The following is a 72,089-nucleotide window of genomic DNA, read 5'->3' as shown; positions in this document are numbered from 1 at the left end:
TACACCTTTTTCCACTTGCGACTCAATTTTACAATGCTGAGCTGTAGTTCATGATTTTCAAGTATGCAGAAATCCTATGCTTAACTGCAAGATGATAGTTAGAACATCAAAATCGAAAATGACAGTTGATACATACACTGTCAGCGTCGCGCTGCGTTCACCTGGGCGGCGCCGGATTTCAGCCGGCGTGTGGCGACTGGCCGGTGGCCGGTAGCCGCTGCAGCCCGAGGAAACGCTCGAGAGTAAGCTGTTATGATCGCGACGCAGCCACGAGCTGTCGTTCGGAATTGTTTCTGGAATACTTGCTGGTGGGCAGGATGTTAAGCGAATTATCTTCCATGTTCAATCATACTCATAACTTTAGACCGACATGTGGTTAAAAAAAAAAATACACCGGACGCGAACATGCGACCTCATCTTTAGGATTCTCGACGATTACCACTAGACCACGGGCCCACCCAGTCCGAGAACCACTCGGAAGTAGACAACACTTCCTCCTTCCGCATCTTACAGTGTTGCCAGGTAGCGCAGATAGCCAAACTTAAGAGTTATCAGGGGCGGTCAGTTTTATTGGCCATCTTAAGTAAACGACTCGGCCTTCATCTCTGTGGCGGTCGGGCGGCGGCGAGGTTTTATGTATAAGACTGTACCTGGATTCTTAGCTGGTTGTAAATTTACCACCTTATTTATCGTATGTCGAAATAGGTGTTAAATTGGTCATCAACACAGATCCCCGTAACAGCCTTAGGTGATGTACGGTGTTGCAAAGGATGAGCAGCACACGCTGCAAAATTAATATGTTTTAACGTCTGGTAAACAAACTTATTGTCATAGTGTCAGATGTAAAGGTACTGACATCAAAACTATCATGAAAACCCTCAACAACGGAAAAATGTTTTGCTAGTATTTGTCTTCATTTATTCCAGTCACTATCAAGTTTCTGTTACCCTATCTACTAAAAATTTATAAAGAGAGAACATTGCAGAAACCGTATCTATATTATTGCATATTTTGGGAAATTTCATTTTCAATTTTAATTAATTTTAGTGTTTTAGGGATGGGATCGAAAGGAAGTCTTCGAACTAAAGAATAATTTTTTTTAAAAAAGCACATGAAACATAGACGTTTGACAGTAATGTCATTGTCAAGGTTAATGATCTTGCCAATCAGCTGAATAGTAACTAAGCAGACACGGTTTCCGGTGTTGCAGCACTGCTCTGAAATCTTGCTCTTCGGAATTTATACACCGAACTGTTTGTTATTCAAGCTACTTTCCTATAAAAAAAAGAACTTTCTGTAGTTCAGTGGTGCCGTGACATAGAATCGATTTTCTAGTAAGCCTTTTTATGTAGACCTGGGTAGTTATAAATTGTCTTGGAAAAATAATCCAAGTCTAACTAAACGCGTACGAGATCAGAAAACGACGCCTATATAAGTTATTGCTTCTGTGACTAATTTATGAAAGCAACGATCTGTATTGGTACAATGTCCAATTTACTCAATAATGTGAACATTTCTTGTCCAACTCAAGTATTCAGTCTCGACTAATAGACCGGCATGTTGGGTAACCAATTACTTCAGGTCTAGCAGTAAACGACCGAGATTCATTTTGTGCTGGATCTGAAACAGTCCATATTACCTTATCCATGTGGTCATAGTGTCCCTTATTGCTGCTGAAGGTATTTGCAATCCGCTAGATGTGACATGAAATTCCTTATGTACGAATCACATGTCAGTGTCTCTTGCAGCGAACATTTTCTTGCGTAGATGGCAAACCAAAATCGTTGAAGCAATGAATTAAAAGTGTAAGTAATATTTGTGGCTTGTGCATGGATGTACTTAGTGAGATGCAGTGCCGATGCTGAATCAGTGGCATTATGATGGAGCACTAGAATACAATTAATTACATTGTCATTATGTTCATGTTTCAACGAGGTATTGCTGTTGTTGTGACTGTTCATCAGTTTGGTTCAAAATGGCTCTGAACACTATGCGACTCAACTTCTGAGGTCATCAGTCGCATAGAACTTAGAACTAATTAAACCTAACTAACCTAAGGACATCACACACATCCATTCCTGAGGCAGGGTTCGAACCTGCGACCATAGCGGTCGCTCGGCTCCAGACTGTAGCGTCTAGAACCGCACGGCCACTCCGGCCGGCCATCAATTTGGGATACAGAACATATGTACTTTGCTAGGAGGTAATACGGAACTGTAAGTGTGTGAAAAATATTTTTCGAGTCACGTTAACACCACATACGTCGTTTGGGCAAAACGTGATGATCATCCGTTTAATAGCTTGATTGTCCACCACTGGAACGAAATACATCTCTGATCCTGCGTACCAAGCAGGCAGGCAGGTATTTAGAATCACGTGGCATTAGATGTCTACTTATGGGCCATGAAGTTGCGTAGATAAGGGCTCGCTGGTTGCGTGCGCATTAATGCCACCTGATAGCGACCCCGATAGATTCCACAGGATGCACATCAGGCATATTTGGTCGCCGAGACGTGAACGTGAGTTGTAGATGGTTCGCAGCTGTCAGTTTGTCTTCAATTACTGCCACAGGTCCAAAGAAAGTGCAGGATAATGTCTCCATTAGCATAATACTGCTACCATCAGACTGCGTCCGAGGCACGCTGCACGTTTCGAGGAGGCGTTCACCTCGACGGCGGCGTTTGTGGAGACGACCAGCGACCCAATGCAGCAAAAATGTAATTAAACAGAAGAGCGGACACGTTTCCACTGAGCGACGGTCGAATCGCGATGGACCCGTGCCCCGTAATTAACCAAGGCGTTGGGTCAACAATGGACACGAAGGGATGGTCTGCTACGGAGATCGCTGCTCAACAGTGTACGATGAATGGTGTGCTGCGAAACACTTGTGCGTGCATCAGCGTTGTGCTGTCTAGGCAGAGATGCCACAAATCGCTATTTATCCAACTTCACAGAGTACACAAGCCTCAGAACCCCCCCCCCCCGTGCTTCTGGCATAATCACTGTCTTGTAATGTGTAATTTTGGACCCCCATGAAAGGTATTTCTTGTTGTATGTATTTTTTGTTAGTTGGAAGGCAAATTCAAGTTTATTTTTTCTGGATTCCATTGCTTTGCTTTCCCCAGCATTCCACCTAATCCATTCTCCGAGATATTTGAATTCTTTTACTATTTCAATCTTCTGTTCTAGAACTTTGAGGTATTTACATGAGTGCTTGATGCTTTTCAATATCTTAGGTTTTTCAAAGGAGATGTGATGACCAATTTTTAGCTGCTTGTTTCTTTAGTTCAAGGATTTGCTCCCGTGCTTCTTCCATTGTTTCAGCAAACAGGGCCATATCATATGCAAAAGCAATGCAATTTACTTTAAGGTTCTTCTTTTTGCAACCCAGTCTTATACCACTCTTAATATTTGTGTTCCATTCTCTGACTACTTTCTCAAGCGCACAATTGAACAGCAACGGCGAGAGCCCATCGCCCTGTCGCACTTCCGTTTTTATTTCAAAGGGTTCCGATAGTTCGCCCATAAATTTAACTTTCGAAAATGTATGTGTAAGGGTCGCTTTTATAATACTAGTTGTTTTCTTATCCAAACCCATTTCTTCCAGGACTGACAACAGAGATTCTCTATCAATCGAATCATATGCTTTTTTGAAATCAATTGAGGAGATTACGTATGTCTTTGCCCTTGATTTTTGGCATGCCATAAAGTTTTTGAGGTTTAATATTTGTTCCGAACATGATCTGCCCTTTCTAATACCTCCCTGGTATTCCCCGATTTGCGGATCCAATAGATTTTGTTTGTGCTTGTGAATGTAAGACTTGAGATTCTTTCTGATTGTGAATCAAAGCCAACTATTGAGTTCAAGATTTGTTTTTTGATTATAAAGTCTGTCCCAAGATGTGGTACATTTTTCATTACTCTCGGTCCCACTTTCCCTTTGTATCTCCTAAAACCTTCAGAATAGAACGTATCTGTATCCATGTATCGTGTTTCTTGTATGGCTGTTATGAGTACGTTGTGGTTCTTTAGCGTATCTTTTAGATGTTTTAGTTTTCCGGTTTTCAACAATGAGTTTTTATTGAAAGTTACTAGGTACGTTGAAATTTGGATTAGATTCCAAGACACTCCGACTTGTCTGTGTGCAAAGATGAAGACTCCCCAGAATCCGCTGCTTATGTACTGGCGTTCGGTGGATCTTCCACCTGGGGTAAAATAGTTTATATCACACACTTCCATGATTGATGAAAGTTATTTTGGGTGTGGCCCAAAGGCCACAAAATATACAACCAAGATTGTGAGTCCTGGAGGTAGTTCTTCCGCTTTCTCCGCCGTTGGGAATCTGAACTTCCGCCTTTGAGACCGTTGACCAGGTTTCACCTAGTAACCCTAGGCAGGAACCCTTACAGGGTGCTATCATCCGGAGCCAGATGGACCCAGATTTTGAACGAGGTGTTACTCCTCCCCATCCTCCTTCCTCATCACTTTCAAAATGAGGCCCCGGACTTGGGACAGGCAGTGGTGGAGTTTCAGTTTCATTTAATATAATTGGTTTCACTGAATCTACAAACACATTTAAAGCCAATCAATGGAACAGATTTTTGAAATACAATAACTAAGTTGAATGTAGTGACATTTAGGGTTATACATCATATATTTATAGTAATATTTTGGATGATGTGATATATTCCACTCTGCCATAGTGTTACAATGAAATATAATATTCCAAAATAAGAAAGCATGTGACTCAAAGTAGCTGCAATTCTTATAACAACCGCAATGTTTCATCGAATTGTACAGAGCAGTGTTATACCTAAAATGAAACCAGCAGTGTGGTGGACGAAGTACGCAACAAAACAAATATCTTCCACATAAAGAATGCACAAATAAATTCAGAGACCATTCATAGGCTTATTTTTAGTAACCCAAAAGACTACTTAGTAGTCAACTGCAGTGACGATGTTGTCAACGAGTGTATTAGATTCTGTTCAAGGTCCCATGTGCGAGAAAATGACTAAAATTATAAATACGGATTCATACTCAGGCTTTCGTAAGAGTGTGACTATATATTAGGACTTCTATTGTTCATACAAGAAATTTCAGAAAAGCTACAAAATAAAGGAAATCGTGAAAAATAATTGTTCTGGCAGAAATTTAGATATTACAGCGTCACATTCGAGGTACTGTATGCAAATCAAGACATGTTGTAGCTTGAATCAGAGACATTGCTATTTCCATCATATATACATTTTCGCGAACTGCTGAAAATATTTACCACCACTTTTAGATGTATATGTACTCTATTATTATACAGTAATACAATTTCGCCAGACAGGGAGTCATTTAACACTGCAGAGTTGATAATGCGAAATACTTATTTTGAGGATTTGTTTGCATATATGCAGCCATCCTCTATCAGTTTTCCTTTCATTACTATAGGCCTCAAAGGCTTCATCATGACATTTCACATATTTTTTCAAATTGAGTATAATAATAATCTTTACACGATATAAGGGTAAAACAACTACCATAACATCCCATTCCCTAAACTTACTGCATAATGTAATGGTGCTGTATTCGTTTAGTGTGCGTACAGAATGATATCTTTCCATGAACATAAATGGACCCCCACACACACACACACACACACACACACACACACGAGCGCGAGGGCGAACGCGCGCATGCACACACACACACACACACACACACACACACACACACACAGACACTTCATTTTTTTTCAGGTAGGTTTGAAATAAGGAAACTGGACCAACCTGATTGTGTTTTCCCGATGTCCCAAAACACCTCCTGCTTTCTTCATTCCTAGTTTCCAACTAATGTCTTCTTATTAAACTGTGTACATACTAGATTAACCTACGTTCAGTGTGAAAGATTCCAGGTTAGTGAGATACAGTACGTAATGTTATTGACATACAACATTATTGTACAAATTCCAAACCACTACTACAAATGTAAGTAGACTGTTTAGGTTTTTATATTGGTAACGCCACGTAGCGCTCTGTATGAAAATCGCTGGCTGTGCTGGGTGCAGTCTGTGGCTGGTTTGCATTGTTCTTGGCTATTGTAGTGTTGGGCAGTTGGCTGTTAACAGCTCGTAGTGTTGCACAGTTGGAGGTGAGCCGCTAGCAGAGGTCGATGTGGGGGGAGAGATGGCGGAATTTTGAGAGCGGATGATCTGGACGGAGACAGTAAATTTGTAATACTGGATGTCATGAACAGCTATATATATAATTACTTTTGAGCACTATTATGGTAAATACATTGTTTGTTCTCTATCAAAATCTTTCATTTGCCATCTATGCCTATCAGTAGTTAGTGCCTTCGGTAGTTTGAATCTTTTATTTAGCTGGCAGAAGTGGCACTCGCTGTATTGCATTAGTTCGAGTAAAGAAGATTTTTGGGCGGTAAGTAATTTGTGAAACGTATAGATTAATTTAGTCAGGGTCATTCTCTTGTAGGGATTATTGAAAGTCAGATTGCGTTGTGCTCAAAAAATATTGTATGTCAGTTGAAGCACAGTCATTTATAATTTTTCTAAGGGTGCGTTTCATATGGCGACCCTGCCAGGATACCTCACAGGAATATTATGATCTTTTCTTGTAGTTTTTGTAATTAGTGTAGCTATTCTTTATTGCTAGCGCATAATTCTAGAGAGAATCTTCTTTGTAGTTGTTGTTTTTCATTGTTGTACAGTAAAACAGTTGAGGCATGAATGCGGATTTGCACCAAGGATTTTGCAGCTGTGCTTGGAATGAACTAGATATTATTTTCAGTGCTATGCTAATGTTTTTTCTTATTTTGCTACCCAAATTGTGCTTTTTTGTGTCATCGTGTGAAATATTGTGACAATAATGGCGTGTAAAAACGTAATACTACTCTCCAAAGTAAACTAAGAAATGACAGTGAAGATGAAAGCAGTGTGTTAGCGCCACCGTGTAATGAATTAACTAACGTTCAAAGTAGTAATTTGGTAATTGTGCATAGGGAAATGGAGCAGGCTGAAAATAGTAGTGTAGACAGCGAAACAATTGGTGAACAGGGAAGCATTAGCGATCGATCGGTCGGCAACAGTTCGGCTCAGGAATCCAAAATGATAGGACTTAATTTTGCAAATACTGTAGATTCCGGTTTTGCGTCCTCGCCGTTTTCTGAAATAAGTCAAAACACATTTTCTGCTTTTCAAAATGCGAATATTGCCATTTCAAAAGCACTGCCGAATAGCACTGAGGAACACATTTCAGACATCAGTGCAATGTTATTACAGATAATGCAACAAATAGGACAAAGGCTACAAAAGTTATACACCACGCTTGAACAAGCACATGAAGATTTAACTACTAAGTTACATAAAATCGAATCGAAACGTAAAAAAATCTGTAATGAGTTAAAAACACAAATTTGTGAGAATTTTCAACCTATTTTTTCGCGGCATGAAAATACATTACAGAATCACGAAGCAGCCGTAAAAAGCTGCAAACTATTGTTCATGAAAATCATGAGACCTTGCAAGCTAAAATTGACTCAGTTGCGTCTGCCGATTCGGTTACGCAACTTGCAGAAACTCAGGAAAAAGTAAATGACACATTAGATACGATTTCAACACAAATGGACACTCTGAAACTTGGTTCAGAAAAACACACAGAGGAAATAATTTCACTATCCGATGAAGTAGCCGAACTTTTAGATCAGTTCACTATCTTATCTGCAAAGGTGGATAATAATCTGAATGACAGAAGACCTGTAGCCTTCACTGACACAGAAGAGTCTGAACAAATTATGAAATTCAAACAAAATCAGACTCAAATTAATACGCAACACAAAAGAGAAATCCGGGAAGTACAAAATCAGTTGGCACAAGTAATACAAGAATTACATATTTCAGAGGACTCTCGCGCTCCAACACGGGAAGAGGGACTTAGAAATACGGAAAAGCCACAAAATAATAACACAGGGCATTTCGGAAATCATGAGAGGAATTGGCAAGGTGCACCGAATTTTGACATGGAACCGCCGACACGACGTAACTATGACTGATACGTGACACTCCGACACGATGATTTTGACTATAAGCTGTTTATTACTACACGTAAATTCAAAACATTTAAGAATTCATCCACAAGCGTGGCTTCATCAACTCTCTCATTGTTTTCCTCCCAACTGGGCATTAGAGCACAGATTAGAGTTTATGTGTGGCTACTTGGAGAATGAACCAGCTGTAAGAATGTGATCGGTCATTCACAATTGCCACAGTGAAGGAGAATTTTATCATGCCTTCCTCTCAACATATTGGTCTCAAGCCACACAAAACCGAGTAAAACATAGCATCATAATGATGAAAGATTTCGAACAATCTGAATTTTCCAGTCTTGTGAAATATTTTGAAGACATGTTGCACAAGAATCAATAACTGTCAAACCCTTACAGCCCATCAGAACTCATCCGAATTTGCTTAATCAAATTGCCTGAACATTTACGACATACTATTTTGGCAGGATGTCTAAAGACGACATTGAAGATTTTCAGGGACTGTTACAAGAATTGGAAATTGACACTGACAATCGCGGAACGGGAAAACAGGACCACAACAATTACAGGTCACATCCGTCAAAATTCCACGATGACAGAAACAATAACTGGACATGACAAGTCTATTCTCACAATACAAATCGTGACCAAAACAGACACCACGCGTATGACAACCGTCGGCACAGTAGTAATAATTACAGGGAAAGATCACCTCTCCGCGGTAACGACTACCACAGAGACAATCAGAGAAACAGACAATATGGGAACCAAAATAATTACAATCAAGGGAGACAGAATAACTACAGACGCAATGGTCCAGCTCGCAGTTACGATTCAGGGAGAAATTCTCCACCACGTGACCACAAGAAAGAAACTATGGAATCTACCGACATGACGATGGGCGATATGGTCGTAACGACAGACATGAATTGCAGCAGAACTGGAAGGATTCAAACGGGGCAGGGCCCTGTCGACAAGGCGAATTTGTAGAAGTAAGGTGTCGAAATCCCAATAACGACGCGCGCCAACGAAGAGACAATAGGCAATGACTCATACCGCAGGCAGCCACAAAACGTACTTACGAAACTGACGACGCAGCTGCCGTAACTAGTAATTACGTAAAAATGGAAGACATTATGGACATCGTACTCCAGGAACACGACGTTAAAGATAACAACATGGCATATCCTGTGATTTACATTACAGCAAATGACGTAAAATTTACGGCAGTACTTGACTCTGGCAGTCCCATTTCAGTAATTAATGAAACAGCTTTTAGCAAATGCAACAAATCGGACGATTACCCAACACTACCTTTACGAAAGATTAAATTACAAGGTGTATTTTTTGGAAAAAGCGTAGATGTACGCGAACAAACCAACTTAGAATTCTTTTTTCAAAGCCACAGCTTATCTGTGAACTTTCGTATTGTTCCATTATTCTCGACGGAAAATATATTGGGAGTAGACTTTTTGCATGAATACAAAGCAAACTTAAATTTTCACGATGCTGAAATAAATTTAAAGAAAGAAGATGAATCAATAGCTTCGAAATTTGAAGATGCGCGCTCAAACCATGACGAGGAAATTAAGCGGATTTACCTTCTTTTAGTCCACAGTTCGGAATTTTCTGCTGAACTAGACACTAACAATCACTCTGCACGTACTGACAGGGATGATATCGACGGCATATTTGATACTAATGAGTTAATTCAGAATAAAATTCAAACAATTGAGAATTGTAATGACACTGATAGGCAGGACATTTTTGAGATTTTACAAGCACATTCCACAGTTTTTACTCACAAAACAGGAACAATCAAAGGATTTCTATGCCAATTTCGTGTTCGTGAGCATACAAAATATTGTGTTAGATCATACGTAATTCCAGCACATTATAGGCACCGTGTTAGAACAGAAATACAATCTATGCTTGACGTGGGCATTATGGAGCCTGCAGTAAGCTCATATAGCAATCCATTACATGATGTTGAGAAGAAAAATGGATCGATCAGGCTTGTCGTAGATTCGAGACAAATCAATACTATCATCATTCCTGAAACAGACAGGCCGCAAACGGTGGAAGAACTTCTTCAAAATTTTAATAGTGTAAAAGAGTTCTATTGATCTTAAATCCAGCTTTTATCAGATCGAACTTAATCCAGAATGTAGAAAATACACAGCTTTTCTTTGTTTTGGTGTTTGTTATCAATTTCGGAAACTTCCTTCTCGTTTGAAAATTTCTTCGTCAGCATTCGTTCGCGGGCTAAATTCAATATTACCTGATTTCTTAAAACGTCACTTCACCTTATGTGTGGATGATATTCTAATAGCAGAAGCCTCATGGGAACAACATAATCGCATCCTCAACACTTTGTTACGTATTTTTGCAGAATCTGGAATTACAGTTAACTTGGAAAAGTCTGAATTCGGTAGGTCAAAGGTGAGGATTTTGGGACATATTATTTCTTCTGGAGGCATTCAGCCGGATCCTGAAAAGTTAGAAGCAATCCGAGACATTCCAGTTCCACTCACAAAAAAAAGTCCCCAATTTTCTAGGTCTCGTAAATTTTTACCATCGTTTTCTGAATATGTAAATTCTAGTTACACCAAAACTTTGTTCTCTCACTGGAAAAAATACTATTTGGAACTGGGACGAACAAGCACCGTTGGAATTAGATTCTTTGAAAGAATCACTACTTAATGCGCCAATACTAGCTCACCCACATCTGTCGCAAGATTTCTGCCTTAACACGGATTCTTCTAAGGTCGGTCTTGGTGCCCATTTATTTTAAGAAGCCATAGAAAATGACACTACAGTTCAGGAAACCATTGCTTTGGCAGCCGAGTGCTTACAAAATCTGAAAAAAATTAATTCATTACTGAATTAGAAGCTTTACCTATCGTTTGGGCAATTAACAAATTCCGTTTCTTTCTTTCTGGCAAACACTTAAAAGTATACAGTGAGCATCCTGCATTACCATTTCTTATGTCTTCAAAATTAAATCATGACAGGTTAAAACGTTGGCCACGGTTTCTGCAAGAATTCCACTTCACAATAGTCTACATTCCCGGCAAGGAGAACATTGTTGCGGACGCACTGTCAGACGCACCGGCTGGGCTTGAGAAAAATAAGACAGAAGGCAACCTCGCGAAAAATATCATTATTCTTTACATTCAGAAAGTCGCCTTTGAAAACTTCATCACCACATCTTTAAGGGGCATTGCTTATGAACAAGATAAAGATCCGATTTGGAAAGACATCAAAAGTAAATGGCATGAAAAGGTTCACACTCCGATTCGGCATTATTATCTGGTTAGAAACACTCTTGAAACGCTGTACTGTTGATGACAAGCTATGGGTACTTTGCATTCGCGAAGATTTTGTTAATAAGCTCATTTTGTACATTCATTTCGGCTATGCACATTCTGGTCCACGAAAATACACTCCTGGAAATTGAAATAAGAACACCGTGAATTCATTGTCCCAGGAAGGAGAAACTTTATTGACACATTCCTGGGGTCAGATACATCACATGATCACACTGACAGAACCACAGGCATGCACAATGTCGGCACTAGTACAGTGTATATCCACCTTTCGCTGCAATGCAGGCTGCTATTCTCCCATGGAGACGATCGTAGAGATGCTGGATGTAGTCCTGTGAAACGGCTTGCCATGCGATTTCCACCTGGCGCCTCAGTTGGACCAGCGTTCGTGCTGGACGTGCAGACCGCGTGAGACGACGCTTCATCCAGTCCCAAACATGCTCAATGGGGGACAGATCCGGAGATCTTGCTGGCCAGGGTAGTTGACTTACACCTTCTAGAGCACGTTGGGTGGCACGGGATACATGCGGACGTGCATTGTCCTGTTGGAACAGCAAGTTCCCTTGCCGGTCTAGGAATGGTAGAACGATGGGTTCGATGACGGTTTGGATGTACCGAGCACTATTCAGTGTCCCCTCGACGATCACCAGAGGTGTACGGCCAGTGTAGGAGATCGCTCCCCACACCATGATGCCGGGTGTTGTCCCTGTGTGCCTCGGTCGTATGCAGTCCTGATTGTGGCGCTCACCTGCACGGCGCCAAACACGCATACGACCATCATTGGCACCAAGGCAGAAGCGACTCTCATCGATGAAGACGACACGTCTCCAATCGTCCCTCCATTCACGCCTGTCGCGACACCACTGTAGGCAGGCTGCACGATGTTGGGGTGTGAGCGGAAGACGGCTTAACGGTGTGCGGGACCGTAGCCCATCTTCATGGAAACAGTTGCGAATGGTCCTCGCCGATACCCCAGGAGCAACAGTGTCCCTAATTTGATGGGAAGTGGCGGTGCGGTCCCCTACGGCACTGCGTTGGATCCTACGGTCTTGGCGTGCATCCGTGCGTCGCTACGGTTCGGTCCCAGGTCGACGGGCACGTGCACCTTCCGCCGACCACTGGCGACAACATCGATGTACTGGGGAGACCTCACGCCCCACGTGTTGAGCAATTCGGCGGTACGTTCACCCGGCCTCCCGCATTCCCACTATACACCCTCGCTCAAAGTCCGTCAACTGCACATACGGTTCACGTCCACGCTGTCGCGGCATGCTACCAGTGTTAAAGACTGCGATGGAGCTCCGTATGCCACGGCAAACTGGCTGACACTGACGGCGGCGGTGCACAAATGCTGCGCAGCTAGCGCCACTCGACGGCCAACACCGCGGTTTCTGGTGTGCCGGCTGTGCCATGCGTGTGATCATTACTTGTACAGACCTCTCGCAGTGTCCAGAGCAAGTATGGTGGGTCTGACACACCGGTGTCAATGTGTTCTTTTTTCCATTTCCAGTAGTGTATTATCATGTTCTTTGAACGACTTGTTATTTTAACAATATGGAAAAGAGAATTAGAAGAGTCTTGTCTATTTGTAAACTTGGTCAAAAGGCGAAACGATCAACTATCTCACATCGTGCTCCGTTGTTTCCTATCATTCCTTCTAAATTAAAAGAATTTGCTGCTGTTGATCTCTTGGGATTCCTTGTCAGAACATCGAATGGATTTTCTTAGGTTCTAGTCGCTGTTGAACTTCAACATTTGTTTCCTTCAATCCGTTACGAAAAGCCACTGGACGGTCTGTATCCAACGCCTTTGCAAAAATTTCTTACGTGAAGTTGAACAAGTTAGTAAAGTCATTTCAGATAACAGACCGCAGTTCAGATCTGGTGTTTGGTCACACATGCTTCGGAACCATAAAATCAAACCTGCTTTAATTTCGTTGTACTCACCACATTGTAACCCGACTGAACGGATTATGAAAGAAATCAATACGCTTTGCCGACTTTATTGTCACAGAAAGCATCAGCATTGGGACAGAAATTTGCACTTATTTCAAAACGTGCTGAATCAAATGCCTCATGACTGCACTGCTTTACCACCTATTCTTGTACTGAAGAATGAAGAACTTCCGAACAGAGTCAGAGAGCTTGTACCTTTTCTGAATACAAGTAAACTTCGACACAAAGACATAATTGATTTGATATTAAAAATTCAAATTGTGCAGCAGACAGAAGTAGAAAACTACAAGGTAAAGCAAATGCAAAGAAATTATGTATTGGTCAGAAAGTTTTCAGTAAAGGTCATTCATTGTGACATAAAAAGAAACATTTGAGTCACAAATTCTTTCTGATTTACAATGGGCCTTACAGAATCCGACGTATACCACATGACAATTGCGGTGAAGTTGAAACTCTACCTACTAGGAAGAGTAAAGATTTACGCCACATTTCACATGTAAAATCGTTTATTGAAAGATATCTGATTTTAAACTTTGTCTTTGCCATTAAACTTTTCACTTCACGTTACTAGTACTCTTTGTTACACATAGAAACTGTTAACATGCAACTATTTTTAAAATAAACTATCCAGTCTAGAACGTAAGGAAAATATTTAGGCAGTAATTACGAATGCATTGTTATAATGAACAGACGACACAGTGTTATTGTGTGTGTACATCTTGCTTGTTAGTTGCACGATTACGTAACGACTATAAGGCTTAAATACTTAGAACATATACAGGTACTGCTACTGAAATTTTAATACAACTTTTTCGTTTACTTGAAAATATATTCTTTATTTGAAGTATTTTCTATGGGATTAAAGATGACTTAGCATTTGGTTTCTTCGACAGCTACACGATTATTTCACGACGCTACTAATGCGTGACACAATTTACATTGTTGCTTTTGCAGTGTATCTGTTTTTCTGAATTCTTCTGGAAAGTAAAACATGTTTTAGTAGTAACTTTTGTGGTATAGTTACAATGTGACAGCCTTTTTTTTTGTACCACAACAATACGTTACAGTATTCTGCTTTCTTGATCACGGTAATGTGCGTAATAACTACGATATCTATACGCATAGCATTTCACTTTTGTTTATCACGAGGTAAGTACATTGACTTCTGCAGAACTTAGCTTTCGGAGTACGATAACTACGACACTTCCACAGAATTATCTTATAGCAAGACGCGCATTTAGCGCTAAAGGACACGTATTTGAGTGATTAATTTTGTACTTAAAACATTAATTTTTAAAGATTTTTGAATTACAATGATAGAAAGGTTTTCCGTGATACGTTTCATTCCATTGCTGTAATCTGTTACACCTGAGCATATAATTACATTAATCCTTACTTTGTGTACCATGTGTGTGACAAGCATAAAGAGCTCTAGCTAATATGGTATTTGCTTATACAACTTTACACATCGGAACCATATTTCTCCAACACAGAATTACACAGCTACCTGATTATTTAACAGAGAAACAAACATTTTCTGGACTGTGTCAGTGAAAGATGTTTACGCAATTACACAGTTGGATAACTTCACACTTATGAAACTGTATTTTGTATGTACTTTTTGAACTCTTCATAGTTTTTTAGAACCATTGTGATACTATGAGAGCTTTAAATTATGCATTTGGTATGAAATCATGATTTTTTAAGTACGTTTGAGGTAGATGACACAATTGAAATGAGCAGACAAAATTTTTTAGGGCCTGAAATTATTGCTGAAAGCTACGACGTTTTCGAGTTTGGCTAATGTTTTATGATGTTATTATTACGATGACAATGTGGATTATGGTGTTGAGGTATGTTTATGATCCAAAAGCTGATGCTTTATGAGGAATTTGATTATGCTATGTATTTATTACGATGAAATATTGAAGTGTCGATTAATATGTATATAGTTAATAAGGTAAGGAATAATGAGTAGTGGTTAGGCACTCTGATTTGAGAAAAAAGTGTTGAAAACCAAGAATCTTACTTTAAGATTTATGAAATGTGCGTAAATGCGTGAATGTATCACAATGCTGCCAACAATTTTTTGGACACTATTAAATTTATAGTATTTTGTTTCTACACATTTCTACTGTAATTTCCCGATTTGTGAAACTTTATTTGTATCAAACTGTCACAGTAGCGGAAACTTCTTTTGTAAATTTCGGTAAGAAACCTGACCTCGATGTAATGCGTCGTTGACGCCCAGCTGTGCATCGCCTGGAGAAAAAAGCCATTTGGTGGAGAAAAAAAGAGGCCGTTACCCTGGATATTAACAGTTCTTTGTAGAAAACATCGGAGATACGTCACGCTCAAACTTGAAAACATGAAATGCATACAGGAAACAGGAAATGCATACAGAATTTTCTTTTCAAGCAGTTGGTAATTTCTTTCGTAGAATAAGTTGTGGTGCAGCACTTTAATTACATAGACATTAAGATGTGAATATACATTTCCCTTATCTGCAGTGTTATCATTAGTGTAATATTTTTTCTGCTTTAGCTTTGTCATCTTTAGATATGTAGCATTTGCTGCTGCTGTTTGCCAGGCATAGTATTACTCTGTTGAGCTAGTTTTACTACGGATTTATTTTCCTTGTTTCTTTCACATTGCCTCATATTAGTTGTAATATTGCAATTGCTTTGCTAATTTATATATACTGCCGCTTGCTTTGCCAATTTTCATTTTTTTGTCATTGGTGTTTATGTTAATTTGTTATGTGCTGCTGCATAGCCTCGTCCCTTGGTGTATATATCTGAGCTCAGTAGATTTTAGTTAGCTTAAGAGGGAGTGGACTAAATAAGAAACTAACTATGATGAATTGAAAGAAATGCATTGAGAAGCTACAAGAAAATGGTTTGGCCAAAAAATTGTGTACAGTGGAGAAAAACTATTTTTGAAAGAGGGTTTGAACAGAATACAGAATGCATGCTTGGCTAGGATTTTTGTTTTGTGGAAACAAATGTTGAAATAAGAGGAAATATCTTCAGAATGAAGTTTTGGGTTGGACTGTAGTACCAAATATCACACTGAAAACAAACCATGCACTGTACTTTTGTATGCTAAGTGAATTTGTGTTTATCCTGTCTTTATGTTTTTAGCTAAAGAGATTTACGTTGTCGAATTTTTCTAACAATATGTTGTTTACTTTGTAAAGATGTTTAGATATTATTTATTCTGTTTTGTTTTAATGCCCATGTGTGAATTTGATGTTTCAAAAGTTATTCTCATCTTTTATGTATGTACTTATGCCTTAATTCTTGTAACACTGATGTACTTATTTTTTTCTATTCCATTGTAAAGCCTGTTTTACTACAAATGTTATCTGTATTGTTATGTTCTTTAATGACGTATTTTGTAACTGTGTTATTGTATTCTTATATTATAAAATTGTAATTGACACCAGTTCATCAAATTAAGTAACTTGTAAGTTACATTTCAGTGGACATTTCATTGGTCATACTATATGGACAATGTGTGAGAAGTAGGGATGTTAGTGTTTGCACGTGTGTTGATAATTCAGCAACAGACTGGTTAACAGCATTGCTGGTTCTAACGATAATTCCAAAAACTTTGAAAGTGCACAAGTGGTGGTTTATGGACTTGCAGTATAGTACAAGACTCTTCGATGGTGATTATGCACCTGCACAGTCGCAACAGATGGCTGCTTGCCGTCTCTACAATGACTTAAGTGGGTCTTCTTCGTTGATGATCCACCAATACCATAATTTCTGCAAGGACTGCAGTGGGTCTGCTTCTCTCGTGGCCCACCAATACCATACTCTTTACCAAGACTATAGTGGGTCTGCTCTGTCATGACCTACCTATCAATATTCTTCAAAACTTTGAATGACTCTGCTGTGGGTTTGCTCTGTTGTGGTCTATTACTATTTACTATTTTTTTCTAATTTATCGACTTCAGTGGGTGCACCAGACTGAAAATTGTTGCTCAAGTCGGCACCAATGACATCCTCAGTTTGTACAGATGGTTGGCGGAGTTGGTGAAGGCGGAAAGCCTCTCTCACGGGGTGGAATCTGTGCTAACCATTTGTAGTATCGTTCCCAGAACCGATCGCGGTCTCTGGTTCGATCGCGGTCTCTGGTTTGGAGCCGAGTGGAAGGCTTAAACCAGAGGCTCAGACGATTCTGCGGAGATCTCGACCTCCGCTATCGGGTGCAGAAATCTAGGGTCCCCCTGAATACGCCAGGCGTGCACTACACGCAGGAAGCGGCTACAAGGGTAGCGGCGTACGTGTGGAGTGCTCATGTAGCTTTTTAAGTTAGAGAATTCCCTCCTTAGGCCCGACAAGACGCCTCCTGAGACGAGGCAAGGTAGGAGTAGGCAAAATGCAACAGTGAATAACAAAATATCTTAACAGTATACTGCTTTAGCATCTGTAGAAAGGTCCCAGCACTGCTCTCATTAATAAACGGTCACAATGCCTACATAGTACTAGGGACAGAAAGTTGGCTGAAACCTGATGTAAACTGTAATGAAATTCTAAACTCAGATTGGAATATATACCGCAGAGACAGGCTGGACAGTGAAGGGGGAGGCGTGTTTATAGCGATAAGAAGTGCCATAGTATCGAAGGAAATTGATGGAGATCCGAAATGTGAAACAATTTGGGTGAAGGTCACGGTGAAAGCAAGCTCAGGCATGGTAATTGGATGTCTTTATAGGTCCCCTGGCTCAGCTGGCGTTGTGGCTGAGCACCTAGAGGACAATTTGGAAAACACTTCGAGTAGATTTGGCCACCATGTTAGAGTTCTTCGTGGAGATTCTAATTTGCCGGATATAGACAGGGAGACTCAGATTTTCAAAACGGGTGGCAGGGACATAGAAACCAGTGAAATTTTTATATGTGCTTTATCTGAAAACTGCTTTGAGCAGTTAAACAGAGAACCGACTCATGGCGATAACATATTAGACCTTCTGGTGACAAACAGACCCGAACTATTTGAATCAGTTAATGCAGAACAGGGAATCAGCGATCATAAAGCGGTTACTGCATCGATGATTTCAGCCCTAAACAGTAATATTAAAAAAGGTAGGAAGACTTTTATGTTTAGCCAAAGTAACAAAAAGCAGATTTCAGAGTACTTCACGGCACAGTACAAACGTTTTTTCTCAAGTACAGATAGTGTTGAGGATCAGTGGACAAAGTTCAATATGCATTAGATGAGTATGTGCCAAGCAAGATCGTAAGAGATGGAAAAGAGCCACCGCGGTACAACAACCGAGCCAGAAAACTGCTGCGGAAGCAAAGGAAACTTCACAGCAAATCTAAACATAGTCAAAGCCTTGCAGACAAACAAAAATTACGTGAAGCGAAAAGTAGTGTGAGGAGGGCTATGAGAGAGGCGTTTAATGAATTCGAAAGTAAAGTTCTATGTACTGACTTGGCAGAAAATCATAAGAAATTTTGGTCTGAGGTGAAAACGGTAGGTGGATCAAAACAAAATATACAGGCACTCTGTGACCAAAATGGTACTGAAATAGACGATGAGAGACTAAAGGCCGAAATACTAAATGTCTTTTTCCAAAGCTGTTTCATAAAGGAAGACTGCACTGTAGTTCCTTCTCTACATTGTCGCACAGATGACAAAATGGTAGATATCGAAATAGACGACAGAGGGATAGAGAAACAATTAAAATCGCTCAAAAGAGAAAAGGCAGCTGGACCTGATGGGATACCAGTTCGATTTTATGCAGAGTACGCGAAGGAAGCTGCCCCCCTTCTTGCAGCGGTGTACCGTAGTTCTCTAGAAGAGCGTATCGTTACAAAGGATTGGAAAAGGGCAAAGTTCATCCCCGTTTTCATGAAGGGACGTCGAACAGATGTGCAGAACTATAGACCTATATCTCTAACGTCTATCAGTTGTAGAATTCTGGAACACGTATTGTGTTCGAGTATAATAACTTTTCTGGAGACTAGAAATCTACTCTTTAGGAATCAGCATGGGTTTCGAAAAAGACGATCGTTTGAAACCCAGCTCACAATATTCGTCCACGAGTCTCAGAGGGCCATAGACACGGGTTCCCAGGTAGATGCAGTGTTTCTTGACTTCCGCAAGTAGTTCTATACAGTCCCCAACAGTCGTTAAATGAACGAAGTAAGAGCATATGGACTATCAGACCAATTGTGTGACTGGACAGAAGAGTTTCTAGATAACAGAACGCAGCATGTCATTCTCAATGGAGAGAAGTCTTCCGAAGTAAGAGTGATTTCAGGTGTGCCGCAGGGGAGTGTCGTAGGACCGTTGATATTGACAATGTACATAAATGACCTTGTAGACAACATCGAAAGTTCACTGAGGCTTTTTGCTGATGATGCTCTGGTATATCGAGAGGTTGTAACAATGGAAACTTCTACTGAAATTCAGGAGGATCTCCAGTGAATTGACGCATGAGGCAGGGAATGGTATTTGAATCTCAATGTAGACAAGTGTACTGTGCTGCGAATACATAGAAAGAAAGATCTCTTATCATTTAGCTACAATATAGGAGGTCAGCAGCTGGAAGCAGTTAATTCCACAAATTATCTGGGAGTACGCATTATGAGTGATTTAAAACGGAATGATCATATAAAGTTGATCGTCGGTAAAGCAGATGCCAGACTGAGATTCATTGGAAGAATCCTAAGGAAAGGCAATCCGAAAACAAAGGAAGTAGGTTACAGTACGCTTGTTCGCCGACTGCTTGAATACTGCTTAACAGTGTGGGATCCGTACCAGATAGGGTTGTTAGAAGAGATAGAGAAGATCCATCGGAGAGCAGCGCGCTTCGTTACAGGATCGTTTAGTAATCGCGAAAGCGTTGCGGAGATGATAGATAAACTCCAGTGGAAGACTCTGCAGGAGAGACACTCAGTAGCTCGGTACGGGCTTTTGTTGAAGTTTCGAGAACATACCTTCACCGAGGAGTCAAGCAGTGTATTGCCCCCTTCTACGTATATCTCGCGAAGAGACCATGAGGATAAAATCTGAGAGATTAGAGCCCACACAGAGGTATACTGACAATACTTCTTTCCACGAACAATACTGGAATAGAAGGGAGAACCGATAGAGGTACTCAAGGTACCCTCCGCCACACACCCTCAGGTGGCTTGCGGAGTATGGAAGTAGATGTAGACTATTGAACTGAACTGGTATGGTTGTTAATGGCTCGATAGTATTGTCATAGCATAGATCTCTAAGTTAAAATGGGTAGTAATAGCTTTACCACGATCGATCAATACCTGATTTATTCTGTGAACATTCTCCTTATCTCTCTCTACGAAAATACTGTTTATGTGTTCCATAAATTTCTTTTCACGCTCCTGGTCCCTGAGATCGCTTTGCTTTTCACGCTCTTGCTCCCTTCGCTCCTGTTCCTGTCTTTCTATAACCCTTTATTGCTGCTGCTTGATAGTGAACCTTGCAAAGAGTGATGATAGCATACCCTGCAGTGACACACCATTAGGATAGCTAACTGCTGCCCCTTGCCCAGTACAAATATTATCATTTCTTTTTATCTGTTTGACTGCAGGAATGTCTGTCTGCTTTGACAACTCCCCAGTTGCACTTTCGCTTGGAACATCAGTTAATGGATTGCCATCATCAACTATTAGATTTTCTAGTAATTGCACAGAAGTGTGCCTAGATTGATCTACTTGAGAATCTCATGCCATTTCTGCATTAGCCTGCTCATTCGGTTCTTTCTTCTTCTTTGGCCTAACCATTTTATGACTAATGTTGCACAATATTTAGAGATATCACTGACATTGACAAGACTGACACAAAACAATCTTATATCTAACACGTATACATAGATAACAAACAGTAACTAAAATGGTTCGAATGTGTGCACAAAATTTTACCAAAAAACTATACTTGAAAATAATTTACTCGAAGCGGTAATACAAAACTACTACTATTTATTGCTGCAGTTTCTGTTGCGCATCCTTACTCTCTTCGCAACATGGTGTGTTACTACTCTGACCGCCTCGGCCGCCATGGTGGAGGAACAGCTGTGTTCCTCAACAAGGCTCTTGTCCATACCCAAGAGACTCTCCAGCCAATGGAACACATAGAGGCCACACGCTTTGGTGCCGTTACCTTTGCAGCAGCCCAAAGAAGCCACTGCTGGAAGCAGACCTCCGCACATTGTCGTCCTTCGACAGGCTCATCATTGGGGCGGATCTCAATGCCAAGCACCCTGCTTGTCATTCTCGCATGTCTAACTCCAAAGGCAGGTTCCTCCTTGACCTGGAGGATACTTTAGTGCTATCAGCCTATGTCCCCCATGAACCTACCCATATCCCAGTCTGTACCAACTGCCAGGAAGACGTTCTGGATGTGGCCATCTTGAAAAACATTACCTCTCAGTTTTCACTGGAAGTTCTCCGTGAACTGGCCTCTGACCATGAGCCAGTACTCTTGCACCTCACCAATGCTGCCCTTTCGTTTTATGTTCGTTCCACTGCGACCTTCATCAGTTGGGACAAGTTGGCCAGGGTGCTTTATAACACCACCCGACACGACCTCGATTTGACAACACCGGCCAATATAGTCGATGCTGTGGTTTACCTTTCCGCCAAAATACAGAAAGCAGTGAAACTCTCCACCTCCACTGCACCTCGGAATTTAACACCCCTGGACGACTTGCCCTCTCTGTACGAGAGCTGAAGGTGCAAAAGAACCGCTACCGCCGGCTGTGGAAGCAGTTTCGTGACTCTCAGGACAAACGCGAATTCTCCCACCGTCTCGCCGACTGGAGGTCTGAACAATGGGTGGACCCGATACACGATGTCCGCTTCCCTTTTTTTTTTTTTTTTTTTTTTTTTTTGGTCATCAGTCTAGTGAGGAATTCCTTTCCTGTGCTAACTCCTTCATCTCAGAGTAGCACTTGCAACCTACGTCCTCAATTATTTGCTTGACGTATTCCAATCTCTGTCTTCCTCTACAGTTTTTGCCCTCCACAGCTCCCTCTAGTACCGTGGAAGTCATTCCCTCATGTCTTAGCAGATATCCTATCATCATGTCCCTTCTCCTTACCAGTGTTTTCCACATATTCCTTTCCTCTCCGATTCTGCGTAGAACCTCCTCATTCCTTACATTATCAGTCCACCTAATTTTCAACATTCGTCTATAGTACCACATCTGAAATGCTTCGATTCTCTTCTGTTCCGGTTTTCCCACAGTCCATGTTTCACTACCATTCAATGCTTTACTCCAGACGTACATCCTCAGAAATTTCTTCCTCTAATTAAGGCCGGTATTTCATATTAGTAGACTTCTCTTGACCAGAAATTCCTTTTTTGCCATAGCAAGTCTGCATTTGATGTCCTCCTTGCTCCGTCCGTCATTGTTTATTTTAATGCTTAGGTAGCAGAATTCCTTAACTTCACTGGCTTCGTGACCATCAATCCTGATGTTAAGTTTCTCGCTGTTCTCATTTCTACTACTTCTCATTACCTTCGTCTTTCTCCGATTTACTCTTAAACCATACTGTGTACTCATCAGACTGCACATTCCGTTCAGCAGATCATTTAATTCTTCTTCACTTTCACTCAGAATAGCAATGTCATCAGCGAATCGTATCATTGATATCCTTTCACCTTGTATTTTAATTCCACTCCTGAACCTTTCTTTAATTTCCATCATTGCTTCCTCGATGTACAGATTGAAGAGTAGGGGCGAAAGGCTACAGCCTTGTCTTACTCCCTTCTTAATACGAGCACTTTGTTCTTTATCGTCCACTCCTATTATTCCCTCTTGCTTGTTGTACATATTGTATACGCCCCCGTCTCTCCCTATAGCTTAGCACAACATTTTTCAGAATCTTGAACAGCTTGCACCATTTTATATTGTCGAACGCTTTTTACTGGTCGACGAATCCTATTAACGTGTCTTGATTTTTCTTTAGCCTTGCTTCCATTATTAGCCGTATCGTCAGAATTGCCTCTCTCGTGCCTTTACTTTTCCTAAAGCCAAACTGATCGTCACCTAGCGCATTATCAATTTTCTTTTCCATTCTTCTGTATATTATTTTTGTAAGCAGCTTCGATGCATGAGCTGTTAAGCTCATTGTGTGATAATTCTCGCACTTGTCAGCTCTGGCCGTCTATGGAATTGTGGGAATGATGCTTTTCCGAAAGTCAGATGGTATGCCGCCAGACTCATATATTCTACCCACCAACGTGAATAGTCGTTTTGTTGAAACTTCCCTTAATGATTTTAGAAATTCTAATGGAATGTTATCTATCCCTTCTGCCTTATTTGACCATAAGTCCTCCGAAGCTCTTTTAAACTCCGATTCTAATACTGGATCCCAAATCACTTCTAAATCGACTCCTGTTTCTTCTTCTATCACATCAGACTAATCTTCACCCTCATAGTGGCTTTCAATATATTCTTTCCACCTATCTGCTCTCTCCTCTGCAATTAACAGTGAAATTCCCGTTGCACTCTTCATGTTACCACCGTTGCTTTTAATGTCACGAAAAGTTGTTTTGACTTTCTTGTATGCTGAGTCCCTCCTTCCGACAATCATATCTTTTTCGATGTCTTCACATTTTTCCTACAGCCATTTCGTCTTAGCTTCCCTGCACTTCCTATTTATTTCATTCCTCAGCGACTTGTATTTCTGTATTCCTGATTTTCCCGGAACATGTTTCTACTTCCTCCTTTCATCAATCAACTGAATTATTTCTTCTTTTACCCATGGTTTCTTCACAGCTACCTTCTTTGTACCTATGTTTTCCTTCCCAACTTCTGTGATGGCCCTTTTTAGAGATGTCCATTCCTCTTCAACTGTACTGCCTACTGCGCTATTCCTTATTGCTATATCTATAGAGTTAGAGAACTTCAAACGTATCTCGTCGTTCCTTAGAACTTCCGTATCCCACTTCTTTGCGTATTGATTCTTCCTGACTAATGTCTTGAACTTCAGCCTACTCTTCATCACTACTATATTGTGATCTGAGTCTATATCTGCTCCTGGGTACGCCTTACCATCCAGTATCTGATTTCCGAATCTCTGACTGACCATGATTTAATTGAAATCTTCCCCTATCTCCCGACCTCTTCCAAGTATACCTACTCCTCTCGTGATTCTTGAACAGGGTATTCACTATTACTAGCTGAAACTTGTTACAGAACTCAATTAGTCTTTCTCCTCTTTCATTCCTTGTCCCAAGCCCATATTCTCCTGTAACCTTTTCTTCTACTCCTTCCCCTACAACTGCATTCCAGTCGCCCATGATTATTAGATTTTCGTCCCCCTTTACATACTGCATTACCCTTTCAATATCCTCATACACTTTCTCTATCTGTTCATCTTCAGCTTGCGACGTCGGCATGTATACCTGAACTCTCGTTGTCGGTGTTGGTCTGCAGTCGATTCTGATTAGAACAACCCGGTCACTGAACTGTTCACAGTAACACACCCTCTGCCCTACCTTCCTATTCATAACGAAACCTACACCTGTCATACCGTTTTCTGCTGCTGTTGATATTACCCGTTAGTCACCTGACCAGAAATCCTTGTCTTCCTTCCAGTTCACTTCACTGACCCCTACTATTCTAGATTGAGCCTTTGCATTTCCCTTTTCAGATTTTCTAGTTTCCCTACCACCTTCAAGCTTCTGACATTCCACGCTCCGACTCGCAGAACGTTATCCTTTCGTTGTTATTCAATCTTTTTCTCATGGTAACCTCCCCCTTGGCAGTCCCCTCCTGGAGAAACGAATGGGGGACTGTTCCGGAATCTTTTGCCAGTGGAGAGATCATCATGACCTTCAACTACAGGCCACATGTCCTGTGGATACACGTTACGTGTCTTTAATGCAGTGGTTTCCATTGCCTTCTGCATCCTCATGTCGTTGATCATTGCTGATTCTTCCGCCTTTAGGGGCAATTTCCCACCCCTAGGACAAGAGAGTGCCCGGAACCTCTATCCGCTCCTCTTCCCTCTTTGACAAGGCCGTTGGCAGAATGAGGCTGACTTCTTATGCCGGAAGTCTTTGGCCGCCAATGCTGATAATTCATCAAAATTTATGTAGTGGCGGAGATCGAACCCGGGACCGAAGAGGGTTTGATTATGAATCAAAGACGCTACCCCTAGAACACGGTCCCTACCCCACGAAAAATCTGACTGGGCTGTCATTCGCACACTGTGGCGTTCTATGCTAGCGACTGCCCACCCTATTCGCACTGCAGCGGCTTGTGGATTGTGGGAACGCTGGCAGATGTATTCGCGGCCCAAAACCACCCTCTGGTCCAGGACTTTCTCCAAACGAACTACAGGAAGAACACGAAGTCCTGACAGCTGTTGCTGCTTTCCGCAACCTCCCACACCAGTCTGCTCCACCTCTTACGTCCATGGCAGAAATTCAACGCATCGTTCGACGGAGACATGGCCGGTCGGCCCCAGGTTTGGACGGAATTTTAAATGAACATCTTTGTCACCTTCCCCGCACACCACTCGTCTTGTTCACCAAGATTTTAAACTGATGTCTCACGTCTGGTCTTTTCCCCCCTCAGTGGAAACAAGGTAAGCTGATTGCCATCCCCAAGAGGTTCAAGGACCCCACCAACAACAGGCCCATCAGCCTTCTAAATACTATGGCGAAGGTCCTTGAATCTGTGATCCTTCACCGACTTTCCCAACCGCTTGCGGCAGCTGGGACGATCCGTCCTGAAGAGTTTGGATTCACCTCGCACCTCTCTGCCGAACTTCAGGTCCTACGGATCACTGAACACATCTGCAAATGCATCAGCATCGCCAAGTCGACATCTGACATTTTCCTGGACTTGCAAAACGCCTACGACAAGATCTGGCAAGACAACCTCGTACACGAGATGCTGACGCAGACCCCTACAACGGATATTTATGTCAAGATCGTCGTAGGACATTCCTAGTGGCTCAACGGGGAATGCATTCTGGCATTCGCCAATTGGCGGCAGGCAATCCACAAGGATCGGTGCTATATCCCATCCTTTTTAATATATCTGCAAAAGATATGCCGGTCATTCCTGAGTGCCACCTTGCACAATACGCTGACGACACAGCACTATACACCACTGGCCGCATTACTGACGCCGTCGTCGCCCGCCTCCAGCGACAGGTGGACGCCACGATCACATGGTGCCGGACAAACAAAATAGCTCTCAATGCCGCCAAAACTATGGCAGTCTACTTCACGAAACGGCGTCCAGTCCTCCACCGCAATATTTCGATAGCAGGCGTGCAGGTGCCCTGGTCCCCGACAACCACCTATCTCGGGATCCAGATTGACCACAAGTTGCTCTTCCACTGTCATACGGAGTATGCAAACAAGGGGGCAAAAGCTTTGTACCCACACTTCTGCAGTAGGGAATTTAACCTGCGTATCAAGCTCCATATTTACCGGACAGTTATCCAGCCTGCCCTCACGTATGGATCTGCTGCATGGGCCACGATTAGTGGTACCAGGATGCGGACGTTGCAGCGCCTGCAGAACAAGGTGCTCAGGTGGAGCCTTTACGCCCCGCCACTCACGAGAATTGACTCTATCCATGAGGAAGCGGATATCGTTCCCCTAAAGACGACCATACGCAACAACGCGCGGCAGGTCTATGAGAAAGTGGATGTCTTGCGGGACACTGTCCATGGGTTACGCCACGTTGGGACCACACTTCCACGCCCCTGGCATCGACATCCGGTTCCCCTAACAATCCTACAGGAATCGGATTCCGACCATGGCTAACGATAGGCCTGGTACGCCCACCACGGACGCATCCTTTGGCGGGATTAGCCCCCATTCTACGTCCAATACTTTCCCACCCTATCTGCCCACGTTAGGCTACATTTTTCTGCATGACTGATGTAGTACTGTCACCGTCAGAGGGTGCCGTCAGAGGGTAGTACGGGACTACAAGTCGCACCGCCACACCTCCAAAGTGAATTACAATGACGCAGTCACTGCCCTGTGATAAATCTACTACCTCACCAACACAGTTATACCGCAATAGACGGGTGATGCTGTATTGTAACGTATCACAAGAAAAAAAAATCTTATCGTTAAACGGGCACACGTAACGAGTGTCAACCGCATGCGGGTGTGTGTGCTTGATCGCCGTGCACAAGGATATCTGTCACTACCTTTGTCAGCCGTCGATGGATAGCACAGCTTAATCAGTGTAGGAAGTCTCTGGCTCCATAGTTGACAAACTCTCGCGCAGCAAGCTCAGTGTTGAAATAAAGAACAAGACAATCTTTAATATTCTGTCATGGTACACTGTACCTGTAAAAAATCGCAATAGTCAATAATTAAATAAATAAATGTGCATTGGTGGTCCCACGTTGGGCGCCAGTGTGGTGGAACAAGTTTATACTATTTCTTGACTATAATTACTTATAAACGATCTTTCAGGTAGATAAAAAGATATAGAACCAGTTATCTATTGGCAGTGTAACAGTTCGTTTGATCTCAAAAATGATTATCCCGGCTAATATTTGTCACTCCACTAAAGAAATCACCACTTGACGTTACGTAGAAATGTTGTCTGTAATGTCGTGTGAGTGGGACTAAATTGCATATCATTTATCAGATTTTACATAACTGTTACTTAAGATGGAAGCACCTTTCTCTAGCAAAAGGAACATTTAGTCACAAAATACTGCCCGCGCACAACACTGGCGTATATCTCCTATAAAAATATTTCATGTAAATCGTCCGAAATAATTAGACTTCATACATCAGCAAATAAAAATAGATATTACGCAACGTGCAGTGAGCACTATTTTTAAAGATTCAATCTCAGTTGATTTCTATGTTTTAAAGTAGACTCGGGACAACTGGTGCACATTTATATCTAACAACATTTATGTCTGTTAAAATTATCGAATCAAAACTGGCGCGGAGATAATATTGCTAAGACGGCGGCAGACAGAGTTTGTCAATTTGACTGTTGTTATTATCTGTTCCTTTTATATCAAGTTAATATATTTAGATAAAATTCTATAAGACTTTTGCTTTCTATTCTTTACCATTTAAAATTATACACCAATAATTTAAATGGAATTACTTCACATTTTATACCACTTACTAGTAAACTCGGCTGTGAGTTACTAGCGCTAATTACTGCGCTCCTAATTGTAGAGTTGAAAATTAACAGTTAAAAACACTAATTAGATTGGATTACAATTGAAATAAATACAAATCCACTTTTAGACAATAGCGACTGTATGCCCTTTCAAATAATAATTAACGATATCGTCACAGATTTTCTGTTTACAGACTACACACCTCTCACGTACGAACAGTTCATCGGTTAGCACAGAAATAACAACTGAAACACAATTATCACATATAACAAAAAAAGGATTATAGTTGTCCTTGTCCATGAATGTAATTTTCTGATAATAGTTTTAATTCACACAGAAATTAAATTAATACAGAAATAATTATCGTCAGTGTTATACGATACAGTCTTTTTATACGTAGTATCGACAATATTTGTTGACGTTTGTACACTTAGTTCATTTTAACATCTTTTGTCTAGAACATAGTCTCGTGGATATTACAAGTTGATTCACGTAAATAGGTTTCCGACCTGATTGCGGACGCATGACGGACGTTAACAGACTTTGAACGCGCAATGGTAGTTGGAGCGAGACGCATGGGAAATTCCATTTCTAAAATCGTTAGGGAATTCAATATTGCGAGATCCACAGTGTTAACAATGTGCCGAGAGTATAAAATTGCACTGATTACCTGTCACCATCGACAATGCTGTGGCCGATGGCCTTCACTTAACTGCCAATAGCAGTGGAGTGTGAGTAGAATAGTCACTATTAACGGACAAACAACACTACATGAAATAATAACAGTAATGAATGTGAGACAGCCAGTATAAATTTGAAAACTTAATAAACCACGGAATAATGTAGATATAGAGGTAAAAATTGACGCACTTGCTTGGAATGACATGGGGTTTTATTAGAACCGAAAAAAACCAAAGTTCACTAAATGTCCGACAGATGGCGCTGGACAGTAAAACTGCTACCGTGACGGGTGAGAGGTACGCCGATATGTTACATAATAGCATCATCCCCAGCCTGGCTGATAAACACCTGCTGGAACGTACGATCTTTATGCAGGATGGCGCTCCACCCCATATTGCTAAACGCGTGAAAGATCTCCTGTGCACGTCGTTTGGTGATGATCGTGTGCTCAGCCGCCAGGTACGTCATGCTTGGCCTGCCAGGTCCCCAGACCTCATTCCGTACGATTATTAGCTTTGGGGTTACCTGAAGTTGCAAGTGTATCATGATCGACTGACATCTCTAGGGATGCTGAAAGGCAACATCCGACGCCAATGCCTCACCCTAACTCCAGACATGCTTTACAGTGCTGTTCACAACATTATTCCTCGACTACAGCTATTGCTGACGAATGATGGTGGACATATTGAGCATTTCCTCTAAAGAACATCATCTTGGCTTTGTCTTCCTTCGTTATGCTCATTAATGCTATTCTGATCAGATGAAGAGCCATCCGTCAGACATTTTTTGAACGTTTGTATTTTTTTGTTCTAACAAACTCCCATGTCATTCCAAGCATGTGTGTCAATTTGTACCTCTCTATCTACATTATTCCGTGATTTATTCAGTTTTCAAATTTATACTGACTTTTTGATCACCCGGTATGTTAGACCAGCGCCATGAAAACTTATGAGAACATACTAAGGGAGCAGACTACCCATGCGAGTGCCTTTGCTAACAGCGCGATATCACCAGCAGTGCCTCTGTTGCCGTATGATCAAATCAGTTGGACCACAGACGACTGTAACATCGTAACCTGGTCAAATGAGTCATTTTAGCTGGTAAGAGCTGGTGGCAGCCTTCGAGTGTGGTCCGGACGCCACAAAGCCACTGCCCCGTGTTGTCAATAAAGCCTTGTGCAATGGTATGGACGGTGTTTACATGGAATGGGCTCGTTAGTGGATGATTTTTGATATTTGGGGAGAAAAAGTACTGACGATGGTCGAAGTAGAGAGGATATAAAATTTATACTGGCTATTGAAAGGAAAGCATGTCTGAAGAACACAAGTTTGTTAACATCGAGTACAGAGTTAAGTGTCAGGAAGTCATTTCTGAAAATATTTGTATGGTGTGTAGCCACGTATGGAAGCGAAACATGGATGATAAATAGTTTAGACTAGAAGGGAATAGAAGCCTCTGAAATGTCGTGCTACAGAAGAATGCTGAAGATTAGATGGGTAGATCACCCAACTAATGAGGACGTACTGAATAGAATTGGGGAGAACAGGAAATTGTGGAACAACTTGACTAGAAAAGCGATCAGGCGTTAGGACACGTTCCCAGGCATCAAGGGATCACCAGTTTAGTATTGGAGGGCAGCGTGGACGGTAAAATGTTTAGAGGGAGACTAAGAGATGAATACACTAAGCAGATTTAGAAGGATATAGGTTGTAGTTCGTACTTGGAGATGAAGAAACTTGCACATGGCACAGTAGCATGGACTGCTGCATCAAACCAGTCTGTGGACTGAAGACCACAACAACAACAACACCATAAAGGCAGCAAGAGTCAGTATTTCTGCAGGGGGCTTCAGCCGACTTGTTAAGTCCTTTCCAAGTGGAGTGGCTGCATTACATGTGAGAAAGTAGGAAGTAACACATGTCTTTTGTCACCTCTTTGTGTGGTGAGACACTGTGCCTTCAGCTGTATGTGATGGGCGATCTAGTAATTGTCACCGGATATTGTAAATATTGTAACACCTATTACATGTCAATATGTGAAGAATGATAAACATAGGCCTAATCCTATTGGAACGATAAGATTTGTTTCATTTTTTGATTTTTAAGTAGCATTACCAAATTAATTGACCCCAAAACATATTTTGAAGCAGGGTTTCCTGGTACAAATGCAGGGAAAGCAATGATGTTACTACAGTTACTGTGTCTAATATAATACTCGGTAAGCGAGCTTACATGACAGGCATTAGGAAGGCTATATACCTCCTCATCCATTAACTTTACTTAAAAAATTTCACTAAGCAAATGAAATAAATAAAATCCTTAACCCAACAAAGAAAGGAAAAAGTTTAAAGATAAAGGTAGAAATTTTTTTAAAGCCATGTATATCAACTTATCATAACGAAACCGTGGTAAAGTATAGCTAAGTTACTTGTTCATAAGAACGACAACGATCTATTTTAGGCAGAGGATATGAATTCTAGAAATAATACTCTTGAACGTGATATCAATTATACTCAAGAAAAAGCGGACTATGATAGTGAAAAATTTGACAGTCTTCCGCTTAGAGTATTTCATGCTGACAACTTTGAAAAAACTCAAAGCTCACAGTAAATCGTATATAAAAAGGTGTTAGACCACAACGAGAAAAGTTTCGTGATATGAATGTGTGAACTGCTTGCTCTTAATGTCAGCTGGGAAAATGAACGCAGCAGTACACGAAAGTAAATACAAAACAGTGGCAACTAGCATTATATAGCAGAACGTTACTGGCTTTTATGGACACAGTTTCACAGTTACTCTCACTTTACAGCGCAGTAAACTGAGCACATAAATCCGGCCAATGTACTCCTGCACCAGGTGCTCGACGGATTGTAGGGGCGGTTCTCGGTGTAACAGCGCTTCGGGTGCTACATCTGGAGACAGGGAGTGTGGCTTTTTATGAATCTACATTACTCTTCGCTCTATGATGTTGTCCATGTCCATTGCATTAGGACACCTAGCGTAGGCAGTGACACGAAGAGTCAATGCTGTTAATTGCTTATAACAAAAAACAAGAAATCTTTCCAGTTGGAGCCTGTGGATAACAATTTCTTAAAATTAATGAGATATTTGTCATAAAATGTTTATTTTTCAATCTTATCGAATGACTACACTTTCATGCTTTATTTTTATTCTTTCTTTGACATTTGCTCACAATTGCACAGGATATATGCCACATTTGTTGTTGGTTGGTTAGAAGAGAGAGGGACCAAAGTACTTGGTCATCAGACCCATTGGGTATCTGAAACATTTTGAATACATATAGCATTTCAATATTTACAGTTTTCTTTCGCGTTCACGTGTGAAATGACGGAATATAAAAACCGCACCTACTGATAAACCTTAGTTTTGGTGACACATGTGTGAAAATTTTACTTATTAATGCCGTTAACTCGATATCCTTGGTCATAAAGAGAGATCATAGAACCGTTGGTTTGAAAGATTCACTAACATCTAATTACAATTTACTTTCAAAATGTCCAGTACATGTACACTATATTACAATATTAAAGTTATGTAAACTATATTCGTACATTTTTAGTTAACAACAGCTTTACATTTCTCTTTGTTCACCGGTTTCCAGCAATGAAAGAGACATCTGACAACTTTAGCACTAAAGCCGCTGATGCAACATTTCTGACCCTTAAAAAAAATTTCCCCCTTCACTCTTCTAATTGTTTTGGAAGGTGAACGGTTCGTGATTTTTAATACGTTTTGGCGTAGTTTATTTCGAAATAAAAGAAAGTGCTGTCAATTCAGTAGATTTAGAGGAAAAAGAATGAAGTGAGTAGTGATTCCTACAGATTTAGAACACCTGAAAGGCATCGTCAGAAAAAATTTTCGACGATAGAATTCTTCTTCTTCTATTAGTACATACTGAAACAAGTGCGTTATCAGGGATTTAATCTCGAGTGTTGCGTTTTTTCCAGCCACACTTATTTTCAAACACATTAAAAAATGCATGGAACAGAGGTTCTTAGATTGTTGTGAAGTGATGAGTGGTCGTTGCCGTCACTGGAGCTTGATGCGTTTGCTACTAGTGAGTACGTTAAGGGTGCCACTGAATCCAAAAGGAGTGAAGTAGATCTTCCCTGGTTCGAGAGTTGGGACATGCAATTTTACCAATCTGTAATGTCATTTATCCGCTTCAGAGAATCCACAGATTTGATTTGGAGTCGACCAGGTCAGAGTGGCTGAAATGTGTCAAGTTTGTTCTCACCTCAGACGTATAGAACGGTTTAAGGGCAGATTTGTCGACACTTGTACGCTTCTGGTCCATATATTTATTTCGAGGATCATTTTCTCCCGTCCAGGTGAAGATACCGGTTCACTTAGTTCAGGGCCCCAAAACACGACTAGTCTGAACATAAATATTGGATGGGTGTCGACAATGATTCCACATACATACTAAATATTTTTACATGTCTCTGTAAGGACGGCAGTTGACGCATTAGTGAATCTGTTGTGAAAAACTTTTATGTCTATACATAAAAAGTTAAGGAATGCTATGTGCGAGAAATTCTTCAGCTCACTTCCACCAGTAACACATCTGGAAACAAAGCCTACAACCTTGGTTGGCACTATAAACAAAATTAGAGTAGTTGTGCCTGCGTGCATAAAGAAAGATCGGGAGGGCCGATATAGCACCATAGCTTTCAAAAACGATGATATAATCCAGGGACGGACGTATTAATTCTTAGTTACTTGTATTCACATCCATAAAACAGAACTTACACGAAGCTAAAGTTCGACAAAGTGGCGTGTTACAATGAAACTAAGTATGGAAGTTTTGTTGAGCACATGGCCTGCAAGTACTTGGTGAAAGAAATGCGAGTAGGAGGCCTATCGTACTTTTTATAATATTCCAGATTTAGCAGCTATCAGTCGCTTACTAGAGACCATACCAGCGTCACTATTCTAACTATGTTCATTGAAACATTAAACCTATGCTGACGCCGTAGTCGCCGCCAGGTAAGAAAATTTTGCAAAGAAGGGAAAAGTCCGCAACGCGTCACAAACCAATTTCCAAGATCTGCGTTTTTATAGTTTTCTGTGTGTATGAAGTTCAGTCTACAGACAATGATGATCTGTAAGTGTGTATAAGTAACGTATTTACTTACACTGACATTCATGTTAACTTTCAGAAAATATTTATCGAAGTTTACACCTATATTAGAATGTGGTAACATGTGGATTGTAAATTGTGTTTTAGTGCTTACTTGCAAGTACAAAAACTTACTCGAATTATTTGACTTGGCTGTATTTCTATAAGTTTACAAGATTTCTTTATGGTACTGAGAAATTTTTTTAAAAATTAACTGTATGTTTCAGATTAACTGGAGAAAAATTAAGGAAATATTCAATTTTATATTTTGTTACACGAGAACATTTTAAAATAAATTCTAAGTATCTAGATCCCTGCACTCATTACATACTATTAAAACAAAATAATGGACCGTTAATGTGCTTGTTTGTTACAGAAGAATTCACTCCTGAAATATAAAGTAGTACGAGATGTAGACGCATGAAATTCGGAGGGTACATTTTATCCCACCGGCAGTTTTAGGTGTTTCCAAGAAGAGAATTACTCTGGTATTATGGCAGCACAGCGTCAGATATGTGAGTGACACTACTTAGTTACCACCATTACTTAGCCACATCGTACCAACGACTGCATGTGATGAAAACTTGTAATAACATTTCAATGTAAATCGAGATAACGAGAGTTACAGCAAATGTATTCACACATGTGCGTACGTAAAACCATCAGTGGTGCAAGGGAATGAAGGGAACGAAAATTTGTGTCAGACTGGACCGCTGAACCGGATTCCCTACTTTACTCGGGAGGTCGCAGAAACTACTTTGGCTCTCCTCGCATGTCTTACGGTCAGACCCAAACTTCGATATGTAGTTGTCCCTGCATAAAAATCTGTTTTCATACACATATCGTGTACTTCTCGTACAGGGAGAGGGGAACGGGAAACATTTCAACTGAAAGGCGCTGCCCGGTATAGGCGGATAATTAAGACATTACATCGTTCTGCTTAACAGCACAGGCGCTGCAATATTGCCATAATATGAGCATTTCTGAATAGTAAGGCAAATACCTTTCGTCTTTACTACAGACTAGTGGCTCTTAGAAGTTACGCGATAGATCCTCGTCACTGTTCCCTGAATAAAGTTGTTTCAACAACGACTTGTACAAATAACATCCAGACATATTAAAACTGTGTTCTGGACCGACACTCGAACTCGGGACCTTTGCCTTTCGCGGGCAAGTGCTCTACCATCTGAGCTACCGAAACACGACTCACGGCCGGTACTCACAGTTTTACTTCTGCCAGTATCTCGTCTCCTACCTTCCACACTTTACAAAAGCTCTCCTGCGAACCTTACAGAACTAGCACTCTTGAAAGAAAGGATACAACGAAGACATGGCTTAGCCACAGCCTGGGGGATGTTTCCAGAATGAGATTTTCACATTGCAGCGGAGTGTGCACTGACATGAAATTTCCTGTCAGTTTAAAACTGTGTGCCGGACGGAGACTCGAACAGGGTACACAAAGTTTTAATCTGCACACAGTTCTAATCTGCCAGGAAGTTTCATATCAGCGCATACTCCGCTGCAGAGTGGATACCTTATTCTGGAAACATCCCTAGGCTGTGGCTAAGCCATGTCTCCGTAATATCCTTTCATTCAGGAGTGCTAGTTCTGATAGTTTCACGGAAGAGCTTCTGTAAAGCTTGGAAGGTAGGAGACGAGGTGCTGGCAGAAGTAAAGCTGTGAGGACGGGGCGTGAGTCGTGCTTGGGTAGCACAGTGGGTAGAGCACTTCCCCTCGAAAGGCATAGTACCGAGTTCGAGTCTCGGCCCGGCACACAGTTTTAATCTTCCAGGAAGTTTCATATCAGCGCACACTCCGGTGAAGAGGGGAAATCTCAGTCTGTAAATAACATCCAGTTCAGCCATTAATCGGAACTCTCCCGCTTATTTCATGATATACAAATTTCTAATTGTTTACTTAATGTTCCCTTGCAGTAGTAAGGGGATATTATCAGAAGTGGGCAGCATTTTTATCGGATGCGTGTGCACGAATTCCTCATTTTCTGGCCATCATCATATTCAGTCATGTATTTATGTCATTCACAGTGAATCTTTAGTGGCTACTATAATACTACAGAATAATTTTCACATTAGTGAAAAACGACACGGTAATTATTTATTTTTCTTTTCTTGTTGTCACTGTCACAATCACAGTTTAGAAGTTACTGGTCTTGTGACACTGACTTTTCCGAAAAACTTCACGAGAACCATTAACCTTTTCTTTGAAACGATAATTAATATACTTATCAATGACAACGTCACTTAAATAACATGATATACATGTAGTCCCATTTTCGACCTATACTAAAGCTTCCCTCTGCAAATTACGATTCGGAACAGATTATGGAATAGATAAGTCATTTTACTATTGTATTTACGCATTATTTTCACAGTTCGTTTGTTAGTTTTGTTTTAGGGCTTACTGACGAGGAAATTCTAGCCATATTAGATTACTCTGAAGTGGAAGTCTTCAGTAGTGATGACTAATTGCTAGATACAACTTGGACTCTTTCAACAATCAAACCTAGACTAAGAGAAAGCTCTTAATCTCCTGAGGAGGAGGAAAATTGTAATAATGCTTCTGCAACAATACTACCAGTTGCTCCAGAAGTTCAGGACAATTTTCCCAGTCAAGAAAGAATTATAAAAAAACAGTGGAAACACATCGTCGTTTGTCCACTTGGAGAAAAAGTCCATTCACTTCCAAACTTTTTGCGCACTCACAGAGTGAGGTAGCACTGGAAATTAAAACTCCAATGAGCTATTTCAGCGAGCATTACCCAGAAGATTTTTTTCAGTTAGCATCTGACTGCACTAAAAGTTACTTCTTTTCGAAGGAAGGGAAGTTGCTTCATACAAATCCTCAAGAGATAAAAAAGCTGTATGGCATGCATCTACTTAAAGGATGCATTAGATATCCTCGGACACGTATGTACTGGCAGGAGTCATTGCATACGCCATCTATAGCAGATTGTATGCCTAGAGACAGGTTCTTCACTCTCAGAACAGCACTGCATGTTAAGGACACTAACAACATTCCACGTGATTCAGAAACTAATAGATTGTGGAAAGTGCAACCTGCAAATAATGTTGTACAAAGTGCTTCTTTGAGACTTCCACGCCCCTCTGAAAATAATTCTTCCATTGATGGACAAATGGTACCATTTACTGGACGCTGCACTTTGTCTCAGTATGTTTCAAACAAACCGCGCCCTTTAGGAATTATAAACTTTGTTTTGGCAACAACGGAAGGTATAGTACTCGATTTTGAATTTTATCAAGGTAAATCAACTCCTCTGCCAGATGTTGGCCTTGGTCTTGGGCCATTTGTAGTACTTCGCCTTCCTCAAACATTACGTCGAGGTGAAACACTAATTTTGACAGATATTTTACAGCTTTGCCATTATTGCAACAGTTACTTGACCTAGGGCTGGAAGGAACAGGAACCACAATGAAAAACAGAGTGAAACCAGTTCACCTGCCAGAAGAAAAAAGACTGAAGAGAGGAGATATGGAAGAATTCTGCAGGGACGATGATAAAAAAGTCATTGAGCAGTGGAAAGATTCGAAAGCTGTGACCCTACAGGATGTGAACCTGTAAGCAATGATGAGAGATGGAGTAAACCAGAAAAAAAGTACATCTTAGTGCCATTTCCAGTAGTCGTAGTGAAGTACAACCTATGTATGGGAGGAGTCGACCTCTGCGATTAACTGATGGAGACCTACAGGATTTTCTTGAAGACAAAAAAGTGGACTTTAAATGTTTTGATTCGTTCCTGGTTACAATACAAAGTTGAGTGCAAAGCCAATAAAGTACAAAAGAAGAACACTTTAGATCTTCTTGGATTCCGACAAGTGATTGGGGAAGCGCTAATTTCTCCTTCTTCAGGACAGGAACATGAAAGTGAATCCGACGAAGAGCCACCAAATAAAATGTACAACCCAGGAAACACAGCATGTGATGAGGAGCGGCTAGACGGATATCATGACTGGCCAACTGTTGCTGATTTGCCTTCAGCTCTTTGCTGCAGGCAAAAAAATTGCAAGAAGAGGACGAGAACAAGATGTCTGAAGTGTAATATTTTTTTGTGTTTGTCAAAAGACAGAAATTGCTTTCGTGAATATCACTGCAATAAATGACATAAATATGTAACATAATCCCGACCCACACAATCGTCTGGGTTCAAAATAAGTATCAAAATTAAAAAATTTAATTTTCTAAGTAATTGTTCCACGATTCTATTTTTTTAGTTACAAAAATGCATTTATTTAAAAATATTCGTTTCAAGTTTGGGTGAGGGTCTGAAGGGGCTAGGAGCTACAGCCTGGAACACGTGACCGCTACGGTCGCAGGTTCGAATCCTGCCTCGGGTATGGATGTATGTGATGTCATTAGGTTAGTTAGGTTTAAGTAGTTCTAAGGGGACTGACGACCTCAGAAGTTAAGCCCCATAGCGCTCAGAGCCATTTGAACAATTTTTTTTTTTTTTTTTTTTTTTTTTTTTCTTTTAGAAGCGCTATTGCCGCCGTTGCGTCCGATTACAGATTGCAGTTCTCCTATTCCCATGTGAGGTGGCAACTTCGTCACTAGCGAAATATGTTACTCGCAAATGATTCCAGAGTTCTCCTGACGCAAGCTGATGGCCAAGTGTGAAGACGCGTAGTGAGCGGTACCTGTCAAATGTTGGCCCCGAAATTCACAGATTCGGTCAAGGTCCTATGACGATGTGGAGTAGCATCATTGTTGACAAACATACGGATATAGCCGTCTTCCATGGGTGCCTTACCGCCAGGCAGTACATCGAGCAGATCCCGTTGAACCATGTAGCGTTGCGTGCATGGGCCTGAATTCCTTCTAATACCAGCGATCATCTGGAGGATATCAGCTGAGATATCTTGAGAAACCTTGACGTTGAAATAATGAAATGGTCGGCGGTGAACCTTGACCAAAACCACATCTCGCGTATGTTGGACGTGATTGTTATTCGTGTTCTTGGTCGTCCGGATCTCCAAGAATTCTCATGGAATCTCATGGAAGAATGGGAATGACTACAATGGAGTGAACTCCGTAGACTTATACAAAGCACGTAACGTAGGTGTCAGACCCTGATGAACTCTCGTGGGAGGGAGGGGGGCATTCACGCTATTGAAACTCTCAATGTCCAATGAAAAGCAGTGTCCGGTACTTATGTCTTGAAAGAAAATGATATAATGGGATGACACATACATTTCTGATGCATTTTTGCTCAGTACAGTGTGGCAGAGGCCCAGAGTTATGCTTCCTTCAATTTTGTTTAGTGGTTGCACATGTTGGACACATTGTATAGGTTCTCTGTCGCTGCTTTCCACAGTGATCCTTGGAACATCACCAATCTTATAGACCAGGCTGAGGGCGTCCGTTGAGTGCTGTCGAAATAAACGCATTGTGGGAGCAGCAGTGGCCGACGGAACATCAACCAGGGAATCATCTGTACACATATTCACCTGATGTCTATCAAAGGATCGTTGGGGACTGTTTGCTTGCCTCTGGCCAGGCTACTGCTCACACCAAGACACCGACAGGCATAGTTGTTCTAACGTCGACAGCACAGTGGATTGACACCATGTTGTCTGTTGTTACAATAGTAGGTACCGTCTGTGTACAAGAGGTGGGCGTAAACGTGTACTGTGTAAACGTGGTGAGTGGTCTTCTCACGAGAGTATTCGGCCACGACACACAGGTTCCACCCCACGCTTCATGGTATGGGATGAGAAGGGGGGGGCATCAATCACAGCTCACCGCCACATTTGTTGTTTCTCCAGGGACAATTATCAAACACCCACTTCATTATATATGTTGTGATCCCCGTCCTGTTGCCACTTCATAGACAACAGGGTGATGTGTTCAGCAGTACAATGCACCTCCACATACGTCTGCTTCCACTCAACGTGCTCTTCGTTGCACAATGACCTCCCAGGCCAGCAATATCACAAGGTCTCTCTCCAATTGAAGACGAAAGGGACATGGTGAAACACAAGTTTACTCGTTCTCCAGAGCCTGCAAGAAGCATTGCCGATTAACAGCAAACGGTACAATATTCTTGAGGGAATCTGTCACAGGATGACATTCACCACTTTTACGAACGTTTTCATGAGAGAACACAGGAGATTAAAGTGTATATTGGCCCGGCATTTTGATTTTCATATATTTTGTTTTTCATACATACAAATTTCTCATCATGTGCTCCAACAATGATTTACTACATATCACATCACTTGTCAATGGAATGGCTTTGTCATAAAGAGGGTTGTACTTTTTCCATCAGTATACAGGATGTCTGATATCTTTTGGGTCAAACTGAAACATGTGAAAGTGTGCCCTCGACCGATTATATTGACATAGGGAGCCAATGGTCGAAAATGCATATTTAATGTATTTTGGACAAACATAGCGTACATACATAACTGCAACATAGCTCATAGCGATTTTTCAAAGCACCAGCCGCCTGTTTCAGTGCATGTACTACAATGGCGCTTGAAGTACTGTCGCACTGTTATAAAGATCCCTTATGTCTGTTCTACACTGGAACATGCAGCATGTGATAAACAGTGTACATGCATGACCATCCAACAGACATCCTCCACACAACTTCGCTCGTAGTATACATGTCATGCGATGACTGCTGCATCCCAATGGCTCATTAACCTCTGTGGCATGTACGCTACTATCTCTGCGGCAATCGCGATACTATGAGACAGCCTGTGATGTATCCATGATGCGATGTGTTACTGTAAACGATGAATGATTCGTAATCGAAGACTGAACGTTATTCGCCATGCAAGTTGGAAAACCTGCATTTAATGTATGGTGGGGTAGGATGTACTTTTTGTTGCCAGTAAATAAGCACAATTGTGCAGAGAACTCTCTCCCAACAGGCGTCAGCCTAATTGGAAGACATTTATTGCTGTGGAGACCAACATGTGGGGTCGTTAGTGCAACAGAGAACCGACCAAGGTCTTGCCAAAGATATGGCTGAACTCCACACTTTGACGACATTGTGTCCTATTGTGTGGCAGACCACTCAGCAGTAAGCACCCATCTACTGCTATACCCATGTACGCACACTTCTAGAATACCGTGTGGAGAGTACTAGTGGAACAGGTAATTCACCCCTATCATAAAGAAAGTGGGCAACCACTTGGATCAACGGAGTTTGAGGCACACATTCGCTTCTTTAATGGATTAACCCTGCAGTGCTGTAGTGACAAACTCAGTATAGCTTGTATTGGCCAAGTCTGAGGCCTCATACATCAGTGATGGTGATTCCTTCAGCTGCAAGAACCATTTCTGGAGTGAGGACAATCACCACGCCACCAACATCGGTGGCGACGAGCAACGGTTCTCTTTCAGTGTATGGGTGCGGTTCGTCCATGATTACCTAATAGGACCTTATTTACTGCCTCCCAGTTTTACTGGTCCATGATACCTGGTGTCCCTATTATATGTGTTACCACATTTCTCAGAGACTATACCCCTCGTTGTCTACCAAAGCATATAGTTTCAGCATGCCAGTGTACCATCCCGCTGCGATTTTAAAGTCCATGAACAGCTAAATAACGTGTATCCTCATCGTTGGGTCTGAAGGTTAGGTTCCGTTTCATGGTCAGCATAGTCACAGAATCTCACACCTCTGGACTTTTCCCTCTGGGGCTATTTCAAGGTGTTTGTATATGAAATCTGTAGGAACGGATGATGACCTGCTTCATGTGGTCTTAGTTGCCTGTCTCCCTGTACTCCAGATCCTAGGGATATTTGAGAGAATTGCCATGCATGCACTCAGACTGGTACTATGGACGAAAGCCAGGAATAAGTCTAGTGAACACCGACTCTAAAATACCTACCATAAAATGTATGCGCTCTTCTTCATCGTCACTTTGAACAGCTAGTATGAGCTACTTTGTTGATATGCATCGTACACTGCATATGTCCATAACGCCGTAAATATGCGTTTCCGACCATTGGTTCCTTATCTCTGTATAGTCGGTGGTGGACACAGTATAATTCGTTTCAATTTGACGTAAAAGGTTCGAGGCCCATACACAATCTGATTAAAAATTCATGTCCCGTAGGTCACATAGAATGGTCGACAATTCCACGGACAATTTTTCAGAGGTATGGACCAAAACAAGGAGTAAGTCTATTAAACTTCTACTATAAAATACCTACCCTAAGAGGTATGGGCACTTCTTCATCTCTGATAAGGTGACGGACGTCACCTCAACTGCAAGGTCTTTTCTTAGTATATTTCGAGAGTTTGTGGCGTCGATTGGTTGTAAAATAGAAACCTTAAGAACAATGAGCTCTTGTTCATCTTCGCTATTGAGAAACACATCTCATCTGCTGCCAATAGTTTTAAAGGTATCTTTTAGCACCAGTTTGCTAATTTTTTTCTTGTTTTCGACAATGCATCCAGCTCTGAAAGCTTGTCTTGGAGTCCTGGTTTATCCTGTCTGTAATGTGGGACATGTCCCCACACGACTTTCTCCTCAGTGTCGATGTCACTGAAAATGTACGCAAACTTTACACACTTCCTGATCTTGTAAGTGTTTGGAGCATATGGAATCACTTCGTGTTCTGGTCAGGTGACTGCTGAAGTGATGGTTTCGGATGCTCACTCTCATCTCGACTGGCGTCAGTCGAACAAGGGAAATGTTGAGTAGTTTTCCTTTAATAATTACTGTGAAGAGCTAGGGTAATTATTGAATAACTTTGTAACTTCGTGAGGACTTTCGTATTGTTGTGTGAGGCGATTCGTTACCTCATTGGTACTAATAGACACGTGTCAGATTTTTTTAGATCCTAATGGGTGTGAATACTCATTCACCCTTTTGTTCTGTTCAGTGGCTGTCAAAGTTCATCCGGATGTGAAGTTCCTGAAAGAAGTCTCCCGAAAATTTCGGTGTAGTGTCATACAACCTGGATGGTATTGTGAAACTACTGTTTTTCCTGAATTTGTAATGGAGTCCTAGTAATATTTGGGTTAATACTTTACTCCATTTAGCAGTAGCTGTGGATCGTATGGCACTCTTCAGTGTACAATGAAAGCCATCAGTGTTTTCAATGCCCTGGGGTGGTATGCAGTAATTACTATCAGTTTACAATCATTGATCTTTGCTAAGGGGCGGAATATGCTAGATTGAAAATGTGTTCATTGCTTTCCTAAAACTTCTTATGAAATTCCATATCTGGCATTCCATGGATTAAAAAATTAGGTTTCTGCTCTCTGACTCAGCACTTGAAAGAGACACAAGTTCTGTCCACGTGGTACATCTACTGATATAAGTTAAGTGGTAAAAGAATCTATCATATGGTGTTGGAGGAGCTACCTGATCAACATGCGTTATCTGATAACGTTAATAGAAGACGGGGAGTTATCCAACTGACGATTTAATAAATAATTTTGCTCTTCTGACGTGCTGCACATGCTCTATGATACTACAAGTTTTGGCAGATAGATTTGGATGACATGAGATTTGCTAAAGATCTCAAACTTGGATGAGCGATGTTGTGGTAATGCTTAAGAACTGTGAGTCTACATTGTTTGCGAGTACACAGACGAATAGTTTCAGTCAATACGTCACATCATTGTTGTAATCCAGTAGGAGTGGAGAACTGATTAAATTTCAGTGAAGAGCTGTTACTTAACACGAGATCTTGAAGGTCTAGATCTAGGTCTCGTGAGGTAACTATTTCATCGTACTCCATCAACTCTAATTCCTGCACTCTTGACAGATGATCAACCACATAGTTTTGCCCATAAACATAATGCAAACAAGTTGTGAACTGAGAAATATACCGAAGATGAAAGAGTTGCAATGGTGAAGCCATGTCGTTCTTCCGTTCGAATGCATAATTTATCGGGGTGTAACCTATCTGGACCGCCAATGTTCTTCCATAAAGTTTGTTGTTGTTGTTGTGGTCTTCAGTCGTGAGACTGGTTTCATGCAGGTATCCATGCTCCTCTATCCAGTGTAAGCTTCTTCATGTCCCAGTACCTACTGCAGCCTACATCTTCTCAATCTGCTTAGTGTATTCATCTCTTGGTCTCCCTCTACGATTTTTAATCTCCACGCTGCCCTCCAGTACTAAATTGGTGATCCGTCTATGTCTCAGAACATGTCCTACCAACCGATCCCTTCTTCTATTCAAGTTGTTCCACGAGCTCCTCTTCTAACCAGTTTCATTCAATACCTCCTCATTAGTTATGTGATCTACCCATCTAATCTTCAGCATTCTTCTGTAGCACCACATTTCGAAAGCATCTATTTTCTTCTCGTCTACACTATTTATCGTCCATGTTTCACTTCCATACATGGCTACGCTCCATACAAATACTTTCAGAAACGACTTCCTGACACTTAGATCTATACTTGATGTTAACAAATTTCTCTTCTTCAGAAACGCTTCGATTGACATAGCCAGTCAACATTTGATATCCTTCCTACTTCGGCCATTATCAGCCATTTACTACTTTAAGTGTCTCATTTCTTAATCTAAATCCCTCAGCATCACATGACTTAATTCGACTACATTCCATTATGCTCGTTTTACTTTTGTTGATGTTCATCTTATATTCTCCTTTCAAGACACTGTCCATTCCGTTGAGCTGCTCTTCCAAGTCCTTTGCTACCTCTGTCAGAATTACAATGTTATCGGCGAACCTGAAAGTTTTTATTTCTTCTCCATGGATTTTAATTCCTACACCGAACTTTTCTTTTGTTTCCTTTATGGCTTTCTCAATATAAAGATTGAATAGCATCGGGAAGAGGCTACAACCCTGTCTCACTCCCTTCCCAACCACTGATTTTCCCTTTCATACGCCTCGAATCTTATAACTGCCACCTGCTTTCTGTACAAATTGTAAATAGCATTTCGCTCCCCTGCCACCCTCAGAATTTGAAAGAGAGTATTCCAATCAACATTGTCAAAAGCTTTCTCTAAGTCTATAAATGCTAGCAACGTAGGTTTGCCCTTCCTTATTCTAGCTTCTAAGATAAGCCGTAGGGTCAGTATTGCCTCACGTGGTCCAACATTTCTACGGAATCCAAACTGATCTTCCCCGATGTCGGCTTCTATAAGTTTTTCCATTCGTCTGTAAAGAATTCGCGTTAGTATTTTGAAGCTGTGACTTATTAAACTGATAGTTCGGTAATTTTCTGTCAGCACCTGCTTTCTTTGGGATTGGAATTGTTATATTCCTCTTGAAGTCTGAGGGTATTTCGCCTGTCTCATACATCTGGTCACCAGATGGTAGAGTTTTGTCAATACTGGCTCTCTCAAGTTTGTCAGTAGTTCTAATGGAATGTTGTCTAAACCGGGGGCCTTGTTTCGACTCAGGTCTTTCAGTGCTCTGTCAAACTCTTCACGCAGTATCATATCTCCCATTTCATCTTCATCTACATCGTCATCCAATTCCACAATATTGACCTCAAGTACATCGCCCTTGTATAGGCCCTCTATATACTCCTTCCACCTTTCTGCTTTCCCTACTTTGCTTAGAACTGGGTTTCCATAGAGTAGTTTTCTGAAATACTTTTGTTGCTATATAATCATTGGCAAGTTCTCTGTCAAACATAGAGTAATTATTTTGTCCAAGAGAAAACTTACCCGACAAGAAACCAAAAGGGCTTCTCCTCTAGGACTTCTCCTGGGGCAAAGTCTTATACTTCCACAAACAATGCACGGTAATGCACGGCAGTGCAGTATGTGACTGATTTTTCTTGCATTTTCCAAACAACGTATGGAGTCCAATCAGTGTTGCTTTATTAAATTTTTCCAAGCTTTCCATCGGATAATGATTTATAAGAGCTTGGTTTTGTGCAGTATATTCTGGGTGACAGCGATAGTAGCTGAGCACGACAAGGAAAGCTCACAATCGTTTGTTTCAGGCCTACGTGTGTTTACAATTTAGGACGTCGAGCAACTTTGTGGTTCAATATGTCCCACAAATTTCGCACAGCTTCTGTCGGTCTAACTCACGAAACTTGCAGAAAACACGAGGGTCTCTAGGCTCTGAGATGTAATGCTCATCGTGATGTTTTACTTCTTTTCGTGTGACTCATAGTTTTTTTACCTCATTAAATATCTTTAAGCTATCGGTAAATTTGAAATAAGTATGAAACAAATTAACTGTGTCAGTTGTTTCACACATGTTAGATTTTACTTAACTTTCAATCTTTATTATACGTTAATCTTCTGGTTTTTTTTTCTTTTTTTGTATCAGACAGAAAGTGAATGTTCTTAAGAAAGTTGGCGCTTATTGTACTTCTGGCAGTGTCTCCGACAGTAAATGGCTATTGAATACTACGTCTTTGTTCAAGATCAGTATTCAGCGACTTTGAGTCATAGCTTCGAATGTAAGAACCAGCCACCGTAAGCCGGTTATATTCAGCTGCTCTATTTTGACATTTTGTTGTTGTTAGGGATAGCGACGTCTGCTCCGCCGTCTACCTGAAACAATTGCCGTGATTTACAATATTGCCCAAAAAGACGATACTGGCGATTCGAAATAACATCAGTGACAGAACATCTGTCCGCTATTGTGCCTGCGTGTCGTAATTTCCTCGATTTTGAAACTTACAGGCAAGAATTTATTTTTCAGACCTTCAAACCACGCTAAAACTAGAATGGTAATAGTAGTATTACTCTTAGATATAATCGCCTTATGTTCCTATTTCTTGAACATTATCGTATTTCATTCCTGTTTTCTTTCAGACGACTTTCTTCTTCATCGATTCGTGTGCGCAATTCGTTGAACAGCAATGCAATGATAGCTTTTTTTGATCGAACTGACCGAACTTCATTAACTGGCTACATTTATATAATTCAATCTGCCATGAGAGCTATTTTATCGGCACCCTCTTCAGAAATACTTAAGATTCCTTGATTATGGCTATTAAGTTTGTCTACATATAATGATTTCATAATATTTTTGTTCACGTTTTCTTCTGTACAGTCCTCTATTTTTAGAAACAGTTAGGTTGTTTCTAGACCACCTGACTGCAGTTCATGGGTGGTATACTCAAATGGTGCTCTCCACTCTGCTAAAACAAAGTTAAAAGTTTTTATTTACATATCGAATATTTATTTAAGTCGTAACTTGTAACGAAAGTCCCATGTTTTCAACAAATTGTGACTCCGGTTGCGTCAGTAAATAGTTACACTTCGTTGCTTCCGTTGTTACACATGCGATATGAACTTGTAACGAAAATTCCCATGTTTTCAACAAATTGTGACTCCAGTTGCGTCAGTAAATAGTTACACTTCGTTGCTTCCGTTGTTACACATGCGATATGAATTACTGTTTCAACTGGGTAATCAAACACACGGTTCCCCAACCCAGGATTGCTGTAGTTTCACACTGACCCTGTTCGCTTTCTTCTTTTCCGTGTGGTGAAGCATTTTCGTTTGCTGTTCCCATTGTCGTCTATTTTTCAGTCGTACCGTCTTGGTTACGCAGTGGACATAATATGTACGACCTTATGTTTAATAAGAATTCTAATTGACTGCAAGCCTATTTATTTCACAGTTCCGTTTTCGCTTCTGTTTTACACTCTTTCCGCTTAAATTCAGACAGTCACATACAGATAATTTCATACGCTTTTTAAAAGATATATTCGTAAATCAAGTGAACATATAATATGGAACAGTTTAGAATAATAACTGTTTATATTTTTTTTTATGTCCCCAGAATGATCATTGATTTCCGGAATACTGGCAGTGACGGAGCTGGCGTCCGAGATGCACCAATATATACTTTAGGGAACAGATATTAGGAACATGGTGGCCATGGACGTTCCTCGACGTTACGCAAACCCTTCACAGAGAGACGTGTCACACGTGGTGAAGCGCTGTCCTCTTGAAGAATTGTACCATGTTAGGTAAAAAATGATGACATAGCATGTCCATGACGTACCGTTGAGCTTCCTCAATCGCAAAATATTGAAAGAACTGGACCTCTGCTCACGTCGCCGACGATAATCATCCTTGGTAGTGCAGAACCGGAGTTGCTCGCTGAAGTCAGTTCGGTGCCATAAATCAGCATTGCATGCTTCTTGGTCACAAAACCACTCCTTGTGATGCTGTGACAGTCCACCAGCAGAATGGGAATGCCCTGGTCGGGCTGCTGCTAGTTTCAAAATAATGGTGTGATTTGACGCAGAGTGATGCAGGAAGTCCGTAACTCGTTCTCGGATGGTAGGCACTGCCGTGAATGGGTTACGATAAGCTTGGTGCATAGTACAGTGATCCTCTCCTCATTTTACACCTTTCTAACAGCCATCCAAACGGAGACCCACAATCAAGCTCCTTCCTATCACTCCCAGATGGTGATAACCTTCTCTCACACAAGAAAGTGCCACCTCTGCTTCCTTCGCAATGACTACTCAACGTCTAACTAGGTTCACGCCCTTGTGTACCATACGATGCCTGGTGACATCGCTAAACACAAACAGAACTAATGCAATTTGGTGGTCGTTCTAGCCGTCATAGAGAATATCTGTTCTGCTTACTTACTTACCCGCCAGCGGTGTGTACGTGTACGAAGTTACATTGACATCTGACAATGACGAATGCGTACTGTAGTGTTTCTGCCATTTGGTGTAAATGACACCAAGTCTATCACGTAGAACTCATATTTTTATTTACGTGTATTTCATTCTTACAACTTTTTGAGTACCTCAAATCTCATGAAAGATTGGGTGTTTCATAAATCATGTTATGCAGTTCTAGAAGTTGTAGCAGTTACATAGTGGATCAATTTGAGGACTTGTTCATCTTCACAATTGTGAAACACATCTCCTCTATTGAACAAGTGCTAATGGCTCGTAAGGTATGCATTTTAGAGCCCTTGAATACTAAGTACTTTTTCTTGTTTTGGTCCACACTGAGACATCTGTACGTTGCCTACCCTGTGATTTTAGCAACAATTGTAACAATACGTATATTCCATTGTCAGAGGTTTCAGATAGGCTTTCGATTACAACTTTTGACTATTTCGTTTCCGTTACCCAGATACTTACCTGAAATTAATACAGTTGTTCTTCTCCATCATTCAACAAAAACGGTAACATCATCTCGAAAGAACTCTTTATATAGATACATTTAGAGGCACCGGCGCCTATAATTTTGATGCTCTGTGGCGTCGCTGGATGACGTTTCCGGACATCGGTTCCTACATGAAACTTCATCTTCTAAGTCCCTTCTACAGCCTCTAGAAGTGTGTAGCATGAATTGTGAAACATCTTGTATATGCTTGGGAGCGTGGCCCTGTGGGCCTTAAATTGTCGATGAAAGAAAAATGCAAAAGAATCGACTATGACTAAAGATTTGCGAAACAAAATATTTAAAATTTAGAAAAAATGTGATTACTATGTACGTATGTTGTCGAATTACCATTGGACGGAACAGATCACCGTACACCCAACACAGAAATTGGACACTAAATACAGTTATGCTGCAAGAATATTTAGTGGCACACACCGAAAATGAGTGAATTTCGGGATTGCACTTACATATTGTTAAGTACGTGGAACTATGCGTGCATTTGACAGAACCGTATGCGGGGTACTTGCTTCAACAACAGCAAAACTAGGAAGTGAAGCTGTAACAAGGAGGGCGGTGTGCGTATGTGACGATAACTTGGTCATATAGTAAGTGTCGAAATTTACTGTTTTCATTGTTATTAAAGTACAGAGCTGCTGCTACGGTCGCACGGGCATGGATGTGTGTCATGTCCTTAGGTTAGTTAGATCTAAGTGTATGGGATTGATGACCTCATAGTTAAGTCCCATATTGCTTATAGCCAGTTGAACCACTTATCTTCTTTTTGTCGCTTCTACTCCACGCTTCTGGTTACACCTAAGTGTTTCAAATTTTTCGTTTGCAACATAGACAAGTTCAGATGGTAGCAATCGTTAGCTCACCCTTCGGCTGCATAGTAGTTTGTTCAGCATCACACCGGTATCTCTTCTCCGTAAAGTTAACCACATGGCATCGTACCAACAGTTGAACAGTGTATTCGACTGCGAACGTTAGAAATTGTCTGTCATAGTGACCAAGACATGATTAGGGACTACGATATTCGAGTGGCGGTTTTTTCCGATTTACTTTGCAAACAGCTTCGAGTAATGGATGTTTGCCCGAAGGAACAGGCACTGCGGCGACTACAGCCGTTATTAAATACATTAACTGTACTTGCAGTTGCGAATACGTACAACCAGTAGCTGTTTAAAGGAATGACAACAGTGAAAATTTCAGCCAGATCGAGACTCGAACCCGGATTTCTCGCTTATCGCGAGAAGTCGCCTCACCATTTGGCTATCCGAGCGCGACTCCCGGCCAGATCCAAACTTCCACGTATCGTCAACAACGTGTTTAGCACCTCTACACGTACATCCATTATGTATATTGCCGTAGAGTGGAGACATCTTGCTTGAAAGTTGCTGGTCCGGGGGTTCGATGGATAAATTAGATATTGCAATGCTTGCGTCGTTTCGATTTACGACGCAAAGTTCTTTTAGGCACGCTGCTTTCCCGTAAGTTATTTGAACATATTATACTCCGGGAGAAACACAAATCACCCACATTTAATTGTTTTACATTTATTGATTTTGTAGGTGTTTTAGATATGAGGCGTTGAAGTGGCATAATATAGAAGTAGCGGTGACCAATGAAGAAATTTTTCCTTTTCATCCAGGAACGAACCCGATGATCTGCAGGATATCGAAATATACTGAGTGCCATAACTGATGCTGCTCCAAGAGTGCTTCCCAACCGCTGCGTTCGTGTGAAACCCATAGCCGTGAAAGCAGACAGTGCGAGAATGACCAGGGAAACTAACGCCGAAATCGTGCAAAGGCCTTGGCAGCTTCACATCGCCGTGGCCCCGTTGCTACTACTCCTCAAATTACCTAGTTAAAAAAAAGTGTAAAGAAAATTTGATCCATTGTCATCATTACGGATAAAGGCTGCCATGAGCCATCCACACTGCATTTTCTTGAGGCATTTCCTAGGTAGCAGTTCCGTGATATAAGTGGTTGTCTTTTGCTGTTGTGAAAATTATACACGAACAAGTCTATATCTCTACCGACGACTACTGCCATAGCAGGTATCGTGCCTGTGATTTGTTCGTCAACATTCTACATTTAACTGGTCGATATACTGACATGAAAAGTGGAAAATAGAGCAGTTCACTAGATATATTGAACCACCGCAAACGTACTAACAACTAAAAGTGTTCTGATGACTCCTCTATTATCTTACAGAAGGGATAAATGGATAACAAATGTATCTCAGCTAAAAGAAATTAAATGAATCTCTTGGGACAAAAGATCCCATACCTCATTATATTATGATCATTCTATTTTTGCAAGTTCCCTCTGCTGTTATAATTGGCAGTATCTTTCATTATTGTATGTTTGTTATATACATAAGCCAGTATGATGAATACTGATTATTGCAACAACAACCATCTCCTCGGTCTGTCTTTTTGACACCGCAGATTTTATTTTCTCGATACCACTTCCCATTTCCTTAGCTGCGTTGTACTGCAAACAAATCTGAGTTGTTTTAGTCGTTGTTTCAACGTGCATATAGTATCTAAGAGACCATTACGTTACGAAGTATGCGCCATTAGTCCAACGAAATTGTTGATGCTAGCTTTCCCTTACTTTCATGTGTATGAAAGTTGTAATAAATAATTCTGTCATAAGAGAAAATCCTCCCGCATTACGTCAAATTATTTGGACCACAGTTTCCATCACTTTTATTATTTCTGTATTAACTGTAAGCACACTACAAGAAAGGAGAAAAATTTAATGAGCTGTAAATATTTGCATTGTGCCATAGCAGGTATCGTGCCTGCGATTTGTTCGTCAACATTCAACATTTAACTGGTCGATGCAATCAGATGTCGAAAATAAAGAAATGTCCGCAGTCCGCAGTTTATAAGCGTTTAGATGAGAATCAGAAAAATTTGCAGAAGTATTTCGATGAGCAGAATAAACCTAATAATGAGTAAGAGCAGTGGTTGAACAAGAAATTCAGTGATCAAGCTGAAGTGATTAGTGAACTATTTGATGAGGCTAATAACAGAAAAGACACTGTAGTAGCCGAAGATCTTGTCCCCACAGAGTCGTTACAAACTGAAACTAAAGAAGTTCAGGCAAACATAAACCACACGAGAGAGAGAGAGAGTACAGAATATGTTCGCGGTATTAGGACATGAAATTTCTATCCGGGAAGACAGAGTAAAAGACAAAAACGTAATAAAAAGTTTGTCAGCGAATTCTGTACAGAGCATAATGAACCATGTAACCTGCCCCTTGCTAATAGACCCATTGGACTACGAAAATAACTGACCGTGATTGCATATGCCTAATGAAACTTTACAGTAATTATCGTCACCGAAGGAAAATAACACCGGTTAGTTGCAGGAAAGTGTACAAGAGACTATCGTGAGGGAAGAATCTACTCTAAAATTAAGCTGAATTTAGATGACAAATTTGACATGTGTGGACTATAATGCAATCGCCCACGAATTGCTCAATAGGGAAAAAAGAGTACCACGTAATATTTACTACAAAAAATGACTACTAACGCAAAGAAAACACTCATTAGCTAAAAAAGGAATAGTTAAAAGGCTGCCAGCCCCCTAAGGTAATGTATCTCCAGAATCTTGAGATAGGTAATGGCAAAGGAATGTAAGATAATAATCAGTGGCATGACAACAGAAGGCTTTTCCAGACCACAACAGTTCACGATAAAATAAATGAATCAGAAAGCACTGAGTTTGCAGTTATTTATTCTGAATACTAAATTTCGAAAGCAACGGTAAATGAAATTGCTTGTTAGATAAATGACTGGCTTAACTTGAGCTTTGTTATGTAAAAAATTAACTTTCAGTATCCTCAGTACAACGTAAAGCTAAATTTATATAAAAGGAAGCAATGTAGTTTTGATTATTTAAAAATTGAACTTAATTTATATCAAGCAAATGAGCAGTTGATTCTACTTTTAAAATAATAACAATAAAATACATACCATACCAGAAGTCACTCGCTAAGCTAAACAGAGAATAAATGAAATTGCCCACTCTCAATTGGTGCTGTATCTTTAGTTATTACTTTTTCAAGTGAAATTTCACTTTACTTTAAGTAGCCTCTGCTACGAAATACGAGAATGAACAGTTACTGTGTCAGAAAATTTAGACTGAAACTGGCAGTAAATAGTTAACTTTTGATATTCTTATGACACTCGGTGATTGCATGGAAAGGAAAGGGACCCTGCATGGCAATAATGTCTGCAGACAATGACAACACAGGTGTCCTACAAGTTATAACTATTGAATGTTATTATTCAAGTTATTCATACTTTGTGAAAGGAATCTTGCTAGGAAAGGCCTCTACGTTACTATGTCTGGCAGTTCACAGTCTTAACGATGTTGTAGTTGTGCGAACGACAAAGAATGTAGGCGGCGACAATGCTGAGCTTTTGTTGGTGTAGTTGCTATGCTGCTCGATTAGAAGAACCCCGAGTCGTCACCAGGGCCACGGATAAATATGGGACAGACAACAGGTGGAATCGCCGGTCCACTCTTCCGCACCCTTTCGTAAGTCAAGCTGCTCTGATTCCTCTCGCAATGCGACAGAGATTCTCCACAACCAAAGATAAACAACGGCACAGCTGCAACCACTCTTTTCTCCGGCATGATAAATATCGAGGTGTGACGTCACCTGGAAGCTACTGCAATTTGTTTACAACGGTGTCGCTAAGTGTTCCTATCGAAGGCGTGCATGTGAGTTCCTGTTACACGTTAGTTTTGTGTGTAATTCTTGTCCTGCCGAGTGTTCAGTTGGAAAGGAATTGTACCGGGAGTCTTGTAACTTTCGTTCTTAGATAACTTTCGTTCTTGGAATTATGTCTACAGATACTTCGTATTGTGCAGTTCCTGAATGTAGCAATAGTGGACGTAAGACTGAAGGCGTAATTTATCATAGTTTTCCAAAAACGTTGAACGACAGCTAATTGGATTGCTTGTTGTAAACGAGAGGACAAAATTAATGTTAATAATGCAAGAGTTTGTTCTGAACATTTTTGTGAAAGCGATTACAAACGAGACTAGCAGAATGAATTGCTAGGCCTACCTACACGGAAACTGCTACAGGATAATGCTGTTCCGTCTCTGAAAATACCAAACTGGCACGGAAAAATATTCGAAGTTCCAGATCCCAGCACCGCGAATGTTACCGGTAGCGTTCTAACAGAGAGAGAGAGAGTTGCTGTGACACTAGAACAGTAAAAAAAAGAGCTCTCAACGTTGAAATCTTTATCTCCATAGAAAAGTAAGATGGACAAATTCAACAACACAGACGTTTATACTGATCCGCTAATTTCACTTAAAGACCAGGAAAATCAAGCACTGAAGAAAGAACTGGTTAGTTTTAAGATTAAAAATGTTCGACTGGAACAAAGAATTAAATCCATGAAAGAAGTTATAGAGCAAGCTACATCTATAAAACGTAATGTTTCTCACACAAAGAAGCACAAATGTGTATGCTCGGATGTGAGAAGTGCAATTTCTCAGTGTGCCACACCAGGACAAATTCGTTGTCTGTTAAAGAAGAGGAATCAATAAAAGTGGTACTCAGAGGACATTGCAAATGCTCTCACATTGAGAGCTTTGTCTCCTAAAGCATATGCCCATCTGAAGAGGAAGAATTATCCTTTTCCCTGCAGATCAACACTTCAGACATGGACGAAACAGTTCAAGTGCCGACCACGTATTTTGAAACCAGATTTGGAGTTAATTAAAGGTAGGTCAGATATGTTCACATCATTACAGACGGTTAGTGTCCTAAGCTTCGACGAGATGAGCACTGACGGTCATGTGACGGTCGTCCGACGATGTAGTACTCGGACCACATGGTTCGCAGCTTGTTTTCGAAGTGGAAGCAGCCAGTGTATTATGACTTTGATGTTGTAATGTCTAGTGATTTGTTGCAGAATGTCATAAAAGAAGTTGAAACAGTAGGAATCCATATCGTTGCTGTTACGTGTGACATGGGACCAAAAAGTATGAATTTGTGGAAGCAACTTGCTGTGTCTACATCCAAGACATTCCTTTCAAACGCTGTTGATCATAGCAGAAACGTCTGGGTAATTTTTTATGTTCCATATTTACTTAAATTATTAAGAAACCATTTTCTTGATGACGGAATCACTTTGCCTGATGGTATTGTGATTACAAAAATGGTTATAGAAGATCTTCTTCGACATCAGAAAGGCGATCTTTCGATTACTCACCACATAGCGGAGGTTTATCTTAACGTTAGTGGAGGTGATCCTCAGAATGTCCGAAGGGCTGCACAGATATTTTCACGTCGCACTGCGTAAGCTGTGAGTTATGTTCTATATAAAGATCGCGAAGGAAGCTTCATAGAACTCGTGAACAATGTTTTCGATGTGCTGAATTTGAGATACTCTCAGGATGAGAAAGATCCCCTTAGAAGTGGTTCTGTGTGTAACATCAGATGTCAGAAAACTCTCTAAAACGATTTCTTGAAATATGTTCTAATATGCGAATAGGACAAAGAAATAGTCTTCTACCGTTTCAGAAGGGATTCATTATATCAATAAATTCACTTTTTGGACTGTACATGGACATGAAAAATTCCGGAGCTACTTAAATACTGACAGCCAGACTTAAACAAGATTGTCTGGAAAATTTCTTTTTCCAGAATCCGTGGCCTTGGTGTCTTCTATAACAATCCCACTCCTTCCGAGGGCCGGCCTAGGTGGCCGTGCGGTTCTGGCGCTGCAGTCCGGAACCGCGGGACTGCTACGGTCGCAGGTTCGAATCCTGCCTCGGACATGGATGTTTGTGATGTCCTTAGGTTAGTTAGGTTTAAGTAGTTCTAAGTTCTAGGGGACTTATGACCTAACATGTTGAGTCCCATAGTGCTCAGAGCCATTTGAACCCTTTCGAGGTGAAAAACCGAATCGTTTATTGATGCTGACTGGAAGTGCAAGTGAAATACTTTTGTTCTCGTGCCTCCACTTCAGAGTACAGAAATGAGAATTCTGCTTCTGAAATCTACCCGACACTAACTGATGAAACTAAGGAAGATTTTGCATGTTGAGTGGTTTATGTATCAGAGCAACTGATAAATCATTTGACGTCGCTACAGATGACGAAAACTTGCTCTTAGATTTCGAGCTCAGTGATTCAGTGATGTGCCAGTGAAGACGTGAATGATGATGCTTTAAAATATCTGGCAGGATATATAGCATTCAAGTGCAAAAACGTTGACAGTTCTTTGGGAAATACAGCAGGCAGTGTGTTGTTGATACAGAATTAAGTCTGAAGCAAGACTGGACTACTATTATTTCAAAAGGGGACCTCATTTCTCCCTCTACTGACTGGTTTGCTAAAATACGTGAGTTAGAAATTATATTTGCTGCTTTTCATGGATCAAATATTTCTCATTGTAATAGAGTGATGGCAACCTTAGCAGATCATATAAGTGCGACATACCCCGAACATAATAGCAAAACAGTTCAATTACATGTCAGAACAAGAACTTTTATACGGATTTGACATTTAAACAAAAGCGTCAGAAATGATACAATGAAACGGATTCGGCAAGGAAGAATCGGCTCTGGTCAGCGTCGCCTTCAGCATCTTTGACGTAGCTTGTGCATCAGCTTTGTGAGGTAAGTTCGAAGATTAGTATTTCCTTATTTACAAAAACATGTGTAAAATAGGCAGTACCCAATTGTAAAACGTTTACCGTAGTCAGATGCCTAAAACACGGGCATGAATGCGGATGCGAGCATCGGCCGCTAGTTTTGCGTGGCGATATATCATCATTACTACTAATATTTAACGTATTTCTTTCGGAAACCTTGTATATAATATTAACATGAAGTGTGTTCAACTTTGTGAGCGCGAAACTTTAAGTTAAATGCGAAGAGAAGAGACGTGAAAAGAATTATTTTACTATCTCTCATATTCTACAAACGGAGACTGCTGCCGTTTGGCTGCCGGGTGATTTAACATGTCGCTGACCAATGAGAGCGCACTAAACCAATCTGGCATACCTTTCTTATTCTATGATCCTTGGCTAAAACCATTTCCTCGTTGCTATCGATACATTTCAATAAAGTTCCCTTGGATATTACCCAGCAGTTTACAATATTATCGTTATAATTGAAATCAGTTATACACTGTCAAAATTAAGCACACTAGTACATCGACTACGTATTAAATATAGTTTCTGTAATGCAGCTTGCGGCTTCAGAATCAAAAGGACGGTGCAAGTTATTAACGAATATTAGACGACGAACATTTTGGGTGGTGCAGAAGGTATTTTATCTGCATCTTCGGTGTTACAACTACCAGAAAAATGTATGCCAGCAAGTGCAGAAGAAGAGTATCGAATTCGTGAAGTTTTTGGGCGATTAAACGAGTTAGCTGAAACGATAGAAGATGTATCATTACCCCGTGAAGCAGATTCACATCGCCCACAATCAGTAGCTGTTAATGATAGTTCTGAGGTTCAGTCTGTGTTGCACTTCAAACGAGTACAAGGGGAAGTAAACCGACGGAACCGTGAAACATTAGCGGGTTTGTTGAGTAGGAATGAAGATGCGAAAGGGAACGGTGCAGTTACTTCACAAGATTGTAAGTTCTGGCCATGAAAGACAACGAACGGAATTCGAAGACGTTAGGGAGGTGGAACAGCGGCTATGCAGTATTTGGAGAACACTCGGAGAGACAGTCACCTAGTCTGCATGTCGAAATAGGCGAAGAATAGTGGTGTGGTCAATTCGTATCAGTTCTAATCTGTACCCACTTCCCCGACACAAATACTCAGCCACACCACTAACTAGAGCAATGCGAAAATCCCTTACCATAGTCATGGAGAGATACATCAAAACGCGTTTCGTATGCCGTCACCTACGAGATTAGGTGAGCACCAGGATACAAGTAGTAATGCACGGTTGGGTGACATATGACGACTACAGTCACCGGATTCTCAGTCAGCTCTAATTCTAATTTAATCAAGGTAGACTAAAATTGAACATTCTGATGACGGATAACTTCCATGACGGTACTGAGCGTAATACGGACAAATGCTTCAGAGAAATGGTGAAATAAAATCAGTTCTTGGTTGTACGGTACGAAGCTACTGAAATGATCAGAATATGACTCACTAAATTACGAGCGAAGCAAAGGGGAGGGATCGTAACAGCAGGACGTAATATGCAGGATGGTGTGCCTTTTCAACAACTGCTGCAAGGACTATGTAACTATATCATGATTAGTGGAGCTAAGGAAATGCGTAAAACGGTAACGATCGTGATCAAAGAAACAGAGTGTCGGATTAGTGTAGTATCGACACTTTAATAATGGGTAGAGTATAGGACAAGAAATGAGAGGACAAAGGACTCACAATCATCACCACGCTAACCTGTACGGGAACGGAGAGAGAAATCATAAAAACTCCCCTGCACCTGGTATTGACTTACGATCAGCTGACCCGCGAAATAATGAGAGGAAGGGCGAGGGTTGTGCTGATACGTAGTAACTGAGAAGCTCGACACCGGAGTGCGAAAGCTCTCTAAATAGCAGACTATGGTGAGATGAGAGATACATTGCTGGATGACAGTGACGAAATGAATTCGTTAACGTTACCATTCGTTTGTGTGCTTGTAAATGATGTAATAATTCCGGGCATTTTAGGCTCGGGTTCCAGGCCCTGTTTTGAGGGAAGATGCCGTCTGGTCATTATTGTAATTTAAACTTGCCTTTTAACGCGTTATAACACGGCAATTAATTACCGTACGAGTACCAAACTTGGTAGCATTATGGGTCGCACACCTGACCAGTCACAGTGTACTTGTTGACATGCCAACATGAACTTGGACAAAACGAGTACGACACTTGGTGAAGCTCTATTATCAAAACCACACTAATGCTACAGCTGTACTTCGAGAATATCGCCGGCTGAAAGGATTACGGAACGGTCATCTTTCTCCACCTGTTGTGCGAAGAACGAAGAAGAAGTTCGAATCAGCTGGAGGACTGGGCGTCGCTCCGGTAAGAAGCCGTCTACCATTTTCACCCCAGGTGGTTGATGAAATGCTATTGGTATGGAAGATAACGCTGCGTGCATTTCCCGATCGTCAGGCAATGCGCGTGCTGTGCCATGACAGTTGAACATTCCATCGTCCCCTGTACCGAAGGTTCTTCGAACCATTTACAAATGGTATAAGTACAAGACCCATACCATCCAACAGCTTACACCATAGGACGCACAACGACGTGTTGACCTCGCTCTCCAGTTTCTCGCAACGATTGAAGATCACAAGGGCTGGCCGTGGAACATCCAATGGACAGACGAAGCTCATTGATCTCTGACGTGTGAGGTGAAAACACAGAACTGCCAAGTGTGGGGATCTTCACCTCCAGTCACTGTGCATGAAGTTCATCTCTTTGTTGAATGGGTCACCGTATGGTGTGGCTTCGCGACTATATTTATCGCTGTGCCATTCTTTTTTGTAGAGGTTGGCCCTCAACGGCCCAAGACGTGCATTGCGACTGACCAGCGTTACTGCAAAATGCTTCGCCTGCATCTCATATTCGCCCTCCAGAGAGTCGCATTGAACTCAACAGTTTTCACTTATGATGGAGCCACAGCGCACACAGGTCGTGAAGTTTACTTGCTTCTCTGAAACACATTAGGAAGCGATCAAATTATCAGTCGATCGTTTCCAAATGCTCGCCTGGCAGGATCACCTGGTCTCACTCCCTGTGATTTTTGGTTGTGGGAGTCCGCCCCGGTAGCTGAGTGGTCAGCGCGACGGACTGTCAATCCTAAGGGCCCGGGTTCGAGTCCTGGCTGGGTCTGAGATTTTCTCCGTTCAGGGACTGGGTGTTGTGTTGTCCTAATCGTCATCATTCCATCCTCATTGAGTCGCCGAAGTGGCGTCAAATCGAAAGACTTGCACCAGGCGAGCTGTCTACCCGACGGGAGGCCCTCGTCACACATTTCATTTCACTACTGGGTGTAAGGCTACCGGAAGGACAGGGTTTACCAGGAGCATATTCACACATGTGCTGATATAAAGCGCAGCATATCAAGGGAGGTAGCCAGCATACGTACGGACATGCTTCGATCTGCTGTGAAGAATGCATTCCTAAACTTTCCGACTCTTCTGGGCACTGATGGGCTCCATATTGAGCCCCTTTCGCAGCAGTTATGGTAGGGGTGTGTAATTGTATGATATAACGTACCAGGGCAATTAAAGTATTTCAGTTAAATTGATTCTGCTTTAATTCTCTTCCTCCTATCCTTGACATTAATGCTACCAAGTTAGGCACTCGTACTGTAATTAGTTTCCACTAGTTTCCGTGTCGTAACATGTTAAACAGGGAAAGTTTAATTGCAACCACCCGGATTATTCATTTGTTGTGGAGGGGAAGAGAGGTTGGCTACATTGCCATTCCAAAGGAGTAAGGTTGAGGGAGCTGCGCCGGCGAAAATTGTACAAGTCAGTCACCAAAGCCAAATACATGTTAAATGTCAGAATCGTATGTTATGTATGACAATTTTAATACTGAACAGGCTTACGATCGATGAAATATTGATGTTAGATTTTTCAACAAAATACCAGGCCATCCTGAATTTATAAAATGGGTTTCATTGCAGTAGTGGCTCCGGAGAAATTTGATCTGAATTTTGATGATTTCCTCAAAGGAAATGGGCAAACTGTGGCGTCATTTAATTTGACAGTGGATTCCGGAATTCGCCATCACTCCTACTAAGGGCGGCAGGTTGATTCCAGGGACGAAATGGAAAAATACTTACGAATTATGATGACGTCGTTAGAAAAAAGAATGACTACATTGACGAGAACGATCGTCCCAAAAATCTTTGAGGAATTTTACATAAGAACAAACGAGTGTTTTCATATTGTACTAGCACAACCCATAACTTCAGTTAGAAATTTCAAATTCAAGTATATAGTCCATTTTTTTAACAGTCTTCAGTTGCTTGAGTTGTATCCCTTGCAAACAGGGGAAAAGTATCTCGCGGAACTGAATCAATGTAAGGGCAACTAAACTGAACGAGGAGTAAGTTCATACAATAATCTCATCGATTGTGTTTCTAAGAAAGACAGAACCGACAGACTTGTGCTTGATTCGAGGCACCTTAGTACAGTGACAGACAAGGAAAGTGACAGGCCTGAAACGTCAAAAGAACTGTTGCAGGAATTCCCTGAGGTAGCTGCACTTTAGTTCCGTGGATATGCGTGCCAGTTATTGGTTGGAAGTGCAAGGCATGTTACATATCTCGAAAACTACAATTCGGGTTCAATGTATCTTTGGCAGCTTTCATTCGGGCATTGAGCACTGTGATTCTGCTACATTTGAAAGTCGTGGGAAGCACATAATGAGGTTTTGGACCAAGTTATCCAAGCTTTCACTATGCATTACAACCAGTCTCAGTAAGTCAGGATTGGGAAGGCATAAGTGTAGGTTCCTTGGGTATTTAGTGTCACCAGATGGTATCAGACCTGGTCTTGACAAGTTGAGTACCGCGAGAGACTACCCTCTTCCGAAAAAAAAAAAATGCACCTACCAACCAGTTTGAGACTAATTATTTTCATAAGCGATTTATTAAGATAGAGGAGGACACTATTCCGCGACTATACGCCTTAACGAGAAAGACAGTCATATGAAATTGGAACGAAGTATCTCAATAGAAACTTAAAAGAAGCACTGTTGTTAGCACCACCTTTTGTACATTCTCACCTCATCAAAGACTTTCGCATGTCTACTGACCGTTCCAGGTGTTTTTTGAGCTTAGATCTGTAGCAAGAATGGTAAAGGAATAGATAAATTCTATCGAAAGCCATAGCATTTGTACGTCGCTGTTTAATAAGGCCGAGCGGCACTATAAGGGTACAGAGTCAGAAGCATTAGATCGTTTGGAGCTTCGATAAATTTCGCTATTATATGCTGGGACGTGTTACGAAAATTTATACAAGTACAAGGCACTATAGTTCTTAATGACATAAAAATTGACATCCCCGATGAGAACGTCTTTGAATCAACGTACATGAAGGCCGTTGCCTTTGAAAATTTGATAGGAAATGCACTAAAGAATATCGGTAGAGTGCCAGACAAATGGATTTAGAGTAAAGAGAAATTGATTGATGGTAATGAGATCAAACTCAGGCAGTTACATTTGTTAAGAGGCGGTCTCTTATCGGAGAAATCCATACAAGACAAACTATCTTGCTACCTGAGGAAATAAGAAATACAGTAAAATAGTATAACGACTTAAGTTACGGAACTCACTGGCCCCAGAAATGTTGTAAAAAGGTGACAAAGTCAGGGTACTTCATTAGCATGGAGTGACGAGAAGAGAAGGTGCTCACAACATGTCAGACATGTCAGAAGGCTAAAGAATCGACACTCACTTGCTAAGAACCATATGTTTCCTATTAAATCAGCTAGATTACGGTAGTTCGTAGCAACCGATCTGTTCAGACCATTATCCAGAACGGTGAACGAGAATGCTATGTAAAGTAGTGAAGTAGAATGCTATGTAAATATGTTACTTTCATACATATAAGAAAATCCACAGCGAAAACAGTGTACGCACCACTCATTAAACGACTCCTAAGTCGGGCATGTAGAGAAAGTAATTACTGATAATGGACCACAGGATCGGTCAAGGTTGTGGCAATCAGTATTGAGGACGAACCAAATACGTACCGTGTTCATAACAAAATTTTATCTGTCTTCGATCCATTCAGCAGAGTTAGGAAGCAGTTAAGAAAGTAGTGTCGAATTTATTGTAACGAACACTATTGAACACGGGATGGTCATACCATGTATTTCTGGAATATTTTCAGAATATTCTTAATGAGGTGTCCCATGGAGCCACTGGCGTGTGCTCAGAGGTAGGCTATCAATCTGGCAGTGAAGAGGATTCATAAACAAGACCTGATTCGATAAAAGAGACAAAAAAGGATACAGAAACTGGTGTTAAGAGCAGGAGATAAGATCCCTATAAAAGTCATCGTCTGTCAAAGAAACAAAAGTTCCTTGCTAGGAATTTCTTTAACGTTTACATCGGAACATTCTGGGTGCGTAGGGTGAGGTGGTTCATGGAAATGCTTTCGAGACAGAGACCATCAGCAGCAAGAAATCTCTAACATTAAACTGTTCCGCGAATAGAACATGTGGTATGGTACCGGATTTTATATGTGGGTGTGTACTTTAGTGCTGAGTTTCCTATTGAAGATGCAAATCGGTCAGATTGGGTAGGTATTCTGAATAAAGCTGCTGTGGAACAGTTATACACTTCAGAATATTAGGCATATATTTGGAGAGAAATCTAGTATATGGAGATACGAGATAAAATAGAGGAGGGGTATATTTTTGTGTGTTTTCTTTCTTCTTTTCCTATGATGGCAATGACCATGAAATATGCGGTTGTAGAAGGAGGCTGTTGCACTGAGGGTGTGCTTTGTAGGATGAAGGATATTTACAGAAGAATATGATTTCATGAGGAGAGAGTCATGAGAGCATGTTCCAAAGAGAGGCGAGAGTGTACGAACACCGCTATAAAGGCACTGGAGGAATGATGACCACAGGAAAGCGAGACGACTGAACAATTGTGAAAGAAATGAATGAATACCGGGAGGGACTTTCAACATCAAACGTAGATAAAGAAGTGGTACGACTAGGTAAAACTAAGTGTAAGAACAGTTATTTCAGACATCCTGTAACGAAGATCATCTTCAGTTGTTCCATGAAGTTTCCTTATATCTGCGTACTGAAAAGATGCAATGTGATGGATTCAATGTGACTTTTGTGGTAACAGATTCTTATCATCAGTGTAGTGGAAATTGGATAAGACCAAAATACGGAAGTGATGTAATTGAAAACGTTATCTGATGTGCTAGTGAGAGAACGTAAAAGGGAGGATGTTCTGCCAAATTTGTCAGCAAAAGATAGGGTATAGAAGAATGTTCGACGAGTTCTAACGGTTTTTTCCATACGTATTGTGAAGAAGGGGAGATGGAGAGGTAGTCTCAGTACTTAAGCACAGAGATGACGATTAAAAGTGAAGTACCGTTGTGAATATGTGTTCAGTCTCTGTTAAAATAGGTAAAGTATTATAGTTCTTTGCTATGTAAACTGACTAAATTGTTACGGGGAATGCAGTGTGGATGTTATCATGTGAGTGGCCGCGCTTAAGATAGTACTTCGTACTTGAGTACGGTGAGGCATTAGTTAACATGTCAGGAAAGCCAAGTATTTTAGCCACAAGTAAAGTCAGTATTTCCCGATGAATTTAGATTCACGACATAGTCTGGTACAGGTCAAAAGACGAGTTTTAGGATGAGAGAGGATTGAATGGCTTATAAATTGACTAGAGCTCACTTAAGTAGTTGTGTGTGATACTAACCCGCATTACCGCACCCAGTAGCATTGTAAACAGAAAAGCCTAAGATGGTGCTAACAGTAGGTTTTCTTCTGATTCTTAACGTGCTTTGATTCACTTCTCGGCATATATAAATGTTGAGCCAAAACATTATAGTCACTGCCCACCGCAACATTGGATGCTTCCTTGGGGCGTTCTGAACACTTGACGCGGTAGCAAAAACATGTAAGCGGAGCAGGCACGGACGGAGAAAAACCCTAGCGACGATATGGGCTGCAAATGGGAAATCCATTGCGATAAGCGACTTTCACAAAGCGAAGACTATTGTCACGCATATCGTTTGAAGAGATATCTCGAAGCCGGCGAACATGGTTGAATCTTCACTTCCTACGGACAGATGTATAAGGACAGTAAATTAAAGGGACAGTCAGATAACTAGTAGATACTTAATAGTTGGACGTCCACGACTCCTTACGCAAATCATGGTTCGGAGATCTGTCTGCTCTGTAAACCAGAATAGATGGTTCATTGTGACATCTCTGCAAAAAGATCATAACGCTGTTGCACGCTTGTAGCACACCGTTCGTCGAACATGGAGCTTCGCAGCAGACCACCCCTTCGAGTTCACATTTTGACCCAACAATATAGTCAGTTATTGGGCACAGGACCATTGGGATTCGATCGTCGATCAGTGGAAGCGTATCGGCTCTTCGGGTGAATGACACTTTCGAAACATTAGGTCTCTGGTCGTCTCCATAAACGCCGTCATCGATATGGACGGCGGCTCTAAATGTGCAGTGAGCAGTGGATGCAGGCTCGTGGGAGCAGTATTGTGTAGATGGTCCACAGCTGTCAGTGTGTCTTCGATTATTACCACAAGTCAAATGAAAGTGCAGGAGATTGCCTCCACAGCGCAATACTGCTCCCATCAGCTGAAACGTCCCCTTAGAAAAATTTATGAATGACTGTGCTGATAAACCTCTTCAATTATTTGATTTTCAAACAGCTGAGCAGATCCGAACGTAGTCAAACATTTCCCTCTTCACCTATTCTGATCAGCACTAAATTGACACACAATATTTTTAGCGCAACGCAATCTGACTTTCAAAAATCCCTACAAAAGAATGGCCTTGACTAACAATAACCTATACCTCTCATGAATCACTTACATCACAAAAATCTTCGTTACTCCAACTACTGCAATACGGCGAGTGCCACTACTGCCAGCTAAATAAAAGATTCCAACTACTGAAGGCACTAACTACTGATAGGCATAGTCGGTAAATGAATGATTTTGATAGAGAACAAACAACGTATTTCCCTTAATAGTGTTCAAAAGTCATTACATATATATCAGTTCATGTCATCCAGCCTTACAAATTTACTCTTTCTGATGGACACACGTCCAGATCATCCGCTCTCAAAACTTCGCCATCACTCTCCCCACATCCACCAATGCTGGCAGCTCAACTGCGCAACGCTACGCGCTGTTCACATCCAATTGCCCAACACTACAACAGCAAATTCCAACAATGCAAAGCAGCCTCAGGTTTGCACACTACACAGTCAGAGATTTTCATATAGAGCGCTACATGGCGTTACCAACATTAAAAAACTAAACAGCCTGCTTACACAGTCTACGTCCGTAACGCGCTGTGAAACGAGTCCGACGGACGCCGTCCCTTCCCACTCTCCCATACAACATAGAATGGACGAGCAGAGCGGATAAAGCGGCGCGCTGAACTTCAGGGCGCGGCGCTGTGTCTGACGTAGTACACAGCAGTGTCACTGACCCGACCTATACGCGGAGAGCATACGGCAGCACGCCTGCAGCACTACGACGGCGTATGCGGCTACTAACAAAACACCAGCGATACGCCTAGGGCGTGTGCTTTTATGTTCTTCTCAGGTGTTGTGTAGAATTCAGTTGATGTACTTCACAGGTGAAGTTATGAACCGGTACGTAGGCTACATAAAGGGATCAGTATAGAATTAGTAAGTTTAATCTGGATACTAAAATGTAGACTTTCACGGCCGGAAATGGTCCATTATAATTATTCGAGCTGTTATGCCGTGGTCGATTGATGACTTTTGTGTCGATTCCCAACGTTTCGTTCCCGTCTGAGGGAGACATCTTCAAGGGGGGTCTGTAGCTCGATGGAAGGTCCAACGCACCCACTGGCTCGCCACTGACTGCCGCTGAATTCCGTGACCGCGCGCTACCGCGCCGCGGCGTGACGTCACGTGTTCTGAAAACTTCAGTGCAATTGGCCGCTATCCGTTGCCGTCGATCGCCTTTGCCATCACCCAGTAGTGGACGGGTGGTACACATCTTCTTTAACACCGGCATCCATATACCGTTTAATTTCACGCCCTCCTCCTTTCGATTGAAATTATTAGGGTGTTTAGCTGTTTCAATTGCCTCCCTGTAGAGCCTTTCGTAATACCCGCTTGTGGCCGCAAGTACTTGCGTCTCCTCGAAACGAAAATGGTGGTTCCCTGGCTGGAAAGCATGCTCCGCAACAGCTGATCGTTCCGTTTCTCCTCCTCTACAATTGTCCCTGTGGTCTTCCAAACGTTTTGAAACATTTCTTTTAGTGGTACCCACAAAAACATCTCCACAGCTGCATGGGATCCTATACACTCCAGCTTTTTCCAATGGCTTGCGAGTGTCCTTGGCAGGCTTAAGGTATTAAATTACGGTAATATTTCGCTTCGTCAAGATTTTCCCTATTCCTTCCGTTACATTTTTAACAAACGGCAGGAAAACCTTAGATTTTGCAGTACTATGATTTCTGCGTGGCTATCTCAACTCACGTTTTATTGCGGCGGACGAATATCCGTTCTTCATTAGTGCATCGTGGAGATGTTCCATCTAAGCGTCGAGCAACTCAGGTTCACAAATATTTCTAGCTATGTCCGCTAACGACTCCAAAAACAAAATGGTTCAAATGGCTCTGAGCACTATGGGACTTAACTTCTGAGGTCATCAGTCCCCTAGAACGTAGAACAACTTAAACCTATCTAACCTAAGGGCATCACACACATAAATAACCGAGGCAGCATTCGAACCTGCGACCGTTGCTGTCGCGCGGTTCCAGACTGTAGCGCCTAGATCCGCTCGGCCCCCGAGGCCGGCTCTTGATAACACTCCGCTTCTGTTGTGGGTGGTGGTTCGAAGCACTGTGCAAATAAAGGACCGTGTGAATGGGTTTGCGGTGTACTGAGTGGCCCAAACTACCATTTTCGTTTCTAAAAACAAGCACATCGAGGAAATGTAATTTGCCGTCAACATCCTATTCCATTGTGAACTGAATTCTCGAGATTATACTATTCAGATGTTCGTGGAACCGGCTTAGTTCCTCCCTGCTATGTCTCCACAGCAGAAACGTGTAATCCACGTATCGGAACCATACACCTAGCTTTTTGCTGTCAGTACCTAAGGCCTGTTCTTCGAATTTCTCCATAAAGAAGTTTGCAATTACGGGACTTACGGGGCTTCGTTTGCTCATAAAACTGTTCATTCCACTTGAAGTAAGTGGTCGTCAAACAACACTTAAACAGGCTAGCCATACACAAACCTGGAGACTTACATGAAGGATAATTTATGTCATGCAGAAGGAACTATGCCTGGACGTCAATGTGGCAAGAGAATATGAGCTCACAACACGTGGGCTGTGTGTATGACCTCCGGCAGATATAATAATACATACATGATGGCTGAGACTCGTGGGTAATTCCAGCGTGCAGGTACTTTGGGTATGTTTTCTGGAACGATTAGCTGCCATCAGCAAACAAGATGAGACCGGACAGTCATAGGGCACAGCAACAATGATTCATTTGTTTCTCGTATTGTACTACACATGAAGAAAGAAAAGGGTAAAAGTGAATGTAGTTTTTTTGCTAATGAAGTGATACAGAGCCAAAATTCACGAGTGTAGGGAATTATGATTTACCTTGCTTGTGTGTTTTAACATAAACAAGTGATAGGAAAATATAGTTGCTGAACGGTTAAAAGAAAACTTGAATATTATCGCGAATAGGTACCCCCTCATACAATTACAGTCGGTGGTGACTTCAATCTACCCTCGATATGCTGGGAAAATTATTCGTTTAGAGCCAGCGGCAGGCATAAAACGTCGTCCAAAATTGTACTGAATGCTTTCTCAGAAAATTATTTGGAACAATTAGTTCATGTGCCCACTCGAAGCGTAAATGGTTGCAAAAGCATAGTTGACCTCGTACCAACAACTAATCCTGGACAAATAGGGAGTACAGTGACGAATACAGGCATTAGCGACCGCAAGGTAGTTGCTGCTAGGCTGAATACCGTAGCACCTACAACCATCAAAAAGAAACGCAAAATATTTATATTTAAAAAAGTTGATAAAAATTATCTTAACAACTTTTTAAGAGACAGTCTTCACTCCTTCCTATCCATGTAAGGGTAGAAAAGATGTGGAACGATTTCAGAGAGGTAGTATCGATGGCCAGTTAGAGATATATACTGCATAAATTAATAAGTGATGGTACTGATCCCTCATAGTACACAAAACGTGCCAGATCGCTGTTGCAGAAGCAACGAAGAAAGTACGCTAAATTTAATAGGACACAAAAGTCTCAAGATTTGCAAAGCTTTGCAGAATTTCGAAATACAGCGCGTACTTCAAAGCGAGGTGCTTTTAATAATTTCTACAACGAAACTCTGTCTCGGAATCTGGCACAAACCCCAAAGAGTTTCTGGTCATACATAAAGGACACCAATGGCAAGATGCAATCAATACTTTCACTCCGCGATAACAAAGATGAAGCCATTCATGACAGTGCCACTACTGCAGAGTTACTAAACACGGGTTCCCGAAACTCCTGCACCAAACACTACGAAGTAAATATTCCTAAATTCCCATCAAGAACAACTGCCAAGTTGAGAAACATAGAAGTAGGTATCCTCGTTGTAGGAAAGAAGCTTAAATCTCTTTAAAACGGCAAGAGCTCCGGTCCAGATTGTATACCAGTCAGATTCTTTTCAGAGTATGCTCATACGATAGTACCATATTTAGCAAATACATAGAACGCTCGTCCACAAAATGATCCATACCTAAAGACTGAAGAATTGCTCAAGTCACACCCAAACCGACTAACGGAAGTAGGAGTAATCCGCTGAATTACTGTCCCATATTACTAACGTCGATTTGCAGTAGGGGTTTGGAACATATACTGTATTCGAACATTATGAAGTACCTCTATGAAAACGATTTATTGACACATAGTCAGCACGGATTCAGAAAATATCGTTCTTGTGAAACAACTAGCTCTTTATGCTGATGAAGTAGTGAGTGCTATCGACAGGGGATGTCAAATTGATTCGTTATTTTTAGATTTCCAGAAGGCCCTCGACACCGTCTTCTAACGAAACAGCGTGTCTGCGGAGTATCGCCTCAGTTGTGCGACTGGATTCGTGATTTCCTGTCGGAAAAGTCACAGTTCGTTGTAATAGACGGAAAGTCATTGAGTAAAACAGAAGTAATATCCCGGCGTTGCCCATGAAGTGTTATAGGACCTCTGTTGTTCATGATCTATATTAACTACATTGGAGACAATCTGAGTGTCCCTCTTAGATTGTTTGCACATGATGCTGTCATTTACAGTCTTGTAAAGTCAACAGATAACCAAATCAAATTGAAAAATGATTTAGATATTTGTGTGGTTGAAATTAAGTCTTTAATTATTTTTGTCATTTAAACATTGACCTACAGAATTTTACCTCACAAAGACAACTCCGACTTAACCCATTCATTTATTACCAAGTCCAACGAAATCTGACTTTTATACAGTGACAACATGACTTCTAATAATTAACACAAAAGATTGGTCATGAATTGCGAGAAACTTTAACAATAATAAAAGTCCAAGAAATATGAAATTAAAGGAATATCAAACTACCTCTAATTCTGTTAATTGCCTAAACTCATTTCAATCACGAACCACATTTTCTTTTTTAGTTCACTTACCACACAGAAAATCTTCTTAACTCGAATTATATAATTATAGCAAGCAGCAACTATAGCCAGCTAAATAAAGAGATTCTAACCACTATAGACTCTAACTACTAGGAGGCATATGGTTAGAAAAAGAAAGACTATGTTGAAGAGCAGATAATCTATTTAGAAAATTTTACCTTATTCATGTGACAACCAGTTCCAAAAATTGTATACTGGTCAATAATTCCACTACCCAATCATCAGCAACAACGACCATCCTCATTTTACATTTTCTTGCGTCTTACTTTACAATACATGTCCTACCAAAACAGAGTCTCCACTAAGAAAAACATATCGATACACTTCTCTATTTGCTACTAGTCTGTCCAGCCACAGAATCACTTGCCAAAGCGCAGAGCGCTGTCAGCGATATTAACACAGTCTATAGCGCTTCCAACAAACAAACAGGTTACTTGGATGGGGTGAACAGTGTTACTTGACCCTGAATAAAGAGAAGTGTGAAGTTATTCACATGAGAAAGAAATCCGCTTCATTGCGATTGCGTGATAAGTCACACATATCTGAAGGCTGTAAATTCAACTAAATACTTAGGGATTACAAATACAAACAACCTAAATTTGAACGATCACATAAATAATATTGTGTGTAGGGCAAATCAAAGACGGCGATTAAATGGCAGAATACTCAGAAGGTGCAACAGGTCCAGTGCAGAGCGTGCTCACACCAAGCTTGTCCGCCCTGTTCTGGAATACTGCTGTGCGGTGTGGGATCCACATCAGGCGGGACTGATGGATGTCATCGAAAAAGTACAAAGAAGGGCAGCTCGTTTTATATTATCGTGAAATAGGGGAAATAGCGCCACAGATATGATACGTGAATTGGAGTGGCAATCATTAAAACAAAGGCGTTTTTGTTGCGATGGGATCTTCTCATGAACTTTCAATCACCCGTTTTCTCCTCCGGTTGCGAAAACCTTTAGTTCGGATCCAGATACATAGGGAGAAATGATCATCATGATAAAAGAAATCGGAGCAAGCACAGGAAAATTTAAGTGCTCCTTTTTCCCCCGCGCGTTTGGAGTGTGGAAAGGTAGAGAGACAGCTTGAAGGTGGTTCATGAAGGCCTCAGGCACTTTGCTGTGAATATCTGAGTAATCACGTAGATGTGGATGTAGATATACATCTTTAGTGGAAGTTGTCATTGATGCGTCAATTCTTTCGACTCATCGAAATTAAACACATAACCAGTTTGTAGTTGCCAAATACTTCTTTATTGCAAACACAAGCTATTAACGAAACCAAGAGTAACAC

This window comes from Schistocerca gregaria, chromosome 3 (genome assembly GCF_023897955.1).
Source record: "Schistocerca gregaria isolate iqSchGreg1 chromosome 3, iqSchGreg1.2, whole genome shotgun sequence".
Lineage (NCBI taxonomy): Eukaryota > Metazoa > Arthropoda > Insecta > Orthoptera > Acrididae > Schistocerca > Schistocerca gregaria.
Note: the sequence above shows the minus strand (reverse complement) of the source record.